Source organism: Hemitrygon akajei, chromosome 28, assembly GCF_048418815.1.
Source record: "Hemitrygon akajei chromosome 28, sHemAka1.3, whole genome shotgun sequence".
In the NCBI taxonomy this organism is placed as follows: Eukaryota; Metazoa; Chordata; class Chondrichthyes; order Myliobatiformes; family Dasyatidae; genus Hemitrygon; species Hemitrygon akajei.
Window position 1 is genome coordinate 25,551,660 of NC_133151.1, and position 72,089 is coordinate 25,623,748.

The following is a 72,089-nucleotide window of genomic DNA, read 5'->3' on the forward strand; positions in this document are numbered from 1 at the left end:
CCCAGGTCCTGGTAATCCGCTGGAACCCTGGACAAGTCGGGGTGGTTTAACGGTAGATGAGGTCGTGGCAGTTGTTACAGAGGAAAGGGCCGACTGTAGACAAGTGTAGTGACAAAATTCACTCCAGCTGGCAATCTTCCCAGTGGACCAATCAACGTAACGATTATGGTGGCTTAACCAGGGGTACCCAAGAACTATTGTAACTTGAGTAGAGGAAAGTAGGTTAAATTGTACCTGCTGTCGATGGTTCACAGAGAGGATCAAAGACAGTGGTGGTGTCCGGTGATTGACTCGGGCCAGCAGTCTTCCGTCCATTGCCCGGGCTTACAGAGGGGTACTCAACGGCTCCCGAGGAATTCCGACCTGGGCAAACTATGTCTGCATTCAACATATACCCCTCAGCATCGGAGTCTATCAAGCCGACAAGGACCGTGATTGCTGGTTGTAGGTTACAGTAGCTTGGATCTACATCCGTGATTGGGGGATAGAAGGGAATGTAGTCTGACTCACCAGGATCCCCTTTTCTACTGTTGAGCCCTCTCTTTTGGCCGAAGGGAACAGGTTGTACGAAAATGGCAAGACTGACCATAACAGAAACAATCCCTGGCCCTGAATCTCTGGAATCGCTCTATGGCAGAAAGACGGCTCCAAACCAGCTGCATTGGTTCCTCTCCCGGGGTGGTGGAAACGGTGCTATTCTAGGAACGGGAGGAGGAGAGAGGTTAGGGCTGGGAGTAGATAGTAAAGCGTGCCGTGGGTTGGCCAAAGGAGAAGGACGACCGGTTCTCTCTCTCCCTGCTGTTCTCGGAGTCTGTTGTCCAGCCTCGTGGCTAGGGAGATCACTGAATCCAGGCTGTTAGTGTCATTCCTAGCCGCCAACTCGTCCTTTAACTTGTCACAGAGGCATTGCCGTAATACCTCCAAGAGTGCCTCATCATTCCAGCCCGAGTGCGCCGCTAGCGTTCGAACTCCACGGAGTATTCGGCAACACTGCGTGAGCCTTGACGGAGGGTGAGTAGACACTTGGTTGCATCTCTACCGCGGACGGTGATGGTCAAAAATCTTCCTTATCTCTGAGATGAAGGTGGGGAAGGAATAGCAGGTCTCTGGCTAATTATCCCAAATCGCGGTGGCCCAAGCTAAGGCATTTCCTCCCAACAACCCTATAATGTAAGCTATTCTCGGTCGGTCAGTGGTGTATGTGAATGGCTGCTGCTGGAACACCAGGGAGGATTACAGTAGAAAATCCAGGCACTTCGCTAGATCACCGGCGTAGGGTTCTGGTTCAGGTACGTGCAGCCCTCTTGGCGGACGTGTAGTGGCTGCATCGGGCGTCGCCACTACAGGCTGTCTGGGTTGGTCAGACAGAGTTCCCGGAGTCGACGGGGTAAGATGGGTGGACAGCAAACCGGAGGAATCTTGACACGGAGCTCTGGTCCGGAATCTTGATACGGAGACGAGGTTCTCATGGAATATCTTGTGACTGGAGCTGAACTTAGGACAAACGGTTCTAAGCAGTTGGAAAACGAAATGTCACATGGGAATAGACCAGCAAACTGGCAACCTGTGATCGTGACTCCATTGTATTTATTTCGCAATCTCTATGAGCACCAGGTGTACTGTAATTGTTTCAACTAGAAGCAATGGAGATCTAATGACTGAAATTAGGACATAATCAGTGAAAATGAAGCATTAAAGGGGAACAGCCAACCGGAACCATGTCAGAAGAAGGTATTAACAATTATATGGGTAATATGTGGGAACACGAAACAATCCTCACAGAGGGATCAGAATAGAAGAGGGTGAGCAATTTCAAGTTCCTGGGAGTCAAGATCTCTGAGGATCTATCCTTGTTCCAAAATAACAATGCAACTATAAAGAAGAAAAGACAGTGGCTACGTTTCACTAGAATTTGAAGAGATATGGTTTCTCAACTAAAACACTCAAAAACCTCTATAAATGTACAGTGAAGAGTGTTATGACAAGCTGTATTACTTGTTGGTGGTGATGGGGTCGGCTACTGCACAGAACCGAAAGAATCTTCCAGAAGTTGTAAAATTAGTCAGCTGCATCTTGGTACTATCCTTCATAGTATCTAAGACATCGTCAAGTAGCGGTGCATCAGAAAGGTGTTGTCAATAATGAAGGACATACATTACCCAGGATATGGCCTCTTCTCGTTGCTAGGGACAAGAAGGAAGTACAGAAGCCTGAAGGCGCACACTCAGTGATTCAGGGACAGCTTCTTCCCCTCTGCCATACGATTCCTAAATGGACATTGATCCAATGAACGTTACTTCACTTTCATAATATATATCATTTCTGTATTTGCACTCTATTTCATCGTTTAAATATGCATAAATACTTACTGTTACTGTTTTACTTGTATTTTTTTTTCCTTCCTGTGTTTTCATTTATTGGATTGAACTGCTGCTGGTAAGTTAACAAATCAGAATCAGAATCAGATTTATTATTAACGGCATGTGCCGTGACATTTGTTAACTTAGCAGCAACAGTTCAATGCAATGCATAATATAGAAGAAAAAAATATAAATAAATCTAACAATAAAAAATGTTAATAAGTGAATCAATTACAGTATACGTATATTGAACAGATAAAAATTGTGCAGAAACAGAAATATATATTTAAAAAGTGAGGTAATGTCCAAGGGTTCATTGAGGAATCGGAAGGAAGAGGGTAAGAAGCTGTGCCTGAATTGCCGAGTGTGTGCTGCCTCATCCAGGTGATAATAAACCTGATTCTGATTTTGATTCTGATACAAGGGTTTCTTGAACAGCCTGGTGAGTAGGCTGAGGAATGGTAAATGGTGCTCAGTCCAAATGACTGAGCTGTGGCAATCTGTGAAGTCATATCAGAGAAGGACTTTGTGAACACTGCCCAGTCTGTCACAGAAAGGTTCATTCCATCCATTGACACCGGCTGCATTTCCTGCTGCCCCGGGAAAACAATTAATATCATCAAAGATCCTTCCCACCCCTGTCATTCTCTCTTCTCACACTGGCTGCAGACATAAAGGAGTGAGAACACACATCACTAGGATCAAAGATAACATCGGTCCCACTGTAACAGCACCTTTGAAGTGTCCATGTTTTATTGTTTTACAACTTTAATACACAGTGGTTTAACTTGCTTTACCGACACTGAATAACGGAAAGACTATTTCGTGGCAAAATCTAAAAAAATGGTAACTACAGTGATAAAACAAAAATAATCCATTGTATAAGTATTCACCCCCTTTAATATGACACACCAAATCATCACTTTTGCACATAATTAGTTTTAGAATACCTATATTTGGTTAAAAAGTGATCACTGTGTGCAGTCAGGATGTTTCAATTGACTCGCGTATAAATGCACCAGCTCCAATTGTTGCTGAGACAGTGTCCTACCAAAAGCTCCACCATGAAGACTAAAGAACGCTGCAAGCAACTTCGTGAAAAGGTTTTGAAAATTGGTGAAGCCCACCGACAACAGTTGTTGAATGTGCAGTTTCTACCATCTCAGCACTGAAGCTTATTCCTCCTTACGCATTATCATGGGCCTCTTGGTGCCCTCCATCACTCGTCCCCTTGTAAGATCTCTCCGTTTTTGAGGACAGCCTGTTTTTGGCAGTTTTACAGCTGTGCAGTATTCTTTCCATTTTATAACCATATAACAATTACAGCACGGCAACAGGACATCTCGGCCCTTCTACTCTGTGCAGAACACTTACTCTCACATACTCCCACTGACCCGGACTCAACCCATAACCCTCCATTCCACCTTTCCTTGTAACTTAGGTGCTAAAACCCACGTAACATTCTAGTAAATCTCCTCTGTACTCTCTGTATTTTGTTGACATCTGTCCTATAATTCGGTGACCAGAAATGTACTCTGTACTCCAAATTTGGCCTCACCAATGCCTTGGGCAATTATCACATTATATCCCAACTCCTATACTCAATGCACTGATTTCTGAATGCCAGCAAACCAGAAGATTTCTTCACCACCCTATCCACATGAGATTCCACCTTCAGGGAACTATGCACTATTATTCCAAAATCACTCTGTTCTACTGCATTCCTCAATGCCCTACCATTTACCACGTATGTCCTATTTTGATTAGTCCTACCAAAACTTAGCACCTCGCACTTATCAGCATTTAGCTCCATCTGCCATCTTTCAGCCCACTCTTCCAACTGGCCTAGATCTCTCTGCAAGCTTTGAAAACCTACTTCATTATACACAACTCCACCTATCCTAGTATCATCTGCACACTTACTAATCCAATTTACCACCCCATCACCCAGATCAATAATATATATGACAAACAACATTGGACCCCGTACAGATCCCTGAGGCACACCACTAGTCACCGGCCTCCAATCTGACAAACAGTTATCCACCAGTACTCTCTGGCATCTCCCATTCAGCCACTGTTGAAACCATTTTACCAGTTCAATATTAATACCTAACGATTGAACCTTCCTAACTAATCTTCCATGTGGATCCTTGTCAAAGGCATTACTGAAGTCCATATAGACAATTTCCACTGCTTTACCCTCGTCAACTTTCCTAGTAAGCTCTTCAAATTATTCAATAAGATTGGTCAAACATGACCTTCCGCGCACAAATCCATGTTGACTGTTCCTAATCAGATCCTGTCTATCCAGATAATTATATATAACAGTTCTAAGAAAATTTTCCATTGATTTATCCACCACTGACGTCAAATTTACAGTCCTATAATTGCTAGGTTTACTCTTAGAACACTTTTTAAACAATGGAACCACATGAGCAATACGCCAATGCTGCGGCACCATCTAATGACATTTGACATATTTCTGATATATTTCTGTCAGATTCCCTGCTATGGCTTCCTTAACTTCCCTCAAGGTGCTAGGGAAAATCTCGTCAGGATCCGGAGATTTATCCACTTTTATATTCCTTAACAGCGCCAGTACTTCCTCCTCTTTAATCGTCGTAGTTTCCATGACTTCCCTGCATGTTTCCCGTACTTTACACAATTCAATATAATTCTCCTTAGTGAACACTGAAGAAAAGAAATTGTTCAAAATTACCCCCATCTCTTTCGGCTCCACACATAGCTGTCCACTCTGATTCTGTAAGGGGCCAATTTTATCCCTCACTATCTTTTGATATTAATATAACTGTAGAAACACTTTGGATTTATTTTCACCTTACTTGCCAAAGCGACCTCAAATCTTCTTTTAGAATTTCTAATGTCTTTCTTAAGATTCTTTTACATTCTTTATATTCCTCGAGCACCTCATTTACTCCATGCTGCCTACATTTATTGTAGAACTCTCTCTTTTACCGAACCAAGTTTCCAATATCGCTTGAAAACCATGGCTCTCTGAGACTTTTAACTTTTCCTTTCAACCTAACAGGAACATAAAAATTCTGTACCCTCAAAATGTCATCTTTAAATGACCTCCATTTCGCTATTACATCCTTCCAATAAAACAAATTGTCCCAATCCACTCCTTCTAAATCCTTTCGCATCTCCTCAAATTTAGCCTTTCTCCAATCAAAAATCTCAACCCTGGATCCAACCCTATCCACCATAATTATACTGTAACTGATGGCATTGTGATCACTGGACCCGAAGTGCTCCACAACACATACCTTCGTCACCTAACCTATCTCTTTCCCTAACAGGAGACCCAACGCTGCCCCTTCTGTAGTTGGTACCTGTATGTGTTGCTGCAAAATCTATCTTGCACACATTTTACAAACTCCAAACCATCCAGCCCTTTTACAGAATGCGTTTCCCAGTCTATGTGTGGAAAACTAAAATCACCCACAGTCACAACCTTGTGCTTACTACAGATATCTGCTATCTCCTTAAAAATTTGCTCCTCCAATTCTCGCTCCTCATTATCTGGTCTATAATACACACTGTAAGAGTTACTACCCCTTTCCCATTCCTCAATTCCACTCAAATAACCTCCCTAGTCGAGCCGGCTAATCCATCCTGTCAGAGCACCTCTATAATATTTTCTCTGACAAACAATGCAACACCTCATCCTCTTGCACCTTCAGTTCTATCACACCTGAAGCAACGAAATCCAGGAATATTTAGTTGCTAATCACACCCCTACTGCAACCATGTTTCACTAATAGCTACAACATCATATTTCCAGTTTGTAAATCCTTCCGAGTTATCATAGGTCTCTTGGTAGCCTCTATCACTCATCCCCTTGTACGATCTCTCCGTTTTTGAGGACAGCCTGCTCTTGGCAGTTTTACAACTGGCCATATTCTTTCCATTTTTAATGCTTGATTTAACTGTACTTCAAGGGATATTCAGTGACTTGGAAATATTCTTGTATCCATATCCTGACGTGCTTTGCAATAACCTTTTTTAATGGAATTAACGATTCTCGTGGTTTACTGTCCTGTGTTCAAGGCAAACAGACAGAATTTAAATAAAAACTGGAAAAGATGTCTTTCACTAAGTTTTAATGTAAATTTGATAAATAAAGATAATATGTAGCATTGACATATGGCAGTAGATATATCACCATATGGAACCCTAATATTAATTTTCCTGTATACTCAACAATCCATAGAATAATAACTGTTATCTGTTCTGTACATAATAAATTTAACAGAAATGATGAAAGAGTGGACAACTAGGGTACTGAACCAGAGTGAAGAATCAACAAACTGTACAAATGCATAAAGGAGAAACAATAAGGAATCAAGCAATGAATATGAGAATATGAGATGAGGTGTCCTTGAACGTAAGTTAATTGGTTGTGTGAAGATCTTGCATTGGTAAGCCTGTCCCCTTGAAATTCATGCTAACGTTTGATTTACCTTCCTTATCACCGACTCATACTGCAAGTTACACTTCCTACAGGAGGACTCCCAAGTCTCTTCGGACCTCCGTTTTTTTATTTATTTTTTATACTGCTTAGAACGTAGTCTACACCATTACTGCTTATATGCATATCCATACAGTTCCTTGCATGATATTCCATCTTCAAATTCTTTGCCCATTCTCCTAATCTCTCTGTCCTTCAGCAGATTCCCTGCTTCCTGAATACCACCTGCCCTCCATCTATCTTCGAATTGTCTGCAAACGACCAAAAAACCATTAATTCCGTTACCGAAATCATTGGCCTGTACGTACGAAGTGATCCAGCAGCCCCCAGAGTCAGTCACATCTGAGTTCATCCACCTGACCTGTCAACCTCGTACACTGAAGAAAATGAGGTTTAAACCATGTGTCTTCCCTCTCCTTTGTCTGTGCTCCTTTCTAACCTTTGGAGAAAATTTGTTCTCGTTGGCGACGGTATTACGCCCTGCTCAGGTTTACACTGACTGCCACTCCAATTTACACTATTCTGAGCATCACGAACAAATCCACAGAGTATTGGACCCCTCCAGTTCAGGAACAATTCATCTCTTGTATACAAGTCTCCCTACATCAGAAGAAATTACAGTGATCTGAGAATTTCAATCCTGTCCCCCAGCCTCAGCCCCTCAGTCACTAATTCATCTGAATCATCGTTCTATTTCTATCCTCAGCCATATGTGGCACAAGGTGCATTCAAGAGACTACTGTTTTTGAAGTTGTGCTTTGTAAGTTTTTTTTTCTAATTCCCTCTATTCACTATGTAGAAGACCAGCCCTCTTTTTACCAAGTTATATGCACCACTAGCAATTGAGAATTTTCAGCAGTTGCACTGATTCATTCCTGACGCTGGTACACAAGAGGCAACACATCATCCTGGATCTCTTTTACAGCCACAGAATCTTAAGTCTTCTCTCAAATACTGTCCAGACTGATCCCGTCCTCCCCTATTGTGCATCTGAGACACTGTCAGTTCCAGCAGCCTGGCTACTGCTGGCGTGCCCTGAGAGGTGATTACACCATCAGTATTCAAAACGTGTACTTTTTGTGAGGACAGCAGCCACTGGGGACCCTGCACTGTTCGACTCCTTCCCCTGTCTGTTCCTGGTGGTCACTAAGCTTAACCGGAATCCTTCACCTTAGGTGTGACTGATTCCCTGATCTACCACAGCCTGATGCAGAGCATGTCACCGGCATTACTGCCATTCTTGCTTCTCCAAAAGGGAGAGAGCTTCTGGGGGGGAGGGGGGAACTCTAAAATTTCATGTCCCAGAGTACACCACCTCATACGCCATTCCTCTGCCTAAACTTCAGCTGGTCTATGTTCTGCTGAATCCTTTAGCAATCTTCCTCACTATCGACAACTGAAAAAAACTGTGTCAACTTCGTCGTTTCCTGGTTTTTCACTACAGCCCTTGTTAAATGGGTGAACAATATTTTCTCATCTGCTTTTCTCTGCAGCAGCATGTGTAATATAAAACAGACTATAAAGATCCCAAAGAAAACCCCAGCATTCTGCAAGTTTGCTTCATTCACTCAATACCCTGGAATGAATTCTATCCAGTCCTGGTTATTTATCCTCGTTTGCGTTCTTTGAATGTCCCGATGCTCCCTGCAACTTGTTAGCCCTGTGCGTCCAATATCAGCATATTCTTCCTGATGTTTCTTCTCCCATCACTTTCTGTTTGGGAAATACTGAAGTGAAATATCCATTTGGTGATTTGGTCACTTATTCCGGCTCCAGGCATACTTTCACTCCTCCACCACTGAGCTGTCTACATTCCTACTTTCTCTTAAGTGTCCCTTTTGTTTTAATGTATGTGCACGGTTGCCTTCCCAGGCCTGCTCAGCAAAATCATTCTATCTCCCTTACCATCAATCAGCACTGCCGATGATCTGTTTAATTTGCATATTGCTGCGTATTCATCATATTCATGATCTAATTTCCACTTTCCAAACTTTCCTTATCGTTCCTTTTCCTTTTTGACTGCATTTGTAACACCTCTGATCATGCAATGTTCTCAGATCTGGATTCTTGTCTTTCCTTCTCACTTAAACCATTTGAATTTTGAAATACCCCGCCTTAAACAACTCTCACAGGTCAGGTGTGAGTTACAGCTGCTCCCGGTCTTTGCTGTCTCCAGGTCCTGCCTAACCTAGTTCTCATTAGCTTGCAACACGCAAAACATGCCGGTAGAACTCAGTATTTATGGAAAATATAAACTGTCAACATTTCTGGCTGAGACCCTTTAACAAGACTGGAAAAAATAGATGAGAGATCAGGATAAGAAGGTGGCGGAAGCTCAGGATGAAGTACAAGGTGGTAGCCGATTATTAGCTTGCTCTTAGTTGAGCAAATTCCCCAATATTGTATCTTTCTTTAAAGATGACTATTATCAAAATGGCCTCCCACTGAAAATCACGAATTGTGAGGTCCATTAATTGTCCCTAATGCATCTGCTTTTACCGCCATCCATATCAGTAAAGTCCACATATTATTTTTCTGTTTAAAAGTTATATTTAGACATCCCCGCAGCCCATACACTTTTCTCCAATCAACTTAACATTATACCTCTTAGTTTCAGCGACTTCCATTTCGGGATAAATTCTCTGGCTGCCCACTCATTTGATGTCTCCTATCATTTAGTATATCTCCATCAAGTCACCTCTCATCCTGCTTCGGCCAAAGAGAAAAGCCCTATCTTACTCCACCTATACTCACAAGATATTTTCTGTGAAGTTCAATATTAAAAGTAAATTTATTGTCAAAATACAAATGTCTCCATATAATTTTCTTACTGGCATGCACTGTAAATACAAAGAATCACAGATCAATTAATGGAAACCTGCACACATCAAAGAATGGCAAATCATCAATGTAGAAAGGACAACAAAGAGAATAAACTGTGTACGTAAACAGAAAAAATAAAATGATGATGATATATTTGCAGGAACTATCAAGAACATGAGCTGTGGAGTCCCTGAATGTGAGTTCTTTGTTACGCTGAGTGACATTATCCTCTCTGGTTCCAAAGCCTGACCGTTGAGGGATAATAGCTATTCCTGAAGCTCCTGTAACCACTTCTTGATGGCAGCATCGAGTAGAGAGCATCGTCTGGGTGATAGGGTATTTGATGTTGGTTGCTGTTTTCCTGTAACAGCTCTCCCAGTAGATGTGTTCAGTGGTGAGGAGGGCTTTACCTGTGATGTACCCTCTGCATCCACAATTTTTCAATTGTTATTGCACTCAAGGATATTGGTGTTTCCAAAGCAGACCAGTCAGGCTATTCTCCGCCATAGATGTAGAGAGCATTATCAAATTTTTAAATGACATGCTAAATCTGTACAAACTGACATAGTGGAGGCTGTAAATCCTGGTAAATATTTCCAGGATGCCAACAAGTTCCACTGCTCGGAGCCTCTGCACTAAGACAATCTCAGTCAATGTTGAGGAAATTATAGTCACACACCACTCTGTTGTTAACAAACTTTCCAGAACCTACTTACGTTTATGTTCCTCTTTCTGCCGGCAGCATTTCAAAAATCTTTGGAAATTTAAGCATACATCATTCAAATTTCTCCTTTGCCAAATCTCTGTTACATCCTGAGTGATTAAGGGGACACATAGTGTCCATGAATTGTATTCCGTTATCACAGTTGTACAGTTCACTGTCCTTGAAGTGCTGGGGTTGCTCTAGTGTTTAACGGTGTGTAGAGCGCTGTGTGTGTACAGGTCCGTGCGGTCAATTCACACCTCCGGTGGGTGGGTTCGAAATGCTGCGGCGGGGATTTAGTGTGCCGCTGCACCTTGGCTGTTTGGCACTGCGCGCACATTCTGGCCCATTCACTGACCTGCTTGCGAAGTCCGTGCCACGCGAAAGTACTGGAGACCAGCCTGACGGTTGTCCTGATAGATGGGTGCGCCAAATCGTGTATGGAATCGAAAACTCGCCGCCTCCAGGTTGCCGGGACGATGGGGCGAGGTTGGTCGGTAGCCACGTTGCACAGGCGGATCCCCTCACCTGGGCCCACGAGAAAGTCTTGCAGTTGCAAACTCGAGACTCCTGTTCTGTAGCTGGGCATCTCGTTGTCTGCCTGCTGCGCCTCGGCCAGTGCTGCATAGTCCACCCCCAGGGACAATGCCTGGATTGCTGGTCTGGAGATGCTTCCGACAGGACGTTGTCCTTTCCCGAGACATGTGGATGTCCGTCGTGTACTCGGAGATGTCGGTCAGATGTCGCTGCTGGCGAGCCGACCAGGGATGGGACCCCTTCGGGAACGAGAACGTCAACGGTTTGTGGTCCGTGAACGCGGTGAACGGCCTGACTTCTAAGAAGTACCTGAAATGCCGGATTGTCAGATACAGTGCCAACAGCTCGCGATCGGAAGTACTGCACTTGAGTTCGGGTGGTCGTAGGTGCTTGATGAAGAACGCCAGGGATTGGCAGCGCCCCTCAGTGAGCTGCTCCAGCACCCCACCGACTGCTGAGTCGGATGCGTCCACCGTGAGGGCGGTCGGAACGTCCGTTCTGGGGTGCACCAGCATCGCGGCATCTGCCAAGGCTTCCTTGGCTTTAAGGAAAGCGGCCGCGGCCTCCTCGTCCCAAGTAATCTCCTTGCCTTTACCCGACATCACGGTGCACAAAGGGCGCATGATACGGGCTGCTGAGGGGAGCAGACGGTGGTAGAAGTTCACCATACCATATAACTCCTGTAGGCCTTTGACCGTGTTGGGCCGGGCAAAGTGGCGGATCGCGTCTACCTTGGCGGGCAGAGGTGTCGCCCCGTCTTCGGTAATCCTGTGGCTCAGGAAGTCGATGGTATCGAGACCGAACTGGCATTTGGCCGGGTTGATCGTGAGGCCGAAATCACTCAGGCGGGAGTAGAGCTGGCGGAGGAGCTCCGGCGACTTCTGCTGGCTATAAGGATGTCGTCCAAATAGATGAAGGCAAAGTCCAGGTCGCGTCCCACCGCATCCATTAGCCGCTGGAACGTCTGTGTGGCATTCTTCAGGCAGAATGGCATTCCTAGGAACTCGAACAGGCCGAACGGGGTGATGAGTGCCGTTTTGGGGATGTCTTCAGGGTGCACCGGGATTTGATGGCATCCCCGGGCGAGGTCTAATTTGGAAAAGATTCTTGCCCCGTGCAAGTTTGCTGCAAAGTCCTGTATGTGCGGCACGGGATAGCGGTCTGGAGTTGTAGTCTCGTTCAGTCTGCAGTAGTCGCCGCATGGTCTCCAACCCCGGCTGCTTAGGGCACCATGTGCAGGGGGGAGGCCCATGGGCTGTCGGACCTCCGTACGATCCCCAATTCATCCATCCTCTTGAACTCCTCCTTCGCCAGGCGGAGCTTTCTGGTAAATTAATTGTCCGACAGCGTGATGGAGTCCAGGTGCGGTGCCGGCAACTTGTCTTCACCCAGGGAGAACGTCTGGAATGTCTCAGCATGTACCAGTCTTTTCCCTTGCAAGTCGACCAGCAGACTGTCAGCTCGCAAGAAGTCCGCCCCCAGGAGTGTTTGGGCCACGGCGGCCAGTGTGAAGTTCCACGTGAACCGGCTGGCGCCGAACTGCAGCTGCACTGTGTCGGTGCCGTAGGTCCGTATCGTGCTGCCGTTTGTGGCCCTCAGGGTGGGCCCTGGCTTCCTGTTGCGTGTGTCGTACCCGGTCGCGGGCAAGACGCTGATTTCCGCTTCGGTGTCGACCAAGAAGCGGCGTCCCGACTGTTTGTCCCAGACGTACAAGAGGCTGTCCTGGTGGCCAGCCGCCATATTCATTAGCGGCAGCTGGCCCTGGCCCTGGGCCTTGCAGGGCGGGCGACAACGGCGGGCTTCTGTGCCCCACCGCTGGTGGTAGAAACACCACTGTTCACTGGCCTCCTTACTCCTGCCTCTGTGTTATGTGCGCCCCCCTGCCGTGCCTGGTCCTGTCTGCTGCTGGGCGCGTGGCCTGGTAATCTGACCGACGGACGCCACGCTCTTCCTCTTGGCTTTCCACAGCACGTCTGCCCGGGCCGCCACCATCCGGGGGTCGCTGAAATCTGCGGCGGCCAACAGCAGATGTATGTCCCCGGGCAGTTGCTCTAGGAACACTTGCTCGAACATTATGCAGCGCTTGTGTCCGTCAGCCAAGGCCAGCATCTCGTTCATCAATGCTGACGGCAGCCTGTCTCCCACACTGTCCTGGTGAAGCAGGCGGGCACCTCGCTTACGCCGTGAGAGGCCAAAGGTGCCAATTAGCAGCGCTTTGAATGCTTCAAATTTGCCTTCTTCCGGAGGCGACTGTATGAAATCCGCAACCTGAGCAACTGTCTCCTGGTCAAGGGCGCCCACCACGTGGTAGTAACGCGTGGAATCAGAAGATATCTGCCGAATCTGGAACTGGGCTTCTGCTTGGCTAAACCACACGCGTGGTTGCAGGGTCCAGAAAGTCGGCAGTTTTAGCGAAACTGCGTGACCAGATGAAGAGTCGGTCATCTTAGGTCCAAATCCCGTTGGACCGGCGGGGTCACCAATGTAGCGATGTAGTACATACAGAGCTAGAGACACGACACGCAGTCGGTAAGTCGTTTCGAGCCTAGTTAATTCAAACTTCGCGGCGCTGGCATTTAATCCCAAGCGCCCGCCATCTCCGGGCGGAAATGACGTCAGAGGTGCATTACCAAAGTCTCTCCCCGCGCGCCGGCTATTTGTGAGCCGGTTCGCTTGCGAAGAAAGTGGGTCGCCACACTCCCTTCTGCCCTTCAGTACCACTGTGCTCATTAACGTGGCCCCTTCTTGACTTCCTTTTATGGTTCCTCAACCTCATCTCTACCTTCCGTTCAATGCTACTTACTGACCTGTAGCTCTGCATCCCAACTCCCCCTCAACGTGACACATAATAAAAATCGTCAGCGTGTCTCCAGCAAGCTTCCCTGTGAGAATATTACTTCTCCTTCCTCCTTACACTGGTCCCACTTATCCTGGAAGAGAGCTCAATGATCGGTGTTCCTGATGTCCTGCCTCCTGCACCAGATTGTTAGCCACATATTAAACTGTACCAACCTACCATATCTTTCCTTGCAAGCACGGGACACTGAAATAACCTGAAATCACAACCCGAGTGTTCCTATTTCCTAACTTTCCGCCCAACTCTCTAAATTTCCTGTAGGATCTTGTCTCTCTGTTGTTAGTTCTAATAAGGACCACGATCTCTGGGTGTTCACCCTGCCCTTTCAGAATGACCTGGCATGATGGGCATTATGACCTGGCATCCTGCAATCTCAGTCATTTCCACAGATATGACTGTCCGTCCCCCTGCCCCAACCCCACAAAAGTGTCTGCTCTATGTGATTTATATCCTTCCATTCTGTTTATTGATGTGCCTTCAAATAGACTCTTTGTAATGAAAATTGTTTTAAAATGCATTCACTGTATATTTCTTTATTCAGCTCAGGGTATTTACATATGCATTCGCAAACAAATGTGACTGCACACGTTTTGAAACCACACAACTTGTTAGAATTCGTATGATTTTAATATAGAACAAAAAATGTTTACAGCAGTAGCTGTACATCATCCAAAATAATAATTATCATCCACAAAACAAGCCATCTAAATGGTTTGAGATACCCAACAGCACCTCCGCTTTAGTATCAACTCAACAGAGAATATCATCACACCACCTTTCTCATCACATTTTCCTCTTGTCTTTCTCCTTCGTGAACACCAGTATTCATTTTCTACCTCGCATTCTAACTCGGGCTCTGGGAATAAAATCCCACCTTTGTCCTAGAGTAGCCCTGTCCTCTCGCCACTCAACTGTTGTTTTCTGTGTATGCATAAGATGCCTTGGGATTCTCACTGATTCTCCTGAATGAGGACATTTCCTGGTAACTCTTCACTCTCCTGGTTCACTGTGTGACTTGTTTCTTGCTTCCTGTATATTCCTCCAAGACCCTGTCTAACTTCATCTGCCTCGTCCTTACATATGGCTCGTCTTACATTTTTAAACAAATACAATATTGTTCATTACCCCAAGTTCCTGAACGATGCCGTCCTTCTCCACCATCCTCACAAGGACAGGGAAGATCTGAAAACTGACCAGCTTGAATATAAGTGAATCCCACATGGCAGACATGGACTTAACCAGTATCATCAGCTCCCATACTGTTCTCTATGATTCCTGCCCATTTCTGCTGTAATTTTCCTTCCACAAATTTACACTGATCCACCTGCAGGTCCTGACTTATCCTTCTCAATAACTGTCTGAAAACCTCATGAATTATAATCCGTAAATCTTTCCCAATGAAATTTCAGTCATCTCGCTCATTTCCATTACTGTGTCAAGTAAGTCCCCTCCCCTGCTGGACCACCTACATACTGTTTCTGGAAACCTTTCTGAACGCACCTTACAAATAATGCCCCGACCAAGCCTCAGGTGGTAAGGGAGTCCTAATCATTTTGTGGAGATTATTCACCCACTGGTGCTACTCTATTGTTTTAACATCATCTCATAAGCTGCCGACATATCTGTTTTTCTCTCTCTCTCACTGGTTATTGGGAGACCTCCAGTATAATCCCATCACAGTGATTTCACCTTTCTGATTCCTGAGTTCCACCCACATTGTCTAACTGGATAAGCCTCCGGGATTTGCTCAACCTTGTGAGGTTCTGCCTGATCAAGAATGGAGCTCCCCAACCTCATTTACCTCCCTCTGCATTGTCTGAATCATATAAATTCTGGAATATTTAGATACAGTCCTACCCTTCTGTCAACCAGATCTCTGTAATTGATGAATCATGGTGCCATGCACTGATCCAAGCTCTAAGTACATCTCATTAACTGTTCTACACCCAGCACTGAAATAAACTCACTTCTGCCCTTCCGTGCCACTGTGCTCATTAACGTGGCCCCATCTTGAATTCCTTTTAGGGTTCCTCGACTTCATCTCTACCTTCCGGTCAATGCTACTTACTGACCTGTAGCTATGGGTCCTAGCACCCCCTAAACATGCCACATGATAAAAAATCATCAGGGTGGCTTCAACAATCTTCCCGGTGAGCATATTACTTCCCCTTCACTGTAACCATCATCCATACACCAGTCCAAATTATCCTGGAAGAGAGCCCAATGGTCTGTGTTCCTGATGCCCTCCCTCCTGCACCCGATTGTTAGCCACACATTTAACGGTACCAGCTTACCATATCTTAACTTGCAAGCATGTGGCACTGAAGTAATCCTGAAATCACCTCTTCAGGGTACTTAGTCCTTAACCTTCTGGCCAACTTCCTAAATTCACTGTAGGACCTTGTCTCTCTTTTGTTAGTTCTAATAAGGACCACGATCTCTCTGTTCACCCTGCCCTTTCAGAATGACCTGTACCTTTTCAGAGACATCCTTCCCCCTGGCATGATGGTAACGCACCATCCTGCAGTCTCAGTCATTTCCACAGATACTCGTTTCTGTCCCCCTGCTCCACCCCGCTAAAGTGTTTGCTCTGTGTGATTTATATCCTTCCATTCTGTATATTAATGTGCCTTCAAATAGCCTCTGTGTAATGAATATTGTTTTAAAATGGATTTATTGATTTCGTTTATTATTCAGCTCAGGGTATTTATATATACATTCGCAAACAAAGGAGACTGCACAAATCTTGAAACCACACAATTTTGTTAGAACTCGTACGATTTTCATATAGTGCAAAAGAAGGTATATGTAGTAGCTGTATATAATCCAAAATATACTTATCATCCACTAAAAAAGCCGATTTAAATGATAGAGTGTATTGCGACAGTCTGCTTTCTCTCTCTCTCTCTCTCTCTCTCTCTCTCTCTCTCTCTCTCTCTCTCTCTCTCTCTCTCTCTCTCTCTCTCTCTCTTTCTCATTCTATTTACTCTGCCTCTCCCACAAGCCCAACCCTCGCGCTCACCCTCGCGTCATCTTCCTCGTGTCCAATCCCTCGCGCGCTCTCATTCAGTGTTCTCCATCGCGCCCTCTCACTCATGCCAACTCCCATGCGCTCACTCTAGCTTCATCTGCATGACATCCTCTCCCTCATTTGATCTCCCGCGCGCCCTTTCCTCGCAATGTCTCATTTGCTCTCTCCTTCGCGCCCTGAGCCCTCGCGCTGTCTCCGGCTCGATCTCACATTCTCTATCTCTCCCAGAGAGACAAGAGAACGTAACGGTACTTTGTCTTCAATTGTAAAACATGAAAATACTCTTACAGCAAAATAGTTCAATTTGGCAGGGAGAGGGTGAACCTACAGGTAGAGAAGGAGGAGGAAAAAGAAGATGAAGGGAAAGACGGGTTTTGTCGGGAGCAGGAGTGGTTGATAGAGACTAAAATATACTCCAAGATCAGGCAGTTTTGCCAGAACCGGGAAGCAGGGGTATCAGGTTCGGCTGAGGCTTCAATTTAACGGGAGGGGGGGGGGACGTGAGGCGCAAAAGCGATATCTCTGTAATGGTGAGGTCAATGATGCCGGGGGGATCAGCTGTAAATAGCTATTTTGTAACTCTTACGCAAAGCACACGAAACAGGAAAAGAGTAAACAGTTGACAGAATTCTGATGGAGGGTCGCGGCCCGAATCATCGACATTCTACTCTTCCATACATGCTGCCTGGCCTGCTGAGTTCATCTAGAATATTGTGTGTGGAAAAGAGTCGACGTTTCGGGGCGGGACCCTTCATCAGGATATCATTTTGTGTGTGCTATTTTGTATTTCGAGTAAATGCAGACTTTCTCGTGTTTGTTCTGTAACTCTGCTCATCACATTGTTTCCATTTACCTACAAGTGGGGGGTAGAATAGGGAGCATGAACGCAGCTGAGTTGTAATACTTTACAGCTTTTCTAACCTTTCATGAGTTTCAAAATCCGATTCAGTGGGTATTTCACCCCGATCTTTAGATTCTCTCGGAATTTGCTATGAGTCAAGGAGTAAATGCACGTGTTGGTGCAGGAGCTGAGAACCTGCAGCATCATCGATGTCTGTTGTGTGATGTAAAGGGGATCAGTAACAGAATAATAGTAACTCATGGAAATCCGCTGAATGAGCGAAAATACTACAAATGTTCCCTACAAGGATATAAAACTACCAGTTATGCTGAAGCAAAACAATGGTAGAATCCTCCTGACAGTCAGAATATTGAACAACAATATCAGAAATAATGGGACACAAGGGGTCAAAATGAGGTGAAACATGTCGAATGCCGCTCAAGAGGGAGAGTTTGTGTCGCTCAGAATATAAACACAATGCCAGGGAACGTCATCAATTATTTCTCTGGGCCCGTATATAAAGCCCCAGGGGACAGTCTCCAAACAGGCCAGCACACCCACTGTCCCGATAACCACAGCCGCCGTTCTCTCGTTGCAATATTTTGTTTTCAGCTTCTCACAGCAAATAACCACACATCGATCGACGGTGAAACCGCCAGTCAGCCAGACTGAGGCCGCAGTGCTCGCAGAAACCAACCATAGACGGAGTCTGCACCCAGGAGACATGAACAGGAATGATCGGGGAAAATAAAACCCAGCAGTCATCCTCAGCAGCGGATCCGAGATAACGACCAGGAGATCGGCCGCTGCCATTCCCACCAGGTAGCGAATGACACATTTGGAGAGACCGCACTTTCCCCGGGACAGGATCACGATCGCTACCAAGTTCGCTGGAAGAGAGACAGGGATCAGCAAGTTCAGAAAATACTGAGCAGAAGCCAATGCAGCAGTTTGAGGGGCTCCTGTATTATTTCCACTTTATTGTTGCATTTAGCGGTGGGAGGGTCGAGAGAGGGCGCAGAGCCGACGAGACAGAGAAGGAGTTTACACAGTTACATAAAGTCAATATGAACTGAACACGGATTCCTTACTGATGAGCGATATGTGTAGTAGAAACAAAAATCTAAAACTTGGTAACTATGTACTCAGTGTCAATACGGGATGAACATATTCTACTGGCGACTTCCGCGTTTTGTCTGGATGAAATAAATTAACCCAGACGCTGATGGATTCTTCCATTAGACAATCATAAACTTCCATGGCGATCCCTGTCAGAGACAGAACAGCCGAAGCACGGAACAAAAACAGGGAATGCTGGAAACGCTCATGTAGGCAAAACAGAATATGTGGAAAAACAGTTAAGGTATTTGCACTCTGAACTGTTCTCAGGAAGACCCCTGACACGAGTGTTAACTGGTTTCTCTTTCCATACAAGCTGCTTGGGTCTTAGTGTTTCCAGCATTCCACGAGTTTGTTTCCTTTTCCAGCATTTGCACCTCACTGACTTTACAACAGAACATTGACTGAATCCAACAGATACAGCATAATCTGACACAGCCTCAAAGACTGTCATGACGACTCCCACTGAATCCATCACAGGGAAGCATGGGAGAGGGATTCAACGTCCAGCAACAAACTCGATGACGTAGCCAGATGTCTGTAACGGTGTCAGGTGTAAATATAATAGAAAACATTTCACGGTATTGATCACTATGAAGCACCACGTCGGTTGTGTTAATTGACTCAGCATCGACTTCATTGTGTTGTCCATCATCTGCTTTATATTCAGTCATCGCACACATTTATTAACAATCCACATCAGGTTTCGAGTTACAGCATGCAACTCTTCACACTTGCTGCAGTATTACTACAGTCGGTGGTTTGATTGTTGCAAATAACTCAAACAAACACTCACATTCAAATGCAGACAATCAATTGGCATACGCTCCCTGGACTGTATAAACACTAAATTTGCAAATGCAGAGCAGCTGCTACAAGACCAAAAGCAGAGACCCGATCATCCCATTATTAATCACAAACTGCTGGCAAAACGCTGCCTGGGCCGCTCATCTCACAGAGATTGGCCGATTCACTGAATTCCGGCAGCTGTTTGATTTAGATATAAATCCCAAAGTCTATATCCCCGGTGTTTCCATTCCATTCCTGCAATGCGGAATACTAGGACTGGAATGTGAAATTTTAAACCAGCGGCAGAATCAATCACAACATTGGAATTAACCTTTAACATCCACCCACGGCAGCTGACCCAGCGGCTTACTGGGAATTCCACAGGCTTAAATAAAAGGATAGCAAACATCTTCAATCCGCCAGATGACTGGATACACCATTTGAGTGTGAATCTGTGATTTCTGTTGCTCCTGGATACACATCTCCGGCAGACAGCTGATGCATTCCAAGCAGCCCTAATTTATACAAAGAATCTATCTCCAGAGATACGGTTATACACCTCACTGACTTACTTAGTTGCAGTTGCTGGAACAAACACTTTAATTCAATACCATTGTCTCTAATGTAAATATTGAGGCGATTGAACATTTATACATCAAAGTTATTTAGCATTACCTCAGCAGTGTATCTGCTGTAAATAGGCCAGTTGATTTAATTCAAAGACTGAGCTTTCTCACGGATAAGCTACATTTACAGATTTCATCTTTGTGTTGGCTGATTGTTCATCTCTGAACGGAGGCCAGCGACACTGACCGATCACTACCTCTGTCCCTGCAGTTTCCCATTTTGAACTGTCCTTCAGTCCTTCAGCTTCTTCTTGGAGACATACACACACGCACGCACGCGCGCGTACACACACACACACACACACACACACACACACACACAAACACACACACGCACGCACACGCACACACACGCACACACTGAAACAAGTGTAAAATTGTATTTCTTTGTTATATCAACTGTCCTATTTTTCATAATATTTATTATAAATGCAGCAGTCTTCAATGGGAATCTCAAATATCAAAAGCAATTTAGTATTTCTATCTGTAAGGGAATGAGGGACTCGTTAAGTAATAAAAACAGTCATAATAAAAAGAGGGAGAGATGGAGAGAGTGAGAGAGAGAGAGAGAGAGAGAGAGAGAGAGAGAGAGAGAGAGAGAGAGAGAGAGAGAGAGAGAGAGAGAGAGAGAGAGAGAGAGAGAGAGAGAGAGAGAGAGTGGGAGAGAGGGAGAGTGGGGTGGGGGGAGAGTCCCGATAGGCAGAATAGCAAGCGGAAAGACTTCCAGAAACAAATGCGTAGATTGCAGGATTGTGGTGTTCCTCCTGTATCTCCTCAACCCTGGTACAGTGTGAGAGTGTGGTGTTCATTCTGCCCCTGTCAGTCTCTGGTGCAGTGAGCGAGTGTGTGGCTCATGCGTATCTCCCAGTCTGTGATACAGTGTGAGAGATTGAGGTTCATCCTGTACCAGTCAATTTCTGACACAGTGAGAGAGTGTGGTGTTCCTTCTGTACCTGTCAATCTCTAGTACATTGTGAGAGTGTGGGGTTCATTCTGTACTTGTCGGTCTATGATACAGTGTGAGAGTATGGGGTTCAGTCTGCACCTTTCAAATCACTCTGTGAAGAATTGTTTCCTGATGGGAGTCTGAAATCTCCCTTTAGCCAGTCTACACGTTTCCTTGTTGAGGGATTAATTTTGAAGTAGCTGTTGGCATCCTACTTACCTCTTCCCTTAATGATTCGGAACACTTCTATCAAATCTCCTCGTGTCTCCACGTGCAGCCCCGTTATCTTGTTGAAGGATTAATTTTGAAGCAGAAGCTGGCATCCACCTTACCTCAGCCCTTAATGATTTTGAGCACTTCTATCATGCCCTTTTCTCACTGTTACCATCAGGTAGGAGGATGTAAGTAATGAAGTCAGTACAATCCGAAACACACAAACACTCAATCAAACAACGGTACAATACAGAGACTTTGCAGGGTGGCTGCAAATGAACGACAGAAAGACAAGGGCAGCCGGAAACAGATGCACAGATTGAGGATGGTGGCGTTCCTTCGTTTCTCCTGTTTCTAGTGCAGTGTGAGAGTGAGGGTTCATTCTGTACCTGTCATTCGATGAAACAGTGTGAGAGCGTTGGGTTCAGCCTGCACCTGTCAATCTATGTTATAGTGTGATACTGCACAGAACCGAAAGAAGGTGCAGAACATTGTAAATCTAGTCAGCTCCATTTTGGGTAGGAGCCTGCAAAGAATGTAGGACATGTTTTAGGGAACAACGTCTCAGAACGGCAACGTCCATTATTGAGGACCGCCGGCACCCAGGACATTCCCCTTTATCACTATTATCATCTAGTAGGAGGTACAGAAGCCTGAAATCACACATTCAGCCATTAGGAACAGCTTCTTCCCCTCTGCCATTCGATTCTAAAATGGACATTGAATCTTTGGACAATACCTCGTTCCTTTTAATAGACGGTATTTCTGAGTCTGCCTGTCTTTTTTTTAATTTATTGAATATTCTTATACTGTTATTGATTTACTTTTTATTTAGTGTCATTATTTTTATATATTCTTTATTACTTTTGACTCTTCTCTAGTTTTCATTGCTTTGAACTGCTGTACCAGTTTAACAAATTTCACACCACATGTCGGTGATAATAATCTTGATTCTGATTCTAATTCTAAGAGGGTGGTGTATATTGTGTACCTAACAGTCTATGCTACAGTGTGAGAGTGTGGAGTTCATTCTGTACCTGTCAGTCTATGCTACTGTGGAGGGTGTAGACTTCATTGTGTACTTGTCAAATCACCTTGTACAGAATTCCATCCTGCTATTATTCTGAAAGCTCGCTTTAACCAGTCTCCACGTTTCCATGTTGATGGACTAATTTTGAAGTAGCAGTTTGCATCCAGCGTATCTCTACCCTTAATGATTCTGAACACTACCATCGTATCTCCTCTCATTATATGTCATCGTAGGTCAAATATAATTAATTCTCCCAATCGTTCTGCATAGCTCACACAATGAGACTATTTACCCTTCTTTGATTTATTTTCTGTGCCTTCACATCCCTTAAGAAATATAGGGATCAGAATTGTTCACAGTACTCAAGGCGTGGCCTCACACGTGCAATATTCAGCTTAAGGAGAATGTGTCTAGCTCTGAACTCCTCTGAGCACACTACAGAGCCCAACATTCTATAAGCCTTTCAAATTTCTTCAGTGGATTGCCTAGATGTTTGATAGTGATGTCTTCCAGGACACCGAAATGCTTTTCATACAATGCACTTTCTTACTCAAGACACACTTTGTATATTTATCTAATAATTCTACTTCCTGTCATTTATTTGTCCACATCAGGATTTTGTTTAGATTCACCAGTACTGATTCTGCTGCCTGAATGTTATCAGCCCATCTGTCCAATGTTGTGTCATCTGCAAACTTCAGTAGTTTATGTAGGGTTTTCAGCACCAGTAACCGTGGTGTTAACTGTTCAGGCTAACAAAATGGCTTCTCTGTATTGTTATAATGAAATAGCTTCTCTGTAATGCTATAATGAGATTCTATGTCTGGTATGTTTGGGTTATGGCTACTGATAAGTGGAAAATAACCAGTGGAGAATTGTAATGCTATCTTGTCTGTGTAAGCTGAGCTGGAGTTCGGGGTCTTTTTCGGGAGGAGAGCATGGAGGACGGACCTGTGTGCAGCGGGCAGCGGCTCCAGAGCGACGGATACTGGGCGTCGGAGGTTCGGACAATGGCCGATGTTTCGGAGGTCGTTGTGGAAGGAACCGGAGTCGTGAGCTCCAACGTATTAAAATATGTGCACAAACTGACAAACTTAGTATTACTTTGGCGCCTTTAGGTTATCTGTTTCTATTAACACATCACTAAGAAATCAGAATAAAGTTGCAATTGTTTACTCGCTTTTGGGTGTTGTCTGGTATTTGTATTGTAAGCTTGTACTGGGGTGTGTTGTGGGCATTACACCGTGTTTACACCCGAGGATTGCACTACTTGCGGGGTGACGGTGGTTCACCTTAGGCGAACGCGGGTCAACTGGGCGCACGGAGGCTATATTGTGGGGTTTCTGAACACTTCCATCGTATCTCTTGTCATTATATGGCATCTTAGGTCAAATGTAATTAATTCTCCCAATCTTGCTGCATAGCTCACAGAATGAGACTAGTTATCCATAAGGGGTAATTCGCCCCGGTTTAAATGAGGGGAGATGGATTCGGATATGATTGCACTCTGGTGTGAGATCGAGGAGGAACAAGTTAATCATGCCAGCGTATTAAGTGGGTGGACGGACATGCGTCCCTCGGAGGAAGTGTGAATTCGATGTTTGAGTACGATCAGAGCTATCGGTAATGTGGAAATTGTAGGCAGAATGACTGGTCAAATGAGGGATTTAGGTTTTGTATTAGCGCGAAGTGTTGCTGATGTCTCGGCGGTGGGTCTGCCGCCGTCTATCGGTGACGTCAGTGACGCAGGGCCAGGGGCGTTCACATTGTCACAGAGGAAAGGTTTGACGGGTCTGATGGGACACCAGAAGGGGTTGCTCGCAGCTGGGGACGGAGATTTTCCAGAGAGGGTTCTAGCGTTTTTGAAGGATGAAGAAAGGGAGTGGTCAGATTTTGAAAATCTCTTTGGTTGCTGTCTCCTACGGAAGGGGGAGGGTTCGGACTGGGCGTCAGCCATTAACTTCTTGGTGAACAGGACGGCGGGTCCTCGTCAGAAGTTAAGGATTTTCGCAGGGCGTACTCCTACCCCGGAAGGGGAAGAAGATTATGAGTCCTGGATAGAGCATGTCTCTCGGCTGCTGGGTGAGTGGCAGTGTTCTGAGGAAGACAAGCGGCAGAGATTGGTTGACAGTTTGCAAGGGGTGGCAGCGGAGGTAGTAAAAAGCGTGAAGGGCAGCAACCCCTTGGATACCTGGAGGGGACATCTAGAAGCATTAGTGGACGCTGTTGGTCTAACGGGGGGTGGGCACGGTGGAGCTTCGAAGACTACGTCAGGAGAAAGATGAATATCTTTCTGAGTATCTTTTCCGTGTAGAGCGAAGGATAAATTGTTTAAGTCGACGGGGGTTTCATTTCGGAAACGGAGGTGAATCAGATCAGGAAAGACCGGGGAGCCCGGGACGCCCAGAGGCATGATGTGATAGCTACGAGTCTCTGGCAGTCCAGGAGATTGCGTCCCCCCTACCCCCAATCCTTTGTTCAGTTGCTCAGAGAACTGAGGGAGGAGGAGGACGAATTAGATTCGGAAGAAGCTCCGTCAATACGGCGCAGTCCTCCGTAGTAGCCCCTTGTAGTGAGGTTACTGGGGCCAGCTGCAATCGGGAAATAGTGAGGGGGGGTCCCTCCGCGTGAGGGGACTGACAGAGAGGGCCCCTCCCTGAATGGACGGACGGCACAGAGGCCCGAGCGAGACCGAGGTCCCGCGAGACGAGTTGTGTGTTATAACTATGGGGAAGAGGGGCACTTCAGGCGCGAATATGACCGTACGGGAGCCGCTCGGTGGAGACTCCACGGGCGTCCCAGCAGAAAGTGGGGTCGGGAAAATTAGAGGAGACCCAGTGAGGGAACGGCCTGGAGTCTCTGGGAAAACACTTTCCCAGCAACGTGCCACGGAACCCCGAGAGGAGAAGAACCTGTCTCAGAAGGATTGGTGGGACCCCCGATCCAGGGAGTCAATCCGGATAGAAGGAATAGATGCAAAAGCCATACTCGACACGGGGTCGCAGGTCACGCTGCTGTACCGGTCATTTTACGATCAGTATTTGTCGCATTTACCCTTGACGCCCTTCAGTGCCCTGAAATTTTGGGGTATCAGTGCTGGTGATTACCCATACGATGGTTATTTGTCCGTGAGGCTGGAATTCCTCGAGGCCGTGATGGGAGTTTCTGAGGCTCATGAGGCCTTGGTACTGATTTGCCCGGACCCAGTTGCGACTAGAGGTGTGTTAAGTCTGATAGGGACCATCACGCTTATTGTGCGGAGACTCCTGGGGGCCTGCAAGGTGAAGGCGGAAGAGGACTTTTTGAAGACCCTGTCAAAAAACACCCAGTGTTTCAAGCTGCCTTTAACGAGGTATGTGGTCTCACCGGCCAGGGCACGGCATCGAAAAGATGAACTGTATGGTGTTCCCATTCGAAGCCCAGGATGATATGGCCCGGTGAAATAGCGAGAGTGATGGGGATCCCCAGGTAGTCCGGAGTGCCTGAGGGTGAAGCCTTTTTAGTGGACACCCCAGAAGTTCTCGATGAGGAATCGAGATTCCCAGATGGGGTGCTGGTGAGACCTGAGCTGCAGAAGCTCACGGTGGTATAGACACGACGGGTGGTGGTGAACATTAGGAACATCACGCAACGAGATCACTTTTAAATGAGGGATGCCCCTGGCACAGTTGTTTCCGGTGACGGTGATGCATAGAGCCCCCGTGAGGCTCGCGGGTGGGGAGGGGGAGAACCATTGGAAAACAGGGATAAGTTGACCGCTGGGGCGTTTAACTTTGGGGCCTTGCCTGTGCCGAAAGTTGGAAGCGGAGGATGGTGGAGAAGATGTTGATGCTGAAAGTTGTTTTGTTTTTCCTAGATGAGTTCGACTTGGGCTGTTCCAGGAGCACTCGCCACACCATCCGGGAGACTGAAAACATCCCGTTTGGAGTAAGGTCGCGGCGACCGGCCCCTGCAGACTTGAATGATGTGCGGCAGCATTTGAGTAAGTTGAAGGAAGCTGGGATCACTACCGAGTCCCGCAGCCCTTATGCGTCCCCGATAGTAGTGGCCAGGAAGAAAAATGCGAAGATTCGTATGTGTGTGGGCTATAGAACCCTGAAGAGGCGCACCATCCCTGACCAGTATAAGGGCCCCAGAGTCAAAGACGCGATGGTCTGTCTGAGTGGCGCGTAGTGGTTCAGGGTGTTGGATTTGAGGAGTTGATATTACCAGATCCCCATGAGTGAGGCGGATAAGGAGAAGACAGCCTTTATATGTCCTCTGGGATTTTACCAGTTCGAAAGGATGCCCAGAACATATCGGGGGTCCGTGCCATCTTCCAGAGGGTCATGGAGAAGACCGTGGGGGATATGAACCTGTTTGAAGTACTGGTATATTTGGACGACCTGATAGTATTTGGATCCACCTTGGAAGAACACGATGCGAGGCTAATGAAGGTGCTCAGCCGGCTGAAGGATGAATGGTTAAAACCTTTCCTGGACCAGTGCCAGTTTTGGGAGAGTTCTGTTAGCTATGTTGGACATATAATCTCGCGAAACGGGGTAGCTGCAGACCCGAGTAAAATCGAATTGGTGACCATCTGCTCGAGATCCTAGACTGTGAGCGCTCTGCGCTCGTTCTTGAGGTTATGTGGATATTACAAGAGATTTGTGAAGGGCTATGCCAAGGTGAGCCATCCTTGACCCAGCTTCTGTGTGGCTAATACCTTCTCGGCAGAAAGGGAAATGGAGAGGAAGACGGGAGGTTGGGGAATATTTGAACCCGGAAAAGCCCTTCGGACAGAGATCGGATGACCAATGTGAGCCGGGTTTTCAGTTCCTGAAGGAGATGCTGACTGAGGCACCGGTGCTGGCTTTTGCGGACCCCCGACTGCCCTATGTGCTACACACCGATACCAGTCGGGAGGGGTTAGGGGCCGTCTTGTATCAGGATCAGGGCGCCAGTTTGAGGCCGGTAGCGTTTGTCAGCCGGGGTTTGGCACCCTCCGAGAGGAACAACCCCACATACAAGTTGGAGATTCTTGCGTTGAAATGGGCGGTAGTTGATAAGCTGAGTGACTATCTCTACGGGACCAAGTTTGAGGTGCGGACGGACAACAATCCTCTTACCCACATCCTGACCTGGGCGAAAGTGGACGACACCCGTCATCGTTTGTTGGCCACCCTGTCTGCAGATGTTTTTAGTCAGAAGTAGAAACATGAAGAGGAGCGGGAATGTTGATGCGGAAGCTCTGTCTAGACGGAGGCATGAGGACTTGAAGGGGAACGAGGAGTGGGAGAGCAATTCTGCCTCCGGGGTGAATGCCATGTGTCAGATTGCTATCACTGCGCAGGCCGAGGAAAAGGGTAGAACAGATCGTGCGGTTGAGATATTGCGGGCGTCCGGTGACGTCCTACCCCTAGTTTACTGTGACATGACAGCTCTGAAGATCCTGCAGCTTCCAGAGTTGAGTCCTGGGGAAATTGCAGCTGCTCAGCGAGATGACCCTGGCATTGACACTATTTGGGATGCAGTGGAGAAAGGGGATGTGGTCCGGGTGGAGAAGACGCAAAACGGCTCAGTGTCTCTGTTACTGAGGGTGGCCTCAGTTGAGGTTAAAGAACCAAATGTTATACTGGGTAACGTCACCCCCGGACCGACCTCGGCGTTGGCAGCCGGTTCTGCCTGAGAAGTATCGGAGGGTTGTGATGAATTCACTGCATGACTCTGGGCACTTAGGTGTGGAGAAGTCCAATGGATTGCTGAAGGACCAGATTTATTGGCCCCGAATGAGGTCGGAGGTCGACCAGTGTTGCACGTCCTTCATACGTTTCATCCGCTGGAAGACGCTGCATTTCAGGCTGCTCTGTTGTCGCACTTGCAGAGTGCAGGGCCTTTGGATCTGGTATGTATGGATTTCCTGGCCATAGAACCCGATACCCTAATGCGCATGCCTTAGTCACAGACCATTACACCAGGTATGCTCAAGCGTTCCCCACCAAGGATCAGAGAGCGACTATAGTGGCAAGAGTGTAACGGGAGAAGTATTTTGTGCATTATGGTCTTCCCCGGCCGATACATTGTGACCAGGGAAGGGACTTCCAGAGTAAGCTCCTCTATGAATTACTGGATATGTTGGAGATTGAGAAATCGAGGACCACGCCCTGTCATCTGCAGGGCGACCCCCAGCCAGAAAGTTTTAATCTGACCCTGATGGACATGCTTGGGTCTCTGGGGATCAGGAACAAAAGTCCATAGAGTCAACATATTGGAAATCTGGTTCACAGCTACAACTGTACACGTAATGACGCAACTGGCTAATCGCCCTATTATCTGGTGTTCGGGCGCGAGGCAAGGTTGCGCATTGACCTCTGTTTCGGAATGGCCGTGCGTGAAGTATCGCCAAAGCCTTACTTGAGCATTCGGCTGATATGAAGAAGGAGCTGCAAAGGGCTTATGAGTTGGCTGGGGAAGTAGTCACCAAGCAGAATCGGGAAATAAGAAGAAGTATGACGAGAAAGTGAAGTTCTCCCAACTCCTGCCGGGAGCCAGAGCCTTCATAAGGAATTTGGAATTGCCTGGGATTCACAAACTGGCTGATCGCTGGTCGAGCACGCCCTATATGGTGCAGAGTCAGTTGCCCAACTTAACGGTCTTCCGAATGCGGCCTGAGGATGGAAAGGGGCCCGTCAAGATTCGCCACCAGAATCATCAGTTGCCTCTGCGGCCAGATGTACAAGTAGAGCGGGAGCCCGAGTTGCCGGCTGCACCTAGTACCAGGACTTTGCGACCACGCAAGGTGGAGGAAGAGCCCACACCGGGAGAAGCGGGCCCGGGCCCAGTTCCTGTGAGGGAGACTGACTCGGATGATTGGTACATGCTGCCGTTCACAGATTGCCCCGTGGTGGAGGAGGAGACTCCTGTCCCTTCGCCCACTAGGTTAGATGGGGTAAGGGGGGCTAGTAATTGGTTGTCGACAGTACCAGAGGGAGTTGGCGGGGAGGATGTGGGTCCCGAGCAAGAGATAGACAGTTCCGTGCAGAGGGGTTTTGGTGACCGCTCTCAGTAGGTTTCGCATCATAGTGTCCATGAGTCTTCTCTATTGTCCGAAGTGGAGGAGTTAGAAGAGGGAGTGTGCAGGTCTCAGAGAAGTAGGCGCCACCCAGATAGGTTGGCATGTAGCACCGGGGGAACAGGATTTGAACTTCTCTGTTTTGGGGAGTTATGTCATTGTTTTACATACTTGGGTTTGGCTTTGTGTTTTGCAGGAAGGGTTGGCCAAATATCTGAGTGTCATGAGGGCATGACTAAATTTGTTACGGGGGAGAATGTAGGACTCTCAGTCCCAGTAACAGTGTTGTTAACTCTCAGGCTAACAAAATGCCTTCTATGCATTCTTAAAAGGAAATGGCTTTTCTAGCATGTCTGGGTTATAACTATCGATAAGGGGAAAATAACCAATGGAGAATTGTTATGTTATCTTGTATGTGGAAGCTGAGCAGGAGTTCGCGGTCTTTTTCTGGAGGAGTGCGAGGTGGCCGGAACTGTGAGGAGCGGACAACAGTTCCAGAGCGATGGATACGGGACGTCGACGGTTCAGACGGTGGCCGAAGGCTCGGAAGGCTGTTGTGGATGGAACCGGAGTCGTGAGCTCCAACATACGAAAATATATTATGCGCACAAACTGATACATTTATTTATTTGGCGCCTTTAGATTATCTGTTTCTACTCACGCATCACCAAGAGATTACTATAAAGTTGCAAATATGTACTCGCTTTTGGGTGTATTGTCTGGTATTTGTATTGCGAGTATGTACTGGGGGGGGATTATTCCGTATTTACACAGAGATTTTGCTCAATTGGCGGGGCGAACGGGGGGCCAACTGACATGATATGACATGAAGGATACACACATGATCTCCCAGATTCTAGTTTTCATTCAAACTGACGGTTTTATATTACAAAAGTTCATTGTTTCCCTTGATTCTCTAACTACTGCATCAAACTTTTTACCCTCTAGGCTTTCGTGTCTTTTCTAGCTGTAAATAATTAGATATTTCGCCAAAGATGCAATCTCTCATTGCATCCCGACTTCCTTTGATATAAACTAGACAGTGACGGTCCAAGCAATGGATGCACTTGGACGAAATGGCCATCATCAAGATTGGATAAAACAGAAGCAAACAGGAAGAGAAATGAAGATACCATCTCCCGGACAATTGAAAATTGTCGTCAGCTGTCAATCACCCCAGCTCCAGGGTATGACTGCAGGGATCCCTCAGGACCGTCTCCTGGGCTCCAGTCCAGCAATGATTCCCCTCCCATCTCATCGGCACAGGTGAAGATATGCACGGAATGAATTCAACAGGTTTATTTCCACTTCCCATTTACCAGAAAATAAATCCAGCAATTCAACCATGTGCCAAGCCGCTCAAGGATGTGCAAACCATTCACAATTAATTACTCGCCACAGGGTTTCCCGGACAATGACTATCTCCAAAAAAAAAAAAAACAATGACCAAGCGTCTACAAATGACATTCAATATTTCTATCGTCATGATTGCTGCCACCTGAGCGCTTGGGGTTGTTTTCAGCACGTGGAATCACAAGTCCGTGTCAACCTCTGATTGATAAATATTTTCCCAGTTTGGATTATTTGTCTGTATTTATTTTACCAAAGTACATAACCATATACTGCCATACACAACATTTCATTTGACATTTCTGAATCATTCTCTGAGTCCTTCTGTAGACTCGGCTTCCTTGATGTAAACTACCCCTCCACATACCTTTGTATTGCCAACAAATTTAGCACAAAGCTAGCAATTCCATCATCAAGATTATTAACTTTAAACCTGGAAATCAGCAGTCTCAACAAATCAGTGGGGAATTGCACAAGTCATTAACAGCTATTCAGAAAGAGCTGCGTTTATTCCCACTGTCCTTGCTAGTATGTTTCTTTTAATACAATAGGCTTGTGACTTCTTTCGCTTCCTCATTTTGGAAGCTCATCATAGAGCTTCTGAAATTCCATGTAAACGACATCAACTGATTCTAATTTATTTATCTTACCTGCTATTTCCTCACAGAGTTCCAAAACATATTTAAGGCAATGATCCTGCTCAATGAACCCATGCTGACTTGGGCCGACATTATCATGTGCACCCAAGGCAACGGAAAACTCATCGATGTAATAGACATCAGCATCTACCCAAAGACTGAAACGACAACTGCCCTCTAATTTCCTATCTTTTGCCTCCCTCGATTCTTAGAGACTGGTGTGACATTAGCAATGTTCCATTTCTCTGGAATCGTTCCCGAATCTAGTGATTGTTGAAATATCACAAATGATTCAAAGGTTCAAATGTTCAAAGGATTAACATACTATCAGAGAAATGTATGCAATATACATCCTGAAATACTTTTCTTTCGCAACCATCCACGAAAACAGAGGAGTGTCTCAAAATGAACGACAGTTAAAAGTTAGACTCCCAAAATACACCCGCTCCAGCTCCGCTCCCTCCCGCGCGTAAGCGGCAGCGAGAAACAATCCCCCCCTCCCCACAGCAGCAGAAAAAGTAGCATCGGCACCGTCACCGAGCGCTCAAAAGTGAGCAAAGCCACAGACCTGTAGTTACCCCAAAGCCTTCGCGTTTCACCCGGTATTCGACATACCACACGTTCTCTCTCTCTCGCTAATAATGGAAGAACTCGTGTCTCCATTTTCCCAGCGAGCGGGGCAGACTTAAGAAACAACTCGCTGGCTTACGATGTTATAAGTCCGTTACGCGCTTTTTCCGAGCACTGCACCTGAAGATCGCAAAGATCCAGGGTCTCCACCCGCACTGTCGCAGATAACCCGAAACCCCCGACGACACACGGGACTCCTGTCGTGACACTGACCCTCGAACAGCCCATCTCCAGAACCCTGATATCCTGGGCTTCCGAATCCGAGACGGACTCTTCGCCGAGCCTTTGCCATACCGAACAACAACGGCCCATCATGGAAGTCCGAGAGCGGGTCCCATTCCAACACAGAACAGTACACAGCGTGTAACTCCAGATCAGGGATTTCAAAAGAACCCTGAAATGGAAAAGTGGAGATATGAAAGTTGTAAATAGAGCTGTGTCCATAGACGCAGGTAAATAAATCGCCGTTAGACGCCATTAACCATTCCAAGATCGGCTTGATTATGCCTCTACAATTTAATCGGGTACCTCTTTCAGAACGTTGGAGTCTGGTGATCCAAGCCCAGTTGACCTGTCTCCTTCAGACATTTCAGCTGCACAATCACATTCGCCTTTGTAATACTGACGATACTCACGTCTGCTCCCTAACTCTCAAACACGAAGAAATATGCAGATGCTGGAAATTCAAGCAACACACACAAAATGCTGGTGGAACGCAGTAGGTCAAGCAGCAGATATAGGAAGAAGTAGAGTCGACGTTTCGGGCCGAGACCCTTCATTAGGACTAACTGGAGGAAAATATAGTAAGAGAGTTGAAAGTGGGACGGGGAGGAGAAATCCTAAATGATAGGAGAAGTCAGGAAGTGGAAGGATAAAGCTAAGAACTAGAAAGTTGATTGGCAAAAGAGATACAGAGCTGGAGAAAGGAAAGGATCATGGGACCGGAGCCTAGGGAGAAGGAAAGGGGGAAGGGAGCACCAGAGGGAGGTGGATAACCCCTGATGGGAAGCAGGTATGTGTAGTTTGCTGAACTGGGAAAGATTGAAATCAGGCAACTGGGTTAAGGTACAATTAAAGAGGTAATGGGGAATTGCAAGACGGGACGATGACAGTACCTCCTCAACATTGGGAGCTTCCAGGCGATCCTCCATATGCTCCCGATTGAAGTCTTGGATGAGGGAGGGGTCCAGGATGAAGGAGTGGGAACATAGGAACGCTCTTCTGGACCGTACTCTTCCCAGTATACCAGGTATTGGAAACTCCTGCCCCAAAGGCGCACATCCAGTAGTGTTCGGGTGGTGTATGCCGGATGGTTGCCGATGATACGGGCTGGTGGGGTGTCTCAGTCAGAGGACACAAAGGGCTGAAGGAAACTGGCTTTAATTGGGAAACATGAAATGTAAAGTGGATGCGCATAGATCTAGGCAGTTTAAGTCGGACTGCTTTGGGATTGATGACCCTTTCGACCTTGAATGGTCGCAGGAAGCGGGGAGCGAGTACCCGAGGCTGGTTTTGAGCGAGATGTCCTCGGATGAAAGTCACACCATCTGCCCAAGTCGGTGATCAGGCGCGGGAGTCCAGTGTCGGTCAGAGATCTTCTTATTGCGATCTGCAGATCTGAGTAGGGCCGTGCGTGTCTCCTCACAAAACTTAAAGTACAGATCGATATGGACTGTTCTGAACAACGGCACCGCAATCTCCTATTCTTGAGCGGAGAACAGCGGGGTTTGGTCCCCAAGGGAACACTCGAATGGAGACCTTCCAATGGGAGAACTCAACAGAGATTTGTGGGCGTGCTCAACCCACGGGAGGTGTTCACTCCAGGCAGATGGGTTGTTTGCTGTATCCTGTCAACGTATCCTGTCATCCAAGTCCTGATTGACCCGTTGCGTCTGCCCGTTCGTCTAGGGATGGAAGCCGGATGACAGGTTGCACCCAAGGCTTGACAGAATGCCTTCCATATCTCGAGACGAACTGGGGACCTCGGTCGGGGATGATGTCCGCGGGGATTCCGTGGAGAATTATGGAGAAGGATAGGACTGGACCCAGGGTTGAGATTTTTGATTGGGCCAAGGCTAAATTTGAGGAGATGCGAAAGGATTTAAAAGGAGTGGATTGAAACACTTTGTTTTATGCGAACGATGTAAATGGCGGTCATTTAAAGATGAAATGTAAAGGATACTGAATCTTTATGTTCCTGTTAGGTTGAAAGGAAAGGTTATACATTTGAGACAGCCATGGTTTTCAAGCGATATTGGAAGCTTGGTTAGGAAAAAGAGAGATAACTACAATAAATATACGCAGCATGGATTAAATGGGGTGCTCGAGGAATATAAAGAATGTAAGAAGAATTTTAAGAAATAAATTAAAAAAGCTAACAGAAGATACCAGGTTGCTTTGGCAAGTAAAGTGAAAATAAATCCAAAGGGTTTCTACAGTTATATTAATAGCAAAAGTATAGTGAGTGATAAAATCGGTCCATTACAGAATCAGAGTGGACAGCTATGTGTGGAGCCGAAAGAGATGGGGGAGATTTTGAACAATTTCTTTTCTTCAGTGTTCACTAAGGAGAATTATATTGAATTGTGTAAAGTAAGGGAAACAAGCAGGGAAGTCATGGAAACTATGACGATTAAAGAGGAGGAAGTACCGGCGCTTTTAAGGAATATAAAAGTGGATACATCTCCGGATCCTGACGGGATTTTCCCTAGCACGTTGAGGGAGGTTAGTGTAGAAATGGCAGGGGCTCTGATAGAAATATTTCAAATGTCATTAGAAACGGGGATGGTGCCGGAGGATTGGCGTATTGCTCATGTGGTTCCATTGTTTAAAAAGGGTTCTGAAAGTAAACCTGTCAATTATAGGCCTGTCAGTTTGACGTCAGTGGTGGGTAAATTAATGGAAAGTACTTTTAGAGATTGTATGTATAATTATCTGGATAGACATGGTCTGATTAGGAAGAGTCAACGTGGATTTCTGCGTGGAAGGTCATGTTTGACAAATCTTATTAGATTTTTTGAAGATGTTACGAAGAAAGTTGACGAGGGTAAAGCAGTGGATGTTGTCTATATGGACTTCAGAAAGGTCTTTGACAAGGCTCCGCACGGAAGGTTAGTTAGGAAGGTTCAATCGTTAGATATTAATATTGAAGTAGTAAAATAGATTTCACAGTGGCAGGATGGGAGATGCCAAAGAGTAGTGGTGGATAACTGTTTGTCAGGTTGGAGGCCGGTGAATAGTGTTGTGCTTCAGGGATCTGTACTGGGTCAAATGTTGCCTGTCATATACATTAATGATCTGGATGATGGCGTGGTAAATTGGATTAGTAAGTATGCAGATGGTACTAAGCTAGGTGGCGATGTGAATAATGAAGTAGGTTTTCAGAGTTTGCAGAGAGATTTTGGACAGTTAGACGAGTGGGCTGAGCGATGGCAGATGGAGTTTAATGCTGATAAGTGTGAGGTGCTACATTGTGCTAAGAATAATCCAAATAGGACATACATGGTAAATGGTAGGGCATGGAATAATGCAGTAGAACAGAGTGATTGAGGAATAATGGTGCATAGTTCCCCGAAGGTGGAATCTCATGTGGATAGGGTGGTGAAGAAAGCTTTTGCTATGTTTGCCTTTATAAATCAGAGCACTGAATATAGGAGTTGGGATGTAATGTTAAAATTGTAAAAGGCATTGGTAAGGACGAATTTAGAGTATTGTATACAGTTCTGGTCAACGAATTATAGAAAAGATGTCAACAAAATAGAGAGAGTACAGAGAAGATTTACAAGAATGTTATCTGGCTTTCAGCACCTAAGTTATAGGGAAAGATTGAACAAGTTAGCTCTTTACTCTTTGGAGCGTAGTTGGTTGAGGTGGGGACTTGATAGAAGTATTTAAAATTATTGGGGGGATAGATAGAGTTGACGTGCATAGGCTTTTTCCATTGAGAGTAGGGGAGATTCAATCAAGAGGACATGAGTTGAGACTTAGGGGACAAAAGTTTAAGGCTAACATGAGGGGGAAATTCTTTACTCTGAGAATGGTAGCTGTGTGGAATGAGCTTCCAGTAGAAGTGTTAGAGGCAGGTTCGGTATTGTCATTTAAAGCAAAATTAGATAGGTATATGGACAGGAAAGGAGTAGATGGTTATGGGCTGAATGCGAGTCAGTGGGAGTAGGTAAGAGTAAGCGCCTGGCACGGACTAGAAGGGCCGAGATGGCCTGATTCCGTGCTGTAAGTGTTATATGGTTATATGGAGGCGGAAGACGTGGCGGACGATGTCTGCCGTTTCCTGAGAGGAAGGAAGTTTAGGGAGTGTTATTAAGGGCACCGCCTTGGAAAACCGGTCTGCCAAGCAGAGGATCGTGATACTTCCGCGGGAAGAGGCTAGGCCGCTGACGAAGTCTAGGGCGATGTGCGACCAGGAACGACCAGGAACATGTAGAGTGTCAGAAACGTCCTGCCCCTGAATAATGGCCAATGACAAATTCAAGGAAACAAAGTTTATTAGAACAGGTCTGCAGAGCTGGGTGCCTTTAGGAAAGGAAGCCCAAGCCTTACACAGTTCCAATTTTCATATGTCTCTTTTAACTCCTCCCCTCCCGGCTCAGAAGAGCTAAGAGGTGCACAATCTTGAGCTTAGTACTCAGTACTTTTCCGTTCCATATTTGGAGTTGTCTATCGTTACAACCCACGGTCAACCGTTACATCCTCTATTTTATTATCAGTAGCATATTTCACAATTTTTGCGGTTACACCCTTGCAGCTTTAGCGACCACCCCCCCCCCCCCATTTAGTTATCCTTGCGTTAGCAGTTTAGCAGAAGCTTAGTATTTAACTCCTTGGAGTCACTGCACATCTTAATAAGTAATTACCTCTCACAAATCCACCCTTTTTCTTTTCAGATGTGCATAGCTCTCATAGGGTTTCCTCCTATGGGATCTGTCATTCTCACTCCTCTAGTGGCAACTCAGTATTCCCGTGTAGCAGCATTATTTTTAGCTCATTAGTGCCGTGCTGAGGTATTGCTATTGCCTGAAGTTGTGACAAACTTCGCCTTATTAGTGCTTGTACACAGGGGATGAGGCAGGGTAAAAGCATCAAACTCATTAAACCACCTCCCAACATCCAGAGTGCTGTTCGCCACCAACTGCCTTAATTATAGACCTGATAGTACGGCTTACCATTTTCCCAACACTCTTTTGCTTTTATCATAACAACGGTCATTTACATGCGAGTGGGATACGAAGTATCCAGGGAAGACCCGACTTCCCACCCGCACTCTTGTTCGACACTTATCACATCTTCCCTCCATCCCCCAACACATAATATACACAGTATAATACAAGTTGTCCATATTACTGCGCTCTTCATGCGACTCATCTCTGTTGCCTTTTTAGTTTCACCACCAATGGTTTTTCTCCTGGTTCACAGGTCCACTCGTCACCGCTCTCAGGCTTCACAGGCCCCTTTATTCTTAACCATATAACCATATAACAATCACAGCACGGAAAGAGGCCATTCCGGCCCTCCTAGTCCGTGCCGAACACTTAATCTCACCTAGTCCCACCTACCCGCACTCAGCCCATAACCCTCCACTCCTTTCCTGTCCATATACCTATCCACTTTTACCTTAAATGACACAACTGAACTGGCCTCTACTACTTCTACAGGAAGCTCATTCCACACAGCTATCACTCTCTGAGTAAAGAAATACCCCCTCGTGTTTCCCTTAAACTTTTGCCCCCTAACTCTCAAATCATGTCCTCTCGTTTGAATCTCCCCTACTCTCAATGGAAAGAGCCTATTCACGTCAACTCTATCTATCCGTCTCAACATTTTAAATACCTCGATCAAATCCCCCCTCAACCTTCTATGCTCCAATGAATAGAGACCTAACTTGTTCAACCTTTCTCTGTAACTTGTGCTGAAACCCAGCTAACATCCTAGTAAATCGTCTCTGCACTCTCTCTAATTTATTGATAGATTTCCTATAATTCGGTGACCAGAACTGTACACAATATTCCAAATTTGGCCTTACCAATGCCTTGTACAATTTTAACATTACATCCCAACTTCTGTACTCAATGCTCTGATTTATAAAGGCCAGCGTTCCAAAAGCCTTCTTCACAACCCTATCTACATGAGACTCCACCTTCAGGGAACTATGCACTGTTATTCCCAGATCTCTCTGTTCCACTGCATTCCTCAATGCCATACCATTCACCCTGTATTTTCAATTTGGATTATTCCTGCCAAAATGTAGAACCTCACACTTCTCAGCATTAAACTCCATCTGCCAACGTTCAGCCCATTCTTCTAACCGGCATAAATCTCCCTGCAAGCTTTGAAAACCCACCTCATTATCCACAACACCTCCTACCTTAGTATCATCAGCATAGTTACTAATCCAATTTACCACCCCATCAGCCAGATCATTTATGTATATTACAAACAACATTGGGCCCAAAACAGATCCCTGAGGCACCCCGCTAGTCACCGGCCTCCATCCCGATAAACAATTATCCATCACTACTCTCTGGCATCTCCCATTTAGCCACTGTTGAATCCATTTTATTACTCCAGCAGTAATACCTAACGACTGAACCTTCTTAACTAACCTTCCATGTGGAACTTTGTCAAAGGCCTTGCTGAAGTCCATATAGACTACATCCACTCCCTTACCCTCGTCAACATTCCTCGTAACTACTTCAAAAAATTCAATAAGGTTTGTCAAACATGACCTTCCACGCACAAATTCATGCTGGCTACTCCTAATCAGATCCTGTCTATCCAGATAATTATAAATACTATCTCTAAGAATACTTTCCATTAATTTACCCACCACTGATGTCAAACTGACAGGTCTATAATTGCCAGGCTTACTTCTAGAACCCTTTTTAAACAATAGAACCACATGAGCAATACGCCAATCCTCCGGCACAATCCCCGTTTCTAATGACATCTGAAAGATCTCCGTCAGAGCTCCTGCTATCTCTACACAAACTTCCCTCAAGGTCCTGGGGAATATCCGGTCAGGACCCGGAGATTTATCCACTTTTAAATTTCTTAAAAGCGCCAGTACTTCCACCTCTTTAATTGTCATAGGTTCCATAACTTCCTTACTTGTTTCCCACACCTTATACCATTCAATATCCTTCTCCTTAGTGAATACCGAAGAGAAGAAATCGTTCAAAACCTCTCCCATCTCCCTCGGCTCCACACATAGCTGACCACCCTGATTGTCTAAGGGACCAATTTTATCCCTCACTATCCTCTTGATTTTAATATAACTGTAGAAGCCTTTCGGATTTACTTCCACCTTATTTGCCATACCAAACTCGTAACTTCTTTTAGCTTTTCTAATCTCTTTCTTAAGTTTCCTTTTACATTCTTTATATTCCTCGAGCAATTCCTTTACTCCATGCTGCCTATATCTATTTGTAGACATCCCTCTTTTTTCGAACCAAGTTTCTAATATCCCTTGAAAACCATGGCGCTTTCAAACCTTTAACCTTTCCTTTCAACCGAACAGGAACATAAAGATTCTGTACCCTCATAATTTCACCCTTAAATGACCTCCATTTCTCTATTGCATCCTTCCCATAAAACAACTTGACCCAATCCACTCTCTCTAAATCCCTGCGCATCTCCTCAAAGTTAGCCTTTCTCCAATCAAAAATCACAACTCTAGGTCCAGTCCTGTCCTTCTCCATAATTATATTGAAGCTAATGCTATTGTGATCCCTGGACCCGTAGTGCTCCCCAACACATACATCTGTCAGCTGACCTATCGCATTCCCTAACAGGAGATCTAACACTGCCCCATCTCTGGTCGGTACTTCTATGTATTGTTTCAAAAAACTATCCTGCACACATTTCACAAACTCTAAACCATCCAGCCCTTTTACAGAATGAGCTTCCCAATCTATGTGTGGAAAATTAAAATCTCCCACAATCACCACCTTGTGTTTACTACAAATATCTTCTATCTCCTTACACATTTGCTCTTCCAACTCACGCTCCCCATTAGGTGGCCTATAATACACTCCTATCAGTGTTACTACACCTTTGCCATTCCTCAATTCCACCCAAATAGTCTCCCTAGAGGAGCGCTGTAATCTATCCTTCCAAAGCACCGCCATAAGATTTTCTCGGACAAGCAATGCAACACCTCCTCCTCTGGCCCCTCCTACTGTATCACACCTGAAGCAACTAAATCCAGGAATATTTAGTTGCCAATCACACCCTTCCTGCAACCATGTTTCACTAATAGCTACAACATCATAATTCCAGGTATCAATCCACACTTTAAGCTCATCCACCTTTCTTACAATGCTCCTAGCATTAAAATAGATACATTCAAGATACTCTCCACCTCTTCCTCTCTTTTCATCCCTAGCAATGCATTCAAATGTATTATCCTTTTCTTTCTTCTCCCCTACAACTTCGGGCTGAGCGCATCACTTCTCCATCACCTGCCTTTCCTCCCTCACACAATGTCTACTTACTTGCTCTACTGGTGAACTAACCTCCTCTCCCATAGTTTCCTCAAATTGATTTCCGCCCCCCCATCTTACTAGTTTAAAGTCTGCCCTGTAGCCCTAGCAAACATCACCGCTAGGATATTGGTCCCCCCAGGATTCAAGTGTACCACAACCTCTGGCTCCTCACCCTCTCACTTCAGGATTTCTTGGACGTGATCAGAAAGCTCCCGGACCCTGGCACCAGGGAGGCAAACTACCATCCGTGACTCCCGATCACCTCCACAGAACCGCCTGTCTGAACCCCTGACTATCGAGTCCCCTATTACTATGGTCATCTTTCTTCTATCCCTACCCTTCTGAGCTACAGGGCTGTCCTCTGTGCCGGAGGCCCGGCCACTGTGACTTCCTCCAGGTAGGCTGTCCCCCCCAACAGTACTCAAACATGAGTACATTGTCAAGGGGTACAGCCACTCGGGTACTCTCTAGTACCTGCCCCTTCCCCTTCCTGACCGTGACCCACCTATCTGCCTCCCGTGGCCCCGGAGTGACCACCTGCCTTTAACTCCTCTCTATCCCCTCCTCACTCTCCCTTACCAGGCGAAGGTCATCGAGCTGCAGCTCCAGTTCCCTAACACGGTCCCTCAGGAGCTGCAGTTCGACACACCTGGCGCTCGGAGACTCCAGGACCTCCCACATCCGACACCGAGAACAACAAGCTGCCCTCACACTCATACCTCCCGAATAACTGAAAATAACAAGGAGAACTAAAAGATAAGCCTACTGTGCCCTCTTCCGTCTAAGCCCTCTGAGCCCAAGCCCTACACTCTGCTCCCGGCTCACTCCGCTGCCCGCAAACGAAGCTGCCCGCTGCTTAAGGCTGCGTTCTTTTTATATCTTCCCTCCTTCCCAGGCCTCCATCACGCGCCTGCGCAGTCCCGCCTCTCAGAACTCAGATCTGAGAAGCAATTTGAAAATGGCCGCCGCCGCACTTCTTCTCAAAGCCTCGCTGTCCTCTTCCAAAAGAGAACTACCTCACTCCTTCTCTCCTTTTTATATCTTCCCTCCTTCCCAGGCCTCCTTCACGCGCCTGCGCAGTCCCTCCTCTCAGAACTCCGATCTGAGAAGCAATTTGAAAATTGCCGCCGCCGCACTTCTTCTCAAAGCCTCGCTGTCCTCTTCCAAAAGAGGTCCCGTGTGTCTACCCTCTTTCTTTTGTCCGAACTGCAGCTTCAGTTGTGAGCAGGACCTGGAAGGGACCTTCCCACTGCTGTTGGAGCTTCTCTGGTTTCCAGGTTTTCACCAGAACACAATCCCCTGGGGTTACTTGGTGTAGAGCAAAGTCAAGTGGCGGCGTCTGGGCGAGCAGACCTTTCTTGCGTAGCTCTGCAAAGGAACGGGATAAGGCAAGTAAATAGTCCTTTACAAATAAATCACCCCCCTGTAGAGTGGGATACCACTCTATCTTATTCCAATATGGCAGTCCAAAGAGCATCTCATAAGGAGATACTCCTATGTCCTTCCGGGGCGCTGTACGTATTCTCAGGAGAGCGATCGGCAAACACTTGGTCCATGGTAGCTTGGTTTCCAACATCAACTTGGTTAGCTGTGCCTTCAGGGTGCTGTTCATTCGTTCTACTCTTCCTGAACTCTGGGGATGCCACGGGGTATGGTACTTCCATTCGATATCAAGTGCATCGCAAATTAACTGGTGCGTCTTGGAGGCGAAGTGTGTCCCCCGGCCAGAGTCTATGGACCCCACAATTCCATATCTGGGGATTATGTTCTCAAGTAGTATCCGAGCTATTGTGGGCGCATCTGCCTTAGTAGATGGGTATGCTTCCACCCAGCGTGTAAAGTGATCCACGATTACCAATAAGTATTTCCATCTCTGCACTGGGGGCAGCTCGGTGAAGTCGATTTGGATCCTATGGAAGGGTCTCATGGCCAGGGGTTGGCCGCCTCTTGGGATGGATCGCATCACTTTCTTGTTTATTCGCTGGCACGTTGGACATCCAGTTACCTCTTGTTGGGCCAAAGTGTAGATGCCCTTGCATGCATATTCTCTCAGAATCGTGTTACACATGGACTGCACTCCCCAATGGGTTTGTTGGTGCAATCGTTGGAGTATACTCCGGGTAACCTCTTTATTTAGGAGCTGCCTGCCATCGGGGATCTTCCACCTTCCATCTGGGTCCTGTCGGGCTCCCAGCTGATTCATCTTGTCGATTTCAAATTGGGAGAAGACTGGGTGCTTGATGATCCCTTCTTGCATTGGGATCAAAGTCAGGAGTCTTATCGGCTCCTCAAGGGCTGCACGTCTCGCCTCTTCGTCTGCCAGCCTGTTTCCTACCGCCTCAGGGGTTGATCCTCTCTGGTGTCCGGGTACATGTACAACGGCAATCTCTGCTGGCAACCTGTGTGCCTCCAGGGTGGTCTCTATCATTTGCTCATGTGCCAGCCCCTTCCCTCTTGCAGTTATCAGATCCCTTTCTTTCCAGATCTTCCCAAATGTATGCACTATACCATAGGCGTATTTGGAGTCGGTGTATATTGTACCAACTTGTTCTTTTAATAGCGTTAATGCTCTCTGCAGCGCATACAATTCGCAAGACTGGGCAGACCAATTTCGTGGGAGTCTTCCTGACTCCACCACTTCTCCTTTTCTTCCGTCGATGACAGCGTACCCACTGTATCATCGGGTTCCGTTGATACATCGGGATGATCCATCTATGTACAGGTCCTGTCCTTCCCCTAATGGAACCTCCTGCAAGTCCTCCCTGCTTTTGGTTTGTAAGTCGACAAACTCGATACAGTCGTGCTCCGGTTCCTCATTATCTGAACCTCCATATAGGAATTGGGCCGGGTTACAACTGGAGTCCTTAGTAAAGTTGAAATCTTCACCTACCATCAGGATGGTTTCATACTTCAGGATGCGAGAGTCAGTCAACCAGCGATGTGCCTTCTGGGCTAACAAGGCACTGACAGAATGCTGGGAGTGTATTGTGATCCTTCCCCCAAAAGTCAATTTCCGAGCCTCTTCCACCAGTACTGCAGTCGCTGCCACGGCCTGCACGCAAGTGGGCCATCCACGCGATTCCGGGTCCAACATTTTGGACAGAAATGCCACTGGCTGCCGTCTTCCCACTCTCTCCTGGGTGAGGAACCCTGCTCCATTCTCTCCGCGGTGTTAACATACAACTGGAAGGACTTCTCCAATGCCGGCAGGGCCAGCACGGGGGCACGGATCAGTTGCCCTTTGATATAATTAAATTTATGTTCTTCCTCCGTAGTCCACTATAGAACGGGCTCCTCCTGTCCGAGTTTGTCATATAGAAATTTTACTAGCGGGGTATAATTCTCAATCCAGATCCTACAATACCCTACCAGTCCCAGGAATTGTCTTATCTCTTTCTTCGTTCGGGGCAATGGCATTCCCGTAATCCCTGCTATCCGCTCAGGTGTAATACGGCGTTGTCAGTGTGTAGGGATTGGGGACCACAGGGTACCGAGTCTGTACCACCGCGTTTAAGCCCCTCAAGTCGTGGACCATCCTGTAACTTCCGTCCGGCTTCCTCACCGGGAGGATCGGGGTGTTATATGGTGACAAACACTCTTCCAAAAGTCCATCTGCGATCAGTCCTTCTATTACCGGTAGAAGGCCTTTCCTCCTTTCCATTGAAATAGGGTACTGTTTTCTCCGTACTGGTGAACTGTTAGGTAATAGTGAGATTTGCAAGGGGGGGGGGACGTTCAAACCCCCCCCCCCGGTTCCCTTCCTTGTACCATACCTCCGGGCTTATTTTTGTATCGTCTTCTTCCCTGAGGGCAAACAGCTGTACCATTATCTTGCCGTTCCTGGGCACAGTTCCGATGCCTAGCCTGACTTGCAGATCCCGCCCGAGTAGGTTGAATCCCGCAGAGGGCAACAAAAGTAGGTCCTGTCCCGTTAGCCTATCCTCATGTTCAATTTTCACGTTTTCTATAACAGGTATTTGTATTATTTTCCCTCCAATACCAGATACTCCCATCAATTTTGCTCCGGTCTGGGTCCCGGAGGGTATCTCTATTATACTCGATCTTTCAGCTCCTGAGTCGACCATGAAGGTTGTGTCACACCCTTGGGGACCTAATTTCAAATTTTCCAGGGGTTCCTGCCGATGATATTTCTTCCCCAAGGGTTGGAACCCCCGACTCCCCTAGTACTCTTCTTCCATCATGGCGTACGAGCGCACTTCCCGTCAGTATCTGGGGCACTCGCGCCTGAAGTGTCCCTCTTCGTTGCAGTGAAAACATCTAGGGGCTCTCCTGGGTCCCCTACTTCGATCTTGGCTGCTACTTCGTCCCGTCCATGGGTCTCTCCTTTCTCTTTTGTCTGAGGTCACCTGGACCATTTTGTCTGGACCATTATCTTGGCTGCTTTCTTTTTTGCTTCTCTTCATCCCTTCTTACAAACACTTTCTCTGCCTCCCTAAGTAGCTCACTTAAGGGTTTAGTATTCCAATCTTCTAGCTTTTCCAGCTTTTTCCTTATATCTGGCCATGCCTTCGATACAAATTCAACACGAATCAGCTGTTGGCCAACCTCCGTCTCGGGGTCTTCTAATAGGCCTTTCATTTCCTTTCTAAAATTCCATACCTCAGTGCTAGTCAGGGGAACATTAACATACCCCGTCTCTCTATTTGCTCCTCCCATAGGCACTTCTCTCAGAGGACATAGTCTAGCGGTCTGTTCGACTTCCTCTTTGTGAGTTTTAGCTGTTTGTGACCTGGTTTCCCTCCTCCTGGCTCCTATACTCTGAGGTTTTGCACGCTCTGTTTCCTCTTTACCCTGGTCTGCATCTTCTCTAGCTGCAGCTGCCGACTCATTTTCACTTTCCCTTGCCTCAAGGTCATTGATTTGCGAATCGGTAGGGGGCACATATGGGGGCGGCAGGTGCTCGAGCACCTCCCATGTATTCTTTTTCTGCCCCCCTTCATTTATCGTTTTCAATTTATAACTATTTGCCGTTGGTAACGAGCATAGGGCATAATCACTTTCTTCGGGATTAACGTTAGGTTTGAATTCACGTTCAGATTAAGGGCTTGTTGTACCCAATCCTCGCTAGACCCGAACTTAGGCCACCACACAGCCGACCCTTGGATCGGCTGGCGGGACCAGAATTCACAGCACTGCATCATTTTTTTTACTTCCTTTTTCGCCTCCCGTAATCCCAATTTTCTAACATCCGGCCCAACGGACTATCTGGGGGTACCCCGGGGTATTTTTCATCGTTGGCGCCTGGATTTCCTTTACCCTTTTCTCTCTTAGACCCCTTATTCACCATCTCGAGGACTTGCCCGGTTCGAATCCACCTGCAGGAAACCCGTAGTTCCACAATTCTCGTGCACTACGTCTCTGCAGGATTTAATTTCTTACCTGGGTCCTGTGCACAGGAATTACTTGATCGCTCACTGTCTCGACTGCCTCGACAACCCCTCTTTGTTTCCTTGAGTCCGCCGGATATCACTCGCTCAAGCCGCGCGGGGCGACGAGCAAAGAATCAGGGATTGCCGAACTCGGCAGGGAGCACCTTCTCCGATGTCCTTCCTTACCCCCCTCACGGCCGGAGTGTGAATCCCGGACGAGCCCCCAGGTTGTCAGAAACGTCCTGCCCCTGGATAATGGCAAAGGACAAATTCAAGGAAACAAATTTTATTAGAACAGGCCTGCAGAGCTGGGTGCCTTTAAACAAAGGACCCCGAGCCTTACACAGTTCCAACTTTTATATGTCTCTCTTAACTCCTCCCCTCCCAGCTCAGAAGAGCTGGGAAGTGCACATTCTTGAGCTTAGTACTCAGTACTTTTCCATTCCCTAATTGGAGTTGTCTTTCTTTTACAACCTGCAGTCCATCGTTACATCCTCCATGTTATTATCAGTAGCTTATTTCACAGTCTCCATGGTTACACATTTGCAGCTTTAGCGACTACCCCCCCCCCCTCCCCCTTACGCATCCTGGTGTTAGCAGTTTAGCAGAAGCTCAATATTTAACTCCTTCGGGTCACTGCACATCTTAATAACGTAATTACCTCTCACAGGTCCCATCTATGTCTGCCTTTTTGTTGGCTTTGTGGAGCAGTCCATGTTCTAAGCCTATACGAGTATCTGCCCCCCTCTTTTCCTTCGCTACATCGACGACTGCATTTGCGCTGCATTCTGCACGCATGCTGAACACGTTGATTTCATTAACTTTCCCTCCAACTTCCATCCTGCCCTCAAATTTACCTGGTCCATTTCCGACAGCTCCCTCCCCTTTCTTGATCTTTATGTCTTCATCTCCCGAGACGGCTTATCTACAAATATCTTCTATAAGCCTACTGAATCTCACAGCTACCTGGACTATTCATATTCCCACTCTGTCTCTTGCAAAAGTGCCATCCCCTCTTCGCAATTCCTCCGTCTCCGCCGCATCTGCTCTCAGAATGAGGCTTTTCATTCCAGGACGAAGGAGATGTCTTCCTTTTTCTAAACAAAGGGGCTTCCCTTGTTTCACCATCAACTCTGCTCTCAAACGCATCTCTCCCATTTTCCATGCATCTGCCCTCACCCCATCCACCCGCCACCCCACTCGGGATAGGGTTCTCCTTGTCCTCACATACCACTCCACGAGCCTTCGGCTCCAATGTATAATTCTCTGTAACTTCCTCCAGCTCCAACAGCATCCCACTACTAAGCACATCTTTCCCTCCCCACTACTCCACCCCCCCCTCCCCGCTTTCTGCTTTAGGCAGGGATCGCTCCCTATGCGACTCCCTTGTCCACTAGTCCCCCTCCACCCCCCCCCATCCCTTCCCACCGATCTACCTCTTGGCACTAATCCTTGAAAGCGGAACAAGTGCTACACCTGCTCTTGCACTTCCTCCCTCACCACCATTCAGGGCTCCAGACAATCCTTCCAGGTGAGGCGACACGTTACCTGTGAGTCGGCTGGTGTGGTGTACTGCGTCCGGTGCTCCCAGTGCGGCCTTTTATATATTCGTGAGACCCGACGCAGACTGGGAGAACGTTTAGATGAACACTTACGCTCTGTCCGCCAGATTAAGCAGGATCTCCCAGTGGCCACACATTTAAAATTTCACGACCCATTCCCATTCGGGTATGTCTATTTATGGCCTCCTCTAAAGTCAAGATGAAGCCACTCAAGTTGGAGGAACAAAAACTTATATACCGTCTGGGCAGCATCCAACCTGATGGCATGAACATTGACTTCTGTAACTTTCATTAATGTCCCTCGCCTTCTTACCCCAGCCCTGATTTATTTATTACCCCCCCCACTTTTTTTTCTCTGTCTGTCCATCACTCTGCCTGTTCTCCATCTCACTCTGGTGTTCCCCTCCCCCTTTCTTTCTCCCTAGGCCTCCCGTCCCATGGTCCTTTCCCTTCTCCAGCCCTATATCCCATTTGCCAATCAACTTTCTAGCTCTTTGCTTCAACCCACCCCCTCAGGTCATTTCTTATAATTTCGCATTTCCCCCTCCACCTCCTATTTTCAAATCTCTATCTTTTCTTTCAGTTAGTCCTGACGAAGCGTCTCGGCCCGAAACGTCGACAGTGTATAGATGTTGCCTGGCCTGCTGCGTTCCACCTGCATTTTGTGTGTATTGCTCGAATTTCCAACATCTGCAGATTTCCTCGTGTTTGCGCTCTTAAACTTTTAACTTTTCCTTTCAACCTAACAGGAACGCAAAGGTTCTATAGCCTCAGAAATTCACATTGAAATTACCTCATTTTCTCTATTACATCCTTCCCATAAAACAAATTGTCCCAAACCACTCCTTCTAAATCATTTCGCATCTCCTCAATGTTAGCCTTTCTCCAATCAATAATCTCAACCCTGGGTCCAGAACTACCCTTCTCCTTAAGTATATTGAAACTAATGGCATTGTGATCACTAGACACGAAGTGCTCCTCAACACATACCTCCGTCACCTGAGCGGATCAAGACCCGGACCCCGACAACAATAGACGACCCTGGCAACGAGAACTCACGGTGTCACAGATTCCTGACATCCCGATGTGCTGGCGCTGTCGAAGCTGCATGGCGGTTGGCAATTCTCGCACTCGTGCCGAAGCTGCATGGTAAAAAATATAGACCTGATGTCGTCTGGTTTGGAGCAGCAGCATAAGTGTGCTGGAGGTTCTGCTGACAGGGTACCGTTAGGTATTTGGGTGCGCACAGGACATTCTGAAAACTGCTGTTATAGCCCTATTTGGCCTGTCCGCTTATCCGTGCATGCCGCCGGGCTGAAAAACACAGGATAGACTTTCCAGTAGCTCATCGACTCTGTGCGAAAAGGCATAGATTTACTTTTTGTTTCCCTGATCGATATACAGTAGTACTGTGTAAAAGTCTGAGGCAAAACTATACAGGTTGGGTGCCTGAGACTTTTACACGTTACTGTAAATTGGTTAAAATAAACCTCCATTCTTTTTATCTTTTTGAAGATGAACTTTATTTAGTCGAGAGTGTTTATTTTTCCATATATATGAAGATATGATATAATCCAGAGAATCAAAAAAAAAGATTTGGGAATAAAAACGTGTTAGGCCTGAAAATGGTATAAAAATTTAGACAACATATTCGTTTTAATAAAACTAATTTTGACTGAATGGGGAGACAATTTTGATAATGCCCTTTTACATAATTGTGCAAAGTAAAAAAAATCCTTTAAATAACTATTTATAATTTTTAGTAATTGTTACACCCAAATAAGTACATTGATTTCTTCTCTCAGCCCATCACTCTTTGCCTGTTCTCCATCTCCCTCTGGTGCTCCCCCGCCCCTTTCTTTCTCCCTAGGCCTCCCTTCCCATGATCCGTTCCCTTCTCCAGCTCTGTATCCCTTTTGCCAATCACCTTTCCAGCTCTTAGCTTCACCCCAGACCCTGCTGTCTTCTCCTATCATTTCGGATTTCCCCTTCCCCCTCCTTCTTTCAAATCTCTTTCTATCTTTCCTTTCAGTTAGTCCTGACGAAGGGTCTCGGCCCGAAACATCGACAATGCTTCTTCCTATAGATGCTGCCTGGCCTGCTGCGTTCCACCTTCATTTTGTGTGTGTTGCTCGATTTAGCAGCATCTGCAGATTTCCTTGTGTTTACATTGATTTCTTACAATTTTAAAAGTAAGGTTGTTATTAATTGATACCAAATTATTCAAAGGAAAATGTTTACTCTTATGAAAATTTAGTTTATGTCCTGAAAACTGACTAAAACAGGAGAATGAAGGAAATACGAAAGGTAATGAAATCTTAACATTAGAAATATAAAACAAAAGGTCATCGGCATAATGCAAAAGTTCTAAAGTAAGGACATGTTTGACACAGCTTTGTGGACCAAGGAGCCTATATTGTGCTGTTGGAATTCCATGTTCTGTATGTTCCTATTCTACCTCTTTCCTCAACACTACATGCCCTACCACTAATCTTTCTAACATCTGAAAGTTGGCAACACAGCCATCTATTCTATCATCTAAGTCATTATATACAGAATAAAAAGAAGTGATCCCAACACCGACCTCTGCGGAACACCACTGGCCACTGGCAGGCAACCGGAAAAGGATCATTTTATTCCCAATTGCAGCCTCTTACCAATCAGCCAATGACCTAACCATGTTAATAACATTCCTGTAATACGGTGGGCTCTTACTTTTGTAATCAGCCGTCTGTGTGGTAACTTGTCAAAGGCCTTCTTAACGTCCAGATAAACAAAATCCACAGCATCCCCTTTATCTATCCTACTTGTATTCTCCTCAAAGAATTCCAACAGGAGGAAGTGAATTATTCATAGAGTAAACGAATAGACTAAGTTCAGATATAGTGCTTAGCCGATGACGAATTTATTTTGACACAACTAAAGCATCCATTTATCACTGATTGAAGAGTCGTAGAAGATTGAAGATAGTCACCATCCATACTTTCGATGATCGTTACCCTCTGGGCAATTTCCGATCTACAATACAAGGTCAGAAATTTTCATTTGTCACTGAAAGCTTGGAGCCATAAAATTGGAATAAAATAAACACTTAATGTTGAATAGGATAGAAAACCTGATTCATAAAGGTTTGGATACAGGAGGAAGTGGTTTATGATGAATGTTAAATTGTGTCAATGCTTAAAATAAGGGATAGCAAAAAATAAAGGCCTGAAAGAGGACCACAAGCTCGTCTTTAGGTTTGGAGGCCCTTGTGCCTCAATGACCCTGAGTTCTATGTTGTCTGGAGTCAGGGGCTTCTGCTTTGGCTCTCGGTAGTATCAGCCATACCAAATAGGTCAATAAGTAGAGGCCAGGCCTAGAGAGGTCCACGGGTCCTGCGGGTCTGGGCGTTCAGCCAAGGAATAAAAACTCTGACTGGTAAAACCAAACTGTTCCGGAAACAGCAATGAAGAATCATTCCAGATCTGACTGTGACGCCTCTCCTCAGTCTCCACATGGGATGCGTACTGGACAGTAGTGAAACCCACGAGGAAGCTACTGACATGATGAAGAAAGCCCTGACCACGGCCAGAGAAGGAAGACATTTATTTCTGCCCTAACTGCCAGTAGTGTAATTGGCAGAAAATTTAAATAAAATAGTTGCACTTGGACTTTTAGCATTTTTCATTTTCAAATTATAACAGGTCAGAACTGGTAGACGGATGCAGCAAATTGAGGTCCTTTATTACACAGAAGAAAACAACTCCAATGTCATGATGAACATCCTCTTATCATTAGTCGTGTGCTCTGAATCATGCACCAGGAAATGCTGATGGATTTGCCATACACACACATACTCTTTGCAGAAATAGAAATCATATTTCTGGAGCTGTATTTCCTCAGCGTCAGCTTGGCTTACAATTCAGACTTGATACAATTCGAAAGGAAGCTGAGTTGTTTTCTCTGGAACACCAGAGACTGAGGGGGGATCAGATGAAGGTTTATAAGAATAAAAGAGGCACAGATAGAGTAGACAGGGAGTATCTGTTTCCCGGGGTTGAAATATCAAATACCAAAGGGCAGGCATTTAGAGTGAGAAGGCATGGGTTCAAAGGGCACATGAGAGGTAGGTTTTTGACTCAGAGAGTGGTGGATGCCTGGAATGCACTGTTCTTAAGAGCTCTTAACAGATATTTAGTTACCAGACTGTTACCTGCTGTGTTCTGGACAGCTATGTGGGAATATGCATCTCAGAATTTCGCACATATTTTCCTGTGAATTGACAAGAAACAAAGAATAGTGAATTCACCTTGCAGCTCCGTTATCTCAGACCATTGACTTTGTTGCCCATGGAAGAGTTCATCAGCATGTTTTCCACAGTTATGTTGCACTGAAAAGAGTTCAGGTATGAGGACAGGTGACAAAAAATAGTTGAGAGAATGACACACGCCAATCCTCATGGAGGGATCAGAAATTAAATGAGGGAGCTAAGTTCCTGGGTGTGAGCATATCCGAGGACCTAACCTGGACCCAGCATATTTATGCTGTTGTAAAGAAGGTATGTCGGCGGCTATATTTCAATAGGAATTTGGGTAGATTTGGAATGTCACCAAAAACGCTATACTTTCACGGAAGATTGACAAAATTTGACATATTAGCTGAAACATTGACAGATTTCCACAGATTCATGTTAGAGAGTATATTGACTGGTTTTATCGTGGCCTGATATGGAAGCATCAATGCCATTGTAATGGGAAAACCTTTAAGTATTAGTAAATATGGCCCAGTCCGTCATTGGTAAAGCGAACCCACTAATCCCTCCTACCTACGCCATGTCCAAAGCCCTCCATCTTTCTGTAATCCTCTATCAGATCACCTCTCAGTCTCTGGAGCTGCAGTGAAAACAACCGTTTTATCACCCCTCTTGTGATTGTACACACCCTCTAAATGAGGCAGCATCCTGGTAAACATATTCTGCACCCTCTCCAAAGCCTCCACATTCTTCCAAGTGTGGGGTGACCAGAACTGTATGCAGTGATCCTGACGTGGCCCAACGAGAGTTTTACCAAGTTGAAACATGACCTTTGAACTCAATACCTCGACTAATAAATGAAAGCATTCTGTAAGCCTCTCTGAACCAACAAATCAACCCGTGTAGCTACTTTCAACTAGCAATGAACGAGGATGCCATGATCTCTGCTCAGCAACACTCTAAAAGACATTGTCCATAACATTGTACTGTCTCTTTGCATTTGCCCTGCTGAGATGCAATTCCTCACATTTATCTGGGTCAAATTCCATCTGCCATTTCTCAGCCTATATCTACAACTGATCTATATGTTGTTGTATTTATTGCCACTCCTCTGTACTATCGACAGGTCCATCAATCCTGGGAACATTTGCTAATTTACTAACGAACCCATCTACATTTTCATCCAGGACATCTAGAGACATTGCAAGCAGCAGTGGTCCCATAATAGATCTCTGTGAAACTCCACTAATCGAAGACCTCCAGGACCAAAGTTTCCCTTCAACCACTCTTTCTGTCTTTTATGCGAAAGTCAGTACTGACTCCAAACAGCCAATTCCCTGCCGACCACATGTATCTGAATCTTCCGGATTACCCTCCCAAAAAGACTTTGCCCAGGGCCTGAGTAAAATCAATGTAGATACATGCACTGCCTACCCTTATCAATCTCTGCAATGGTGTAAATAGCTTCTATTCGGATAAACAAGTTTTCCAAGAATAATCAATTCAAGGTGACCAGGAATAAACATTTCCTAACTCAGTGTATTCAATTGGGGATCGTATGTCCTCACTGTCCCTGGGATCAAATCCACATATTTACCCATCAAAGTTAACACTATTGCTGTCAGGAGAAGATACACTTAAACCTCATCCATAACATGGACTAGGAAATGGCAACATCCACTACAATCTGCGTAAACAGCCAATAATTTCTTATCTTATTCATCACTCTGTTCTTAAAGAGTGGAGTGACATGTCTCAACAGTATACATGCAAAGATTTACACTCGATGGCAATAATAAAGCATTCCATTTCCAATCTGTTGAACCCATTTCCCTGCAATTAAGTGAAAAACTGCCTACAGCCCCAGCTATGTGATTTGTCAGGACCTCAGTCCTAGCATGTTTCAGCTGGACCCTGTCCAATCAAATCATCTCCATTCCTCCCCGAAAGTGGAACCAAAGTATCATGAATCTCAGCACTCTTCTCTTCCTCCAGTCTTTGAGGCACACTTTTAACACCCTAATCTAATTGATCCTGTAACAAGCAGCATGCACTTTACATAACAATGCAGAGATTATTAACCATCTGATTCTGATTTTTATATTTATTTCTTAGCTGCATAGCAGTCACTTTTCTGTGTTTATCCTACATTGCTGGTACTCACCTGGACCAGGACCACTGTTTTTTTTTTCTCCCACCCCATATTCCTCTGCAGTTCAGATGTGATGTCCCAAATCTATTATTTACTTATTTATTGTGATGCAAAATGGAACAGGGACTTCCAGCCCCTCAAGCTGTGCCACCTAGTAAACCAAGATACAAGTTGTGTAATCACAGGACAATTTGTAATGACCAATTCCCAAGCCTGTCGGTCTTTGAACTGTGAAAAGAAACTCGATCAGTCGGGAATATCCCAAGCTTTCCACACAGAGGATGTAAAGAGACTCCGAGCATGATGGGACTAGAATTGTTCTCCAAACTCCGGAACGTCCCAGTCGCCCCACTCTTTAAGAAATGTGAAAAGCAGAAGATAGGAAACTAGGGTCCAGATAATCTGACTTCAGTGGTTGGGACGATGTTGGAGTTGATTGTAAAGGATGTGGTTTAGTGGGGACATCACGTGATGACGTAGGATCGAGACGCAGGGACCCAGCTCTCCCGTAAAAAGTTAATAAATTAATGTTTAAATGAAGAAAGGTTAGTCAATACTTTCTAAAAGTTACTTATAAACGACTCCGGACTGTGTCAAGCTATGCCTCAAGGAAGGAAGATGAAGAAAACGGGAAGACTACGCAAGTTGGAACAAGAACAAGGCCCACGTCTACCGAGGAACCGCGGTCTCAGGTACTTTATATCACCGACGATACGGAACAGGAGACTTTGGCAACATTGGCCACAGGAAAAGACCATCGTGAGCTGCGCAAACGCGAAGGATGAAGCATGCGCAAACGGGAGCAAAAAGAACTACAAAGCCCAGCTACCACTGCAACTGAAAGTGGTAGCGAATCGGAGGGAGAGTCAAATCTCTCGGAAGGATCAGCTGAAGAAGGAGATAAAAGTCCTTCTAGAAATATAGAAAAGACTTTGAGGCAAATAATGCGTAAGTTAGACACATTAAAAGTAATTAAAAATAATCAAAAAATACTCAAAAAAATGACCAATATGGAGACTATGCTTGATAAAATGGCAAAGAGACAGGAAAAAATGGAAAAAAAAGAATTACGGACTTGGAAACTACAACGGAAGATATGGTTGAAAGAATGGACAAAATGGAAAAGGAAAATACTCCTTGGACATCAGAAAGAAAACAATTTATGGAAAAAATTGATAAGCTTGAAAATCTCAGTAGTCGAAATAATATTAAAATTGTTGGACTTAAAGAAGATATAGAAGGAGAAGATCCAATATTTTTTTTCAAAAGCGGATCCCTAAAAAATTGTAAATGGAAAGAGAAACTCCAATTGAGATTGAAAGGGCGCATAGATCTTTAAGGTCAAGACCTCGAGCTGATCAAAACCCACGATCAATTTTGATAAAATGCTTACGATACCAAGACAAAGAAAAGAACCTGAAGGCCGCTGCCCAAAGTGCCAAAAATAGAAACGGGCCACTGATGATAGCAGGGAAACAAGTTCTTTTTTATCCTGATATAAGTTACAACCTGTTGAAGAGAAAGAAGGAATTTAACCCAGTGAAAAACGCCTTATGGGAAAAGGGTTATAAATTTACAATGCGTCATCCAGCAACACTGATAATTTTTTTGGAGGAGGGATTTTTTTTTCCGATTACCGAAAAGCGGAGGAGTTTGTACAAGAACTTCCATCTATTCGCTAATTACACATAGAGGCTTCCAAACGTAATGGATTAAAGATGAAGATAGACCCAAGGAACAGAAGTGATGGACATTTATGGATATTATAGAAGAGAAAAGAAAAATTTTAGAAATACTAAATGAGAATAGTATTTTTTTTTCTCTTCTTATACATATACTTTTTTATGTTGCGGGGGGGGGGGGCTGGGAGCCTGTGGATAGGTTACTGCGGGATTCACGTGTGTAATCATGGCGGTTGCCATGACCCGTACAGCAGAGGGGGGGTAATGTTGTGTTTTTTTTTCCCACAACATTAGTAGGGGGGTATTTTGTTTTTTTTTCTTTATATTCTAATTTTTTTCTATCTTTTTGCCTGGATGATTGGTGGGGCACACATAGCAACATGGAGATTTTTATAAAGATTTCCCAGGATACCACGAAAGTGGAAAGATTAGGTATTATTATAGATTGGAGTAATATAATAAAAAAAATGACTAATCTACTATTTTTGTTAAGTTTTAATGTTAATGGGCTTAATGGGCTAGTAAAAAGAAAAAGAATGTTAACATATATTTTTAAAAAAATGCGAACTCCGTGGGGCATGTGGGGATCTTCCAACATCCAGGCATTCCCTTTTTTTTCTTTCTTATTTTTTTAATAGGGATGTTAGGGGGGAGGGGTTAAGGGGAGTGGGGCTGGGTAACACTTTTTTTCATACACATTTATTCTGTAACTATTTGAGAACAATAAAAAAAGTTTTTTTTTTTAAAAAGGATGTGGTTTGGTGATTCTGGGAGGCACGAATAGCTTCTCGTAGGCATGGTTTCTTTGAGAAAATCTTGCCTGACTAATCTGTTGGAATTCTTTGAAGAAATAAAAAAAATAAGATTGACAAATATGTTGATGTTGTGTCGATGTAGATACGTTGTTGATGTGGACATGGATTTTCAGAAGGCTTTTCACAAGCTGCCACACATAAGGCTGTTTAACAAACTATAATCCCATGGTATTATTGGAAAGATACGAGCACGGATTAAAGAAGTGCTGATTGGCAGAAGGAAAAGAGCGGGGAGAAAGGGATCCTTTTCTGATTCATTACCGTGACTATAGGTGTTCCTCATGGGTTTGTGTTGTGACCATTTTTTTTTATTGTATGAGAACGATTTGAATGATGGGATTGATGGACTTGATGGAATTGATGGCTTTATTGCAAAGTTTGCAGACGATACAAAGATAAGTGAATCGGCAGGTAGAATCGAAGGAATAGGGAGGATACAGAAGAATTCGACACATTAGGGGAATGGTCAAAGAAGTGGCAGATGAAATCCAATGTTGAGAAGTTTATGGTTGTACACTTTGTTAGAAGAAATGAAAGTTTTACTGCTTTCTAAATGGAAATAAAACATAAAAATCTATAGCGCAAAAGCATTCGGGATTCCTGTACAGCATTCGAAAGCTTAATTTATAGGTTGATTCGGTGATCAGGAAGGTAAATGCGGTGTTAGCTTTTATTTCAAGAGAATCAGAATATAAAACCGAGCATTGAATGGCTTGCAATATGAAGAGGATTTAGAACATAGAACATGGAAAACATATAGCACAATGCAGGTCCTTTGGCCCACAATGGTTTACCGAACATTTATTGAGTTTGGAAGTTACCCATGGTTACACATGGCCTTCTATTTCTCTAAACTCCATGTTCCAACCCTGGAGTCTCTTCAAATACCCTATTGTATCCGGCTGCACCATTCCACACACACACATCACTCTCTGCATAAAATACTTACCCCTGACATTTCCTCTGTACCTACTTCCAAGCACCTTAAAAATGTGCCCTCTCACATTAGCCTTTTCAGCCTTATGATAAAGCCTTTGACTATCCACACAGTCAATGCCCCTGATCATCTTATACACCTATATTATGTCACCACTCATCCTTCGTCGCTCTAAAAAGAAAAGGACAAGATCATTCAAACTATTCTCAAAGGGCATGCTCCCCAATACCGGGATCATACTCGTAAATGTCCTCTGCACCATCTCTATAGTTTCCACATCCTTCCTGTAGTGCAGCGGCCAGAACTGCGCACAGTACTCCAAGTGGGGTCCTATATAGCTGCAATATTAAACTCTTGGCTCTTGATTTCAATGCCATGGTTGGTGAATGCCAATGCACCGTATGTCTCCTTAACCACAGTCAACCTGAACAGCAGTGTTGAGTGTCCTATGGACTCGGACCCCAAGATCCCTCTGATCTTCCACACCGTCAAGAATTTTACCATTAATATTATATTCTGACATCATAATTCACCTACCAAAATGAACCAACTCACGCTTATCTGGGTTGAACTCCATCTGCCAATTCTCCGCCCAGTTTTGCACACTATCAATGTCCTGCTGCGAACTCTGACAGCCCTCCAAACTATCCACAACACCCCCAACCTTTGTGTCATCATCATATTTCTAACTCCTCCTTCCATTTCCTCATCCTGATCATTTATAAAACTCAGTAAGAGAAGGGCTCCCAGAGCAGGTCCCTGATGCTCACTACTGGTCACCTACCGCTATGCAGAGTATGACCCGTCTAAAATCACACTTTTGTGGGCAAGCCAGTTCTGTATCAACAAAGCAATGTCCCCTTGGATCCCATGCCTCCTTAGTGTCATAATAAGCTTTCCATGGGATGCCTTATGAATTGCAATGCTAAAGTCCATATACACTACATCTATTGCTCTACCTTCATCAATGTGTTTAGTCACATCCTCAAAATATGCAATCAGGGGCGTAAGCCACAACTTTCTTTGACAAAGCCATGCTTTCAATTTCTAATCATATTATACCTCTCCATATGATTATAAATTCGACATCTCAGGATCTCTACATCAACTTACCAACCATCAACTGAAGTAAGACACACTGATCTTTAATTTCCCTGGCTATCTCTACTTCCTTTCTTGATTAATGGAACAAGATCTGCAACACTCCATTTCTCCTGAACTACTTCCGTCCCCATTCATGAAGCAAATATCATTGCCAGGGGCTCAGCCATCCCAGCTCCCCCCCTCACCTTCCACGGTCGCCTGTGTTCCATTCACACTTATCCACTGGCACTCCTTATTGGTCCTATTCTCTCACATCTTATCCTCTTGCTCTTCACGTACTTGTCGAATGCCTTGGGGTTTTCCTTAATCCTGTTCATCGATGATACACATGGCCGCTTCTGGCCTCATAATCTTCTAGATCTCAATCATTATTCTGTCTTTTGAACCTTTCATGAGTTTTTCTTCACTTCTTGACTAGATTTATAACAACATTTGTACCCCATTCTTCCTGTACCGTACCATCCTCTCATGTACATTCCTCTTCAGAATTCCACGCAAATATCCTCTGAACATTTGCCACATTTCTGCCGTACATTTTCATGATAACATCTGTTCCCAATTCAAGCTTCCACATTCCTGCCGGATAGCTTCATATTTCCCCTTACTCCAATTAAACGTTTTCCTAACTTGTCTGTTCCTATCCCTCTCCAATGCTTTGGTAAAGGCGATAGAATTGTGATCACTATCTCGAAAAAGCCCTCCCACTGAGAGACGTCACACCTGACTAGGTTCAAGTAGAAACAGACAACAAAATAAAGAAATGTTCCTCCAAACCATGGTGCACTCAGAAAACATATACCCACAAAGCACAGCACATAAAACACACCATTACCACAAATAAATGACTAAAATAAAATTCACAATGCATGCAGCAGGCAGCACAGGTGAACTGTAAAGAGTAAACAGTAAACAATAAACAGCTCGCATTGCTCGTGATGAGACCTTGGTGGTGCGAGGATATTTATTATGTTCTCAGCCTGAGGGATGAAGCTGTTACCCAGTCTGGCAGTCCTAGTCCTGATGCTCCATTATTTCCTTCCTGAAGATTGTTGGTGTCAAAGAGATTGGCGGATGAGTGGTACGAGACCTGAACAAATTCAACTTTGTTATTTCACTAATGCTGCCCTCAAACCTTGTTAACATTCATTCTCTGTCTTTGCTGCTTTGGTGTGACCTGTCAACCAGCCAGTCCAGACTTCTTGCTGTCATGAGGAATGGGTGGAATTAGAAGCAGTTCTTGTTGTCTCCTTTTCTCTAAGTTCGTCTTTCTCCCTCTATGATACGTCAGTCTCCCATCAGGTGAATAACAGAACTGAGGGGCAACAGGAGAAGCAAGGTCACATGTTCGACAGGCATCAGTCGAACATACAAAGTGTGAAATATATATTGTTCATTATGTAGTTTTATGACTTTACATAAATATATATTGGAAGCCAGTACTGAGTAATGATGCACTGGTTTGACGTAATTGAACAGGTGATGAGGTGTAGAAGAGTTTTTTTCCACAAACTCAATGTTAACAATTCATTATCGGCTGAAAACACATGTTCGCAATTACAAAAAGAAAATCGTTGGAACTACTTAATAAAATAGATTTGGAGAAATATATGGCACAGAAAACAGGCTCGTCAGCCAAACTCATCCACGCTGAGCAAGTTACCTGAAAGAGCTTCTTATTTGCCCTCAATGACCCTCTAAACCTTTCTAGTCAATGCTCATGTCCAACTGTCTTCTGGCTGTCATAAATATGTCCATTAACTTAATTTGTACTTAGTTAACCTGAGATCAATTTAGCCAAAGGATTTCCCAGCTTGTGAACTGGGAAAATCTGAGGAAGTTCACTCTCTCTTTTTGGACTCTGTGGAAAGTCTATGGTGGAGCACAGGGGCCGTCTGCTGAGTTGAATGCAGGATTTACAATTGTCCAGTTATGGGGTTTTCCCTGCACAGATACCTATTAGTCACAATGACAGATCAGCCTTGACATCTATTGCACAAAGACCAGCTCGTTCATTTCATACAAAGTCTGGAGGGTAACATAGCATTTCTCAGCTGACGAGAAATAAATCTCAATAATTTATTCACGATGCCTGATGACCTACCTTTTTTCCTTCAGGAGCTGGGGATTGGGTTTAAATATATTAAATGGTGTAAAGTGCTGACCACTGATTTGCAAAGTGGAAGTGGGTGAGATGATTCTGCATTTACAGACGGCAGATTCCGTTCATGGAATTTAATGTTTTTAACTTTCCATTTGTTTTACAGTACCCTGTGAAAAGCATCCACTTTATGTGACAGAAACCATAACAGATCATAAGTCTGTTAGTTGTTCAAACTCTCTCTGGAGACCTAATGGAGAACTCCCATCCTCACCCAGTCTGGTTTTTCATCACTCTCATCCCTACATCTAGACCTCTGTCTCTTATCTGCTTCCAGACAAACCTTTTGATAGTATCAAGTCACCAGTAGCTATCGAGAGTTCGATCTTCATCAAGGTAGTGGCAATTTGATAGCAGTTCTAGTGGGATTTGAATGCATTGCAGGGCCAGGCTGCTGGATTACAGGATAGTAACTAACCCACTGTACTAAAGCCCCATCCGACACAGCTCTGCTCAGGGTCACCTGCTTACTCAAGTTTCCACCTTTCAGTCAGAATAACTTGACAAGATGACTCAACTTTGGGACTGACAGATCTAATCCTTCATTTCCCAAAGTCATGTTTGAGAACAAAATTAACCAAAGCTTTGACTGTTTTAGGATCTTATCTTCATTTCTGTAATCCGACTGGCATGATGTCTCTAACAGAATTACAGGACAATGAGTTCCAATCAATTTGCAATGAAAGCCCACATTACACAATAATCCGTTTTGCTTTGGTATCATACTACAAACCTTCTCAATGTTTCTGTTGACATGTCACTCATTGAGTGAATAACACATCGTCGGTCCTGTTGAAGTGATTTGAAATGCTTAGTAATTTAATTAAAATTGCCATTTGATAACGTATATTGATAAATTTCAACAAAAGTAATCAGTCTGTAATATTAGCTAAGGAGAGTCTGATGTGTCACATATCAGGAAATGTTTCTGTTCTCTTGATAAAACTAGATCTATGTTAAGGCAACAAAGGAGACCACTATGAATATGAATTAATATTGTATAATACAATAGTTGTATCCAGTCTCAATTGTAAGCCAAGCTGACACTGAGGAAATACTGCTCCAGAAATATGATTTTTATTTCTGCAAGGAGTATGTGTGTGTGGCAAATATCAAGCAGCATTTCCTGGTGCATGATTCAGAGCACACGACTGATGATAAGAGGATGTTCACCATGACATTGGAGTAATCTCCAGATGTCTCCTTCCCCTGTGTAGTAAAGAAATTCAATTTTCTACATCCTACTACAAGTTCTGAGTTATCATAATTCGAAAATGAACAATGCTAAAAGTCCAAATGCAACTGTTCTATTTATATTTTCTGCCCATTATACTACTGGTGTTTTGGGCAGTAATAAAGGTCTTCCTCTGTGGTTGTGTCCAGGGCTTCCTTCATCATGTCAGTACTTCCACTTAGTTTTCTCTACTGTCTGGTATGCATTTCATGTGGAGACTCAGGAATACAGTTAGACTCAGATGTAGAATTATTCTTCATTGCTGTTTCCAGACCAGTTTTGATTTACCAGTCAGAATTGTTATTGCTGACCTGAAACCCTCAACGGGCAGGACCCATAGACATCTCTTCGCCTGGCCTCTACTTATTGACCGTTAGGTAAGGCTGATACTACCAAGAGCTAAAGCAGAAGGCCCTGACTCCAGACAACATAGAACTCAGGGTGATTGAGGCACATGGTCCTCCAAACCTGATGTCAAAGTTGTGGTCTTCTTGGAGCCCTTTATTTATTGCTATCCCTTATTTCAACATTGGCACAATTTAACATTCATCATAAATCACTTCCTCTTTTTCCAAACCTTTATGAATCAGATTTTTTTATCCTATTCAATGTTAATCATTTGTTGTATTCCATATTTTAAGGTACTATGCTTTCAGTAACAAATGAATATTTCTGAATTGGGAGCTGCCCAATTGGAACTACCATTCCACAGAAGGATCCATCGGAAGATATTCAATCTGCCAGAAATCTTCAGTCAGACAGACAGAGCGACAGACATACGTTATTGATCCCGAAGTAAATTGGGTCTCGTTACATTCACACTAAGCAGGAATTGTGTAGAAATATAGCAATATTTAACCATTAATAATTAAATAATTAAAAATTATGCCAAGTAGAAATAATCAGTGATTCATAGTCACTTTATTTGTGACAACATTAATTCGTCATGAGCTAAGTACTGTCTCTGTTTTAGTCTATTCGTTTACTCTATTAATAATTCATATTACATGACAAGACAAGATAAAGGTGCAGAAGTAGGCCATTCGGCCCATCGAGTCTGTCTGCCACTCCACCATGAGCTGAACTATTCTCCCATCTATAACCAATTTCCGACTTTTTCCCCATATCCCTTGATACACTGACTAATTAGATACCTATCAATCTCCTCCTTAAGCACCTTCAATGATTGGGCCTCCACACTGTATGTGGCAACGAATTCCAAAATTCCACCACCATCTGGCTAAAAATATGTTCCTTTTGGAATAATTTGATGAGAATACCAGTAGGATAGATAAAGGGGATGCAGTGTATTTTGTATATCTGGGCGTTAAGAAGGCCTTTGACAAGTGCCACACAGAAGGCTGCTTATTTAATTAAGAGCCCATGGTATTACAAGAATGTTACTAACATGGTTAAAACATTAGCTGATCGGTAGGAGGCAGCGAGTGAGTATAAATGTATCCTATTCTGGTTGGCTGCCAGTGGCTAGTAGTGTTCCGCAGCGTTCCTATGGGGCCACTTATTTTTATGTTGTATATAATGACTTAGATGAAGGAATAGATGACTTTCCTGCCAGGTTTGCAGATATTAGGAATATTGGTGGAGGGGCATGAAGTGTTGAGGAATCAGATATGATAGAAAAATAGAAACACGGAACTACAGCACAATACAGACCAGCCAGCCTACAAAGCTTTGCCGAATATGTCCTTACCTTAGAACTTTTGCATTATGCCGATGACCTTTTGCTTTACATTTCTAATGTTGAGACTTTATTACCTATCGTACGTTCTTTAGTCTCCTGTTTTATTCAGTTTTCAGGATATAAACTAAGTTTTCATAAGAGTGAACTTTTTCCATTGAATCATTTGGTATCAATTAATACTAACCTTCCTTTTAAAATTGTAAGAAATCAATTTACTTATTTGGATGTAACAATTACTAAGAACTATAAATAGTTATTTAAAGAAAATTTTGGCCTGGGACCCCAAGTCCTCCGTAACCACTTCTGTCCCCATTCATGAAGCAAATATCATTGCCATGGGCTCGACCCCCTCGCCTTCCACAGTCGCCTGTGTTCCATTCACACTTATCCACCGGCACTCTTTATTGGTCCTATTCTCTCACGTCTTTTCCCCTTGCTATTCACTTCCTTGTAGAATGCCTTGGGGCTTTCCTTAATCCTGCTCATCAATCCTTCACATGGCTACTTTTGGCCTCAATCCTCTAGATTTCAATCATTATCTGGTCTTCTGAACCTTTAATGAGCTGTTCGTCTCCTCTTGAATAGATTTGCAACAGCATTTGTACCCCATGATTCCTGGACCGTACCATCCTCTCCCTGTCTCATTAGAACACATCTCTTCAGGAATCCACGCAAATATCCACTGAACATTTACCACATTTCTGCCATACATTTCCCTGATAACATTTGTTCCCAATTCAAGCTTCCACGTTCCTGCCGGATAGCTTGATATTTTCCGCCTCCTCCTATTAAACGTTTTCCTAACTTATCTGTTCCTATCCCTCTCCAATGCTATGGTAAAGGAGATAGAATTGTGATCACTATCTCCAAAATGCTCTCCCACTGAGAAACCCGACACCTGACGAGGTTCATTTCCCAATACGTGATCAAGTACAGCCTCTCCTCATGTAGGCTTATCATCATATTTTGGCAAGCAACTTTCATGAACACACCTAACAATGCCACCCCATTTAAACCCCTTGCTCTAGGGAGATGCCAATTGATATTTGGGAAATTAAAATCGCCCATCATGTCAATCCTGTTATTATTGCATCTTTGATGTCCCTGTCATCTGAATCACAGGGGCAGACTGTGCCAGAAGTGCCACCATAGTTGCTTCCCCCCATAGACTGTCTCCCCCAACAGTACTCTGCTTTGTTTTCAAAGCATTTTCATAGCACAAGACATGTTAGACTGCCACCAACATCATAGTACCCTCACCCCACAACCAACTTTTCTACTTCATATCCAAGATCCACAAACCAGCCTGTTTCAATGAAATTCTCCCAGAGCCATGAACAGTGAGATTTCTTCCTAAAGGTAAATGCCTTTTTAAAATGCACTTGGCCTCTGTTTGTTAACCCTGAGTTTTCCAGAGCCAAATTTATATTCAAAAGAATCAGAAGCAAAGTGGATCTACCTCAGTCTGCAAAGGTGAATTTGACTTTTCTCCACATCTTTGAGTTGTGCATTGTTAACCTTCACCGACAAATACACCAGCTCAACAGGATCAGTAACTCAAGTTCAAGTACAGACAACCAAATAAAGAAATGTTCCTCCAAACCATGGTGCACTCAGAAAACATATACCCACAAAGCACAGCACATAAAACACACCATTACCGCAAATAAATGACTAAAATAAAATTCACAATGCATGCAGTGGGCAGCACAGGTGAACTGTAAAGAGTAAACAGTAAACAATAAACAGCTCTCATTGCTCGTGATGAGACCTTGGTGGTGCGAGAATATTTATTCGGCTCTGAGCCTGAGGGAAGAAGCTGTTACCCATTCTTGGCAGTCGTAGTCCTGATGCTCCAGCATTTCCTTCCTGAATATTGTGGGTGTCAAAGAGATTGGCGGATGTGTGGTACGAGACCTGAACAAATTCAACTTTGTTATTTCACTAATGCTGCCCTCAAACCTTGTAAACATTCATTCTGTCTTTGCTCCTTTGGGGTGTCCTGTCAACCAGCCAGTCCAGAATTCTTGCTCTCATGGAGAATGGGTGGGAACAGAAGCAGTTCTGGCAGTCTCCTTTTCTCTAAGTTCATCTTTCTCCCTCTATGATACGTCAGTCTTCCATCAGCTGAATAACAGAACTGAGGAGCAACAAGATAAGCAAGGCCACATGGTCGACAGGCACCAGTAGAACATACAAAGGGTGAAATATATGTTGTTCATTCTGTATTTTTTATGACTGCACATAAAATATATTGGAATACAGTACTTAGGAACGATGCACTGTTTTGATGTAAGTGAACAAGTGATGAGGTGTAGAAGAGGATATATTAGGTCCGAATGTAAAAGTCTGGGTCACTACGAGTTGCATTCAGATCTGTCACTGAATGGGTAGCGATGAGCGTACTGGAAATATAGGTGCAGCAGATAAACACCAGTAAAATTTTTAAACCTGAAGTGGATGTAAGACAAAGAACACCAGGAATGTATCAAGTTCAGACAGTGACCAGCCTCTGATCTCTGCTGGATCATGGAACAGGTTCAGTAGTCCCACAGGAAACCCTGAGATACTAAAGTGTTTGAGATTATCACTCATCATTCACACAAAATCTACTTTATGCAACCTGTCCTCTTACTCCAGTAGTTCTCTGGAGAACCTGCTCTGGATGGCCTAACACAATTGATCTGGGTATGTTTCCATCTTGGTCCACAGACACTTCATAACGCCAGTCCATGGGGTTAATTCAGTATTAAGCCCTAAAGCTGAGTACTGCTTACTGTATATAATGTCACACTCTATAACGGAGTCAGCTTACAGGGGATCTGGAAGCACTAGTGATAGTAGATCAGTTTGACAATTGATCCTCTGCACTGGTTTGCCAGCTGACTGCACATCAGCTGGACTCAAAGAGCACAGGGCCAGTTCCAGAGCGAGCAGCTGCTCTGCTGACAGAGCCGCCATTGGCAATCAGTGAGCAGCTTTTTTCCAAAAAAAAAAACAATCTTAAGAATTCATCGGCTGAAAACACAAGTCCACAATTAAAAAAAGAAAATAATTTGAACTACTTAATAAAATAGATTTGGAGAAATATACTGCACAGAAAACAGGCACTTCGGCCAAACTCATCCACGCTGAGCAAGTTACCTGAATGAGCTTCTTATTTGCCCTCAATGACCCTCTAAACCTTTCTAATCAATGCACATGTCCAAATGTCTTCTAGATGTTATAAACATGTCCATTAACTTAGTTTGTACTTATTTAACCTGAGATCAATTTAGCCAGAGAATTTCCCAGCTTGTGAACTGGGAAAAACTGTGGAAGGTCACTCTGTCTTTTTGGACTCTATGGAAAGTCTATGGTGAAGCACAGGGGCCGTCTGCTGAGTCGAATGCAGGATTTACAGTTGTCCAGTTATGGGGATTTCCCTCCACAGATACCTATTAGTCGCAATGAGAGATCAGACTTGACATCTATTGCACAAAGACCAGCTCGATCAATTCATACAAAGTCTGGAGGGCAACATAGCATTCCTCAGCTGACGAGAAATAAATCTCAATAATTTATTCACGATGCCTCATGACCTACCTTTTTCCTTCAGGAGCAGGGGTTTGGGTTCAAAGGTATTAAATGGTGTAAAGTGCTGACCACTGATTTGCTATGTGGAAGTGTGTGAGATGATTCTGCATTTACAGAATAGTTGAGGTCATCCATTCATGGAATATACAGTTTTTAACTTTCCATTTGTTTTACAGTACCCAGTGAAAAGCATCCACTTCATGTGACAGAAACCATAACAGATCATAAGTCGGTTGGTTGTTCAAACTCTATCTGGAGAACTAATAGAGAAATCCCATCCTTACCCATTCTGATTTTTCATCACTCTCATCCCTACATCTAGACTCCTGACTCTTAGCTGCCTCCTGACAAGCCTTTTGATAGTAGCAGGTCACCAGTAGCTTGTCAGGACGGGGACAGGATTGGACGCAAATGCAGAACGCAGGCACTGAAGTACTAGGGGTAGGATAGGATGGGGATGCCATGCCATGCAGGGGGTTATGCAGGCGGGGCTGGATCCCCGATTTCGTGGCAGGGCAGGAATATCCCAGAGCTCGTGGCAGGGCAGGAGGGTCCCAGAGCTCGTGGCAGGGCAGGAGGATCCCAGAGCTCGTGAGGGGCCGAATGGATCCCGGGCAGGGCCGCCTCCCAGGCTGAAAACACGGAAGCATGGGCAAGGAGCGGACACCTGGGCAGGTCCGGGGCACAACCCTTAGTGAGCAATGGGTGGAAAGGGCAAAACCCCCGCCGGACAGCGGCAGTGCAGCCGGGCCTGCCCGACGGAGGCAAGGGATCAGAAGAAAGATGGGTCCAGGGTGAGCAGTAGGGCTATGGTGATACACCGGTTTATTGGGAAGGTCAACCGACAGCGTGACAGGGCAGGCAAGGCGACTAAGGCGGAGCAGCGGTACCAGCGCATACGAGAGAAGCAGTGGAACAAGACTAACCGGACAGAACAGATGCAGAACAGGCCGGCAACCAGGGAAAGAGCAGAATTCAGAGCCGGCAGCCCAGGTACAGATCGGGTTAAACCGGCTTCGGAGTAAGACAACCCCACAACCAGGCTCAGTCCCCGATCCCCATATAAACACCTGCCCCCTAAAAGGCGACAGATGTGCCTCCTTAAGCCAAGACGATCCAATGGCTCCGGGTAACAGGAGGGCTGGCTACAGGCCCGGAGTCCGGAGTCCGAAACCGGAGCAAGACCCTCAAGGCGGTCTCTTGGCGTACCCTAATGTAGTTATCCAGAATGTTCGTCCTTCACCAAGTCAGTGGCAATTTGACAACAGTTCTAGTGATATTTGAACTCTCTCATTGCAGGGCCAGACTGCTGGATTACAGGATAGTAACTAACCCACTGTACTAAAGCACCATCGGACACAGCTCTGCTCAGGGTCACCTGCTTACTCAAGTCTCCACCTTTCAGTCAGAATACCTTGACAAGATGACTCAACTTTGGGACTGACAGATCTAATCCTTCCTTTCACAATGTCATGTTTGAGAACAAAATTAACCAAAGCTTTGACTGTTTTAGGATCTTATCTTCATTTCTGTAATCTGACTGGCATGATGTCTCAAACAGAATTACAGGACAATGAGTTCCAATAAATTTGCAATGAAAGTCCACATTACACAATAATCCATTTTGCTTTGGCATCTTACTACAAACTTTCGCAATGTTTCTGCTGACATGTTAATCATTATTATATGTTACTCCACAACATCAACATATCTATCGACCTTATTTTTTTTTTCTTTTTTTAAGGAATTTTCAAGGAAACCATGCTGAGTACAGGCTGTTCGTTCCTCTAAGGATCGCTAAAACACAGCTTTTACAATCAACTCCGACATCTTCCCAACCACTGAAGTCAAATTAACTGGCCTCTAATTTCCTTTCTTATACCTCACATCTTACTTAAAGAGTGGAGCGACTGGGGCATTCTGGAGTTTGGAGAACAATTCCGTTCTAACATGTTCGGATATCATGTGCGATATTCCCAATTGCTCGAGTTTTTTTTCACAGTTGAAAGACCAACTGACTTGGGAATTGGTCATTTCAAATTGTCCTGTGATTACAGGAGGTTTTAGCAGGGTCAACTGGGTGACACAGCTCGAGTGACTGGAAGCCCCTGTTCCGTTTTGCATCTCAAAAATAATAATAGATTTAGGGCATCTGATCTGACCTGCAGAGGAATTTAGGGTGGGACTGGAAAAAAGAGCAATGGACCTGGTCCATGTGAGTACCAACAATGTAGGAAGGACAAGGAAAAAGCGACTGCTGAGGGAATATAAGCAGCTAAGAACTAAATTTAAAAACCAGAAACAAAAGGTTAATAAGTCCTGCATTGTTAGTTAAGCTACATACAACTTCATACAAGATCAATAGGATTAGTGAGTTAAAAGTGTGGCTCAAAGTCTGGAGGAAGAGAAGAGTGCTTAGATTCATGGTACTTTGCTTCCACTATTAGGGAAGGATGGAGATGATTTGATTGGACAGGTTCCATCTGAAACATGCTAGGTCTGAAGTCCTGACAAATCACATAACTAGGGCTGTGGACAGTATTTCACTAAATAGTAGGGAAGTGGGATCAACAGATTGGGAATGGGAATGTTTTTATTATTGCCATATGTACTGCAATAGTGAAAATTTTTGCATGTGTACTCTTAAGACACATCAGATCTGATCATTGCACATTGCAATGAGGTAGGACAAGGTAAAACAATAACAATGCAGAAGGTGTAGAATAATGTCCAGAATAATTACAATAGAAGTAAGGAAAAGTATGGATGAAATAATAGCATCCAGGACATCATTGAGGAGCGCTGCCTCAAAAAGGCAGCATCCATCATGAAGGACCGCCACCACCCAGGACATGCCCTCTTCCCATTGCTACCATCACGGACGTGGTGCAGGAGGCTGCAGGCACACATTCAATGGTTCAGCGATAGCCTCTTCCCATCTGTCATAGTATTTCAGACTTATTTAACTTTTTTTATACTATTTTTATAGACATCTAACTGTGATTTACTGGTTTTATTATTGTGTATTACGATGTACTGCTCGAGCATAACAATTTCAAGACATATAGCGGTGATATTATACCTAATTATTTTTGTGAATATTAAAGAGAATACAAAGAGTACTTTTTCAGATGTATAAAGAGTAAAAGAGAGTGTAGAATGAATATTGGACCACTGGGAAATGACACTGGAGATGTAGTCAGATACACTGAAACGGCAGAGAACTGTACACGTACTTTGTGTCAGTCTCCAGTGTTTCCAACATGAAGAGCATGCCAGAAATTGAAGCCTGGGCAGCATTGAGTAGAGTCACTTTTAATAAGGAGAAATTGCTTGGAGAGTTGTAATTCCTGAATGTGGATGGACAAGACACCAGGGTTTCGCAAAAGGAGGCTGAAGCGATTGTGGAGACATTAATAGTGGAAGCATAATTAGTCAGGAATTGTTCCACGGGACTGGGAAATCACAAATGTCACTCTACTCTTGAAGAACACAGGGAGGAAAAAGATAGGAAATTATTGGCTGTTTACCAAGATTGCAGTGGATGGTGTAATTTTAGAGTCCATGTTACGGATGAGGTATAAGTGTATCTTGGTTCTTAATTCTCCTGACAGCAAGAGTGTTCACTTTGATTTGAAAATATGTGGATTTGATCTCCAGGCACAGTGAGGACATTATGTCCCCAATTGAATACACTGAGATATGAACTGTTTGTTCTTAGTCACAGTGCATTCATTACTCTTCGCAAACATGTTTATCCAAATAGAAACTAAATGCGTCATTGCAGAATACTCCACTTGAGGTGCCTCCCCTCCCTTAATCACAATATATAGGGGGACAACCACCTAAATCTGATACAGCAGCTCAAAGAAAGCAACTTCGATTTCTTTTTCACAGGTAAATCTGAGTTTTCTGAGTCTTTGAGTCTTTCTGAAATAATTATTGTCAAGCATTAAATGTAGATGGGTGCATTGGTAAATTGGCAGATGATGAAACAATTGACGGAGCTGTGCATAGTGTAGAGGACCGGCAATAAATACAGCAAAATATAAATCAATGGCAGATATAGGCTGGGAATTGGCAAATAGAATTTGACCCAGATAAATGTGACGAATTGCACCTCAGTAAGGCAAATGCAAGACAGTACACTGTTATGGGCAAGGTACTTTAGAGTGTTGCTGAGCAGAGAGATCATGGCATCCCAGTTCATTGCTAGTTGTAAGTAGCTACACAAGTTGATATGTTGGTTAAAAATAGGCTTACAGCATGCTTGCATTTATTAGTCGAAGCATTCAGCTCAATAGTCATGTTCCTACTTTGTAAGACTCTCGTTGGGCCACATCTGGATTACTGCATTCAGTTCTGGTCGCCCCACACTTGGAAGGATGTGGAGGCTTTGGAGAGGGTGGAATATGTTTACCAGGATGCTGCTTCATTTAGATGGTGTGTGCTATCACAAGAGGCCTAATAAAATGTTGTTTTCACTGGAGCTCCAAAGGCTGAGGGGTGATCTGACAGAGGATTACAGGAAGATGGAGGGATTTGGACATGGTATAGGCAGGAGGGATTAGTGTTTGGGTGTTTTTGATTTGTTTTTCAGCTAGTTCAACACGACATTGTGTCCCAAATGGCCTGGTGCTGTGCTGTACTCTTCATTGTTCTATGTTCTCCTTAGTTCTCAAAGCATTTTCATAGCAAACTGACATGTTTGACAGTTACTTTGCAGCTGCAGATTAAATCCTTTGCAATTTACAATTTGCTATTTCTAAACTCAAGGTAAATATTCCATTTAGAATTTTAATGAGCAAATCTCTCACAATATCATTAAACATTAATGGCTCCTAAACTACACAAGCAGCAATGATGTTCAATTAGTTTCGACATGCCATGTTCATGAGATGTTCTTCTGCACACCATTGATTTAACATGTGGTAATTTGAGTTAATAGCACCTTCCTGTCAGCTTAAACAGTCTGACATATCACATAAACAAATCTTTTTCACCCA